The following is a 70,754-nucleotide window of genomic DNA, read 5'->3' as shown; positions in this document are numbered from 1 at the left end:
GTGAAGACGCGTCCTTTGCGTACCGTCGCGAGGAGGTCGTCGATCCTGGGCATGGGGAAGTCCGATGGCTTGGTCACAGCGTTCAAAATCCGATAGTCCACCACGAGCCTTTTTTGGGGCGTGTTTTTCTTCTTGACAAAGAATACCGGACTGCCCCCCACTGCCTTGGATTCTCGGATGAAACCGCGCTCCAGATTGTGATCTATGAACTCCTTGAGGTCCTGTAGTTCGTCCTCAGACATGGAGTACAGTTTCCCCTTTGGCAACGCCGCCCCTGGTAGGAGGTCGATCTTGCAGTCGTATGGTCTGTGGGGGGGTAGCTTGTCCGCCTCCTTCTCGCAGAAAACCTCCAAAAAGTCTGCGTACTTGTGGGGAACAGCTTGCAGCGTCCCAAGCTGCAGCTGTGACTCCTCTTCCTCTCCCTCCTGTTGGGGCAGGATGCAGTGTTCAGCACAATAGGAAGAGCCGAAAGTCAGCTGCCTCTGATTCCACGCCATCGCCGGGCTGTGCTTGTCCAGCCAACTCATGCCCAGTACAATGGGTGTGTCCGATAATTGAGTGACATTGAAGCGGATGACTTCCCTGTGGTTCCCAAGTCGCATCACCATTGGTGACGTTTGCTTCACGACTTGCCCCCCGAGCAGCTCCCTGCCATCCACCGTGACTACCTGCAGGGGCAGTGTGGCAGGCAGTAACTGTATATCGTGCTGGTCGACAAAGTCTTGCCCTATAAAGTCCGCATTGCTTCCTGAGTCAATAGTGATTGGCACGTCCATGGTGAGTCCATTGGGTAGTTGGAGCGATGCGGTGAGCCGCACTACTGGTTTGGGCGGGAGGGGGTCCGTGGGTTGCAACATATCTGGGGACTGCTTCACTGACACGTCTGGCTGGGCCCCAGTGCCTCTGTCTCCAGCCAGACTCCTTCGTTTCCCTGCTGTGGTTCTCCTTGCTGAGTAGCTGCAGTTACCATTGCTGAGGCTGCAGTGTGCTTGTGGAGCCTCTGGGGACACTCTTTCGCCATGTGCTGGGGATTGTCGCAGATGTAGCACTTCCGGTTCCCTCTAGGAGGCTTTGCTTTCACTGCTCCCGGTGCTAGGGCTCTGGTTGCTGACTGAGCCCTTGCACCGCCCACCTCCATAGGTTCCGCTCCTCCTCCTGGCGGAGGCGTGGATTGCGCACGCGCTGCTTCTCTGGGAACGAAGGAGTAGCCTCTGGCTGGTTCGTGCCCTCCGCGCCCTTCGTCCTTGCCCCAAGGACGTTCCTCCAGACGGACCCCAACTGGGAGCGCCCTCTGAACGATCTCCTGCGTGCTCCGGGGTCTCTCCCCCCTCGCAATTTCGTCCTTAACCGGGCCGCTCAAGCCTTCCCAAAACAGGTCTCTGACTGGCGCCGAATCTCTGTCCCATTCCAGGGCACTGACCAATGCAAAAAAGCGGGCAAAAAAGCTGGCCCTCCCCTGCTTAAGTCCATGCACCTCCTTCCGGGCAAGATCCACGTCTATGCTTGATAAGAAGCACCCATCCATCGCTTTAATGAAGGCATCCGCATTTTGGAGCGCCGGATCCTTATCTCTCCACAAATTGCGCAGCCATGCTTTAGCATCTCCATGCAAATGGGACATGATAAACCCCACCTTCTCTTGCTCATCTCTAAAGTCCTTTTCCAGCAGTTGCAGTGCGCACTTTACATCTGCTCTAAAGTTGGGGTACTGTTGCAAATTCCCATCGAAGTGAGAGACTAGACCGCCTGCTCGTCTCCCCAACCCAATCCCCTCCGGTCTGGGTGTCAGTTGCCCTTGCTTCGTAAGCATTTCCAATCTGACCTGGAGATCTCTGTAGGCGGCAGCTGCGTCCTCCTCTCTCTTCCTGGATGCAAGTACCTCGGCATTGAGTTGTGTCACTGCTTCTCTGAGATCCGCTATCTGTTGTTCGGCCGTCATCTTGTCTGCCGTTCGTGAGCTCTCGAGTAGGCACCAGCCTTCTCTCCTCTCCGCTAGGCTTTCGCTTCCATATGTGTAGAAAGAGGACGAATAAGCTTTGATTGCACTTATTTCAATTCGCATGGTGTTTTTTGGATGTGCACCAGAATCACCCCCAACCAAAGCAAAAAGGAGTTTTGGGTTCCATCTACATAAAAAGATGATGATAAAGCTCTGATTGTGCTTATTTCCTATTGCTGTTTTAGGGGTTAGAATGCACACTAACCCAAAACTCAAAATGAAATGTATGTTATCAGCCCAAATCAAGCATAGGTGTTTTAGTTCCATCTCAATAGAAAGAGGACGAATAAGCTTTGATACCTCTTTCGTTGTTCATTCACTCAAATATAGCAAAGCGTAGTGTAATCAGTCTAAAGAAGGCAAAACAGGTTGTTTGTCAGAGACTGCCTCCAGGTCCCAGCTCACAGAAGACCAACGCTAGCCAGCGGAACTGTACAAAAGTCTTTATTGAAGTTTAGTTCCCATTTTCAAACCCTAGCGTGCGCACATACGCACTTCTTGTAAAGGAGCCCCGCCAGCACATGATGCATAAAGGCTTGGAAACAGTGAGAGCCATTTTGTAATCCGAAGGGCATAACTCTGTATTCGTAGGTGCCCAGTGGCGTGAACATGGCCGTCTTCCACTCGTCGCCTTCGCGCATGCGAATCAGGTTGTACGCCCCACGTAGATCCAACTTGGTGAAAACGCGTCCTTTCCGCACCGTCGCGAGCAGGTCGTCTATCTTGGGCATGGGGAAGGCTGAGGGCTTGGTTTTCGAGTTTAAAATTCGATAGTCCACGACCAGCCTCCTTTGGGGCGTGTCCCGCTTCTTCACAAAGAATACTGGACTGCCTCCCACTGCTTTTGACTCCCGGATGAACCCACGCTTCAAATTGTGATCTATGAACTCCCTGAGTTCCTGCAGTTCATCCTCAGACATGGAGTACAGTTTCCCAGTTGGCAGCGTCGCCCCCGGCAGGAGGTCAATCTTGCAGTCATAGGGCCTGTGAGGAGGTAGCTTGTCCGCCTCCTTCTCGCAGAATACCTCCAAAAACTCCGCATACTTGAGGGGTACTGCTTGCAGCGTGCCCAACTGTAACTGCGGGTGTCAGGGTTGCTTCAAGATCCCAGCTCACAGAGGATCACGCTAGCCAACGGTCATTAAGTAAAAGTCTTTATTGAGTTACAGTTTCCATTCTCAAGCTGCTGCGTGCAACTCTACGTCTAGTAGCTAGACCGGCGAAGCTCCGTCTGAATCTCCGCCCCTCGTACACCAACTTAATATCCTAGCCCTGCTCCACCTTTTCCGCCTGACTGTTCTTCTCTGGGTCCCTCTGCCCCCCTGGGTCTCTTCCTTCCGGGATTCTTCTGACGCTGACCCCCCGGACCCTCCTGTCTCCTTGCGCCGGGCTTTAGGACCCGGCTCCCTTTCCGGGCTGCCTACTGCGTCGCCTTCCTGTGCATTTGAACTTGGCGCGCGCGCCCAACCTTCCACCTTCCGTCTAACCGTCTCTTCGCTCCCAGATGGAGGTGTGGCCACTCCTGACTCGTGCCCTCCCTCCTGTTGTGAGCTGCCAGCGCTTGCCCCCTGGCTCCCTTCCTCTTCTCTGTTCTCTGGCGGTGACGCTGGTCCCGATCTCCAACTGCTCTCCTCTGAGTCCCCTCTGGCTCTATCTTCCTGGGGTGCCCCCCTAAACTCCCCCCTTGCCCTGGCCACTGGTGCTCCTTTCTGTGAATCCTCCGATTCACTGGAAAGGCTCGGAGATCTCGGGTCGTCGTCATCGCTCATCTTTTCTTCTGCCTCCTCCCCTTCGCTCTCTGTTTCCTCCCTTGCCCTTGCCTCTGCTCCTGAACCCCTGACATCCATCCCCCCCTCGAAGCCCCCCACTCCCCCTTCCCCTCCTTCCGGTGCTGGAGTTGGGTGCTGCTGTGTCAAGGGGACGAATGTCGGGTACCGTTCGCTTCCCGTAGCGGGCCTCCTTCCGAAGTCTTCCGGTTCTTCCTCCCTGCTCTCGTCGACGACGGTCACCTCTGCTTCCATCTCTGTGCCGCCGTGCTCGAAACCAGGGTCGTCCCCGAAAACGTCCATGTCCGTCTCTCCCTCACTTCCTCCTGGCGGCGTTGCTCGTCCTGGACCTTCTTGCCACTTCCTGCGCCACTGCTCCTCTGGTCTGTCGTCCCACCAATACGAGGGTTCTGAGGCAGATCCCGAGGGTGACCCCTCCGGGGAACGGACGTCTCGTGTCGGGTCCTCGTCCGAGTCGAACCCCCGGAACGTGCTGGCCGAAAGCGTGGGCGTGAAAAGCCAGTCGTCGAAAAAGTCTGCTGGCATTGGTCTATGTGGGAAGAGGGCATGAAACTCGTCTTTGAGCAGAGGTTCGTCCAAGGCGTAGCCCGGCACCCAGCTGTTCGCACTGGCCGGGGTGCCCTCCTTGGCGAGAAAGTATTCTACCCCTTCTTCCCCCCATCTGGAATCCAAAATCTCTGTGACTTCGTTGATGCGCTCCTTCTGTGCCCCTCCTGCGCGCCCTGTTCTGTCTCTGACCGGACTCGGCGCCGTTCCGGGTTCCTGAAACCTGTGCGGTGCCTTGTAGGGAGTGAGCACCGATCTGTGGAACACCGGATGCATTCTGGAACCCTCCGGAAGCGCCAGCCTGAAGGCCACCGGGTTGATCTGCTCTTCGACTTGATAGGGCCCCAGTTGCTTATGCCCTAGTTTCTTCTTGGCCAACGACCTGGCCGGCACTGCGTGGGCTGCTAACCAGACCCAGTCTCCCACGTGGAGCTCTTCGCCAACCCTTCTACTTTTGTCCGCTTGTACCTTGTATGCGTGCTTGGCCAGCTCCAGGTGGCGCCTCAGCTGATCGTGGACTTCCTGCAGCTCCGACGCGAACGCATCTGCCGTCTGCGGCTCCCCCTCCCCCAGCCTTTCCAGTCCCGGAAAAGTTCTGGGGTGCCTCCCGTTGTTGGCGAAGAACGGCGTGATCCCCGTGGACACGTGCTTCGTGTTGTTGTAGGCGAACTCGGCGAGCGGCAGGTAATCCACCCACGTCGCAGGCTGTTGATTTGCATAACACCTCAAGTACTGCTGCATGATGGCATTGACCCGCTCGGCTTGCCCGTTGGTCTGCGGGTGTCTCGCCGACGCCAGGTTGATCTTGACGTTCAGGAAGCCCATCAGCTTCTGCCAGAAATTCGAGATGAACTGCCGCCCCCGGTCGGACAGAATAGACCGTGGCAGACCGTGAACCTTGAACACGTGGTCTATGAACAGTTTGGCGGTTTGCTCCGCCGTGGTCACCTTCGCACACGGAATGAAATGTGCCATCTTGGAAAACAGGTCCACCACCACCAGCACTGCCGTCTTGCCCCTCGAGCTGGGCAGATCCGTGACAAAGTCCAGGGCCACTCTCTCCCAAGGTTCGACCGGAGTTTGCAGCGGTTCCAACAGTCCGGCCGGCGGTCTATGCACTGGCTTCGCCCTCTGGCAGGTGTCACACCTCGCCACGTAGTCCGCGACCTCCCCTCTCATTCCAGGCCACCAGAAATCCCTGGCGACTAATTCCACCGTCTTCTCCTTGCCGAAGTGCCCAGCCGTGGGCGCGTCGTGCAGCTGCTGCAGCACCTTGGCGCGAAGTTCGTCTCCCGGCACGTAGATGGCCCCTTTACGGATGAGCAATCCATCTCTTAGCTGGAAACCGTCGGCCGCTGCCTTGCCCCTTTGCACCTCTGCCATCTTTGCTTGTGCGAAGGAGTCCCCCTGCAACGCTCGTCGCACCGCCTCCAGGTCCACGGTTGCCGCGGCGCACGCCCACACTGTTGGTGCGAAGATGTGCATGGCGGCCGCTGGCGTTGCGTCCTCCAGATACTGTGGCTTACGAGAGAGAGCGTCCGCCATGATGTTGGTGTCCCCCGGGACATACTCTATTCGGAAGTCGAAGTTCGCAAAGAACTCAGCCCAACGTATCTGCCTCTGGTTCAGGAACTGTGCCGTGCGCCAGTGCTCTAGGTTCTTGTGGTCCGTGCAAACCTGCACCGTGTGCTTGGCGCCGATCAGAAAGTGCCTCCACGCCTTGAACGCTGCATGAATGGCCAGCAACTCCCTGTCCCATATGGTGTAGTTCTGCTCGGACTTGATGAGCTTCCTGGAGTAAAACGCTCCCGGTCGCCACACCCCTTGCGGGTCTTTCTGCAGCAGGACCGCCCCCACGGCTCTGTCCGAGGCGTCTGTCTCCACCCTCATCGGCTTGCTGGGGTTGACGTGAAGCAGCTGCTCTTCCGACGCGAAGAGACGCTTGAGTGCCTGAAAGGACTGTTCCGCCTGCTCTGTCCAAATGAACTTCTTTTTCTTGGAGCTAAGCGTGTCAGTGATGGCCGCCGTCTGCATAGCGAAGCCCTTGATAAACTTGCGATAGAAGTTCGCAAAGCCGACAAACCGTTGGACCTCCTTCCGGTTGCGCGGGCTCTTCCAATCCAACACCGCTTGAACCTTGGCGCTGTCCATGGCGAGCCCCTTGTCAGACAGCTTGTAGCCCAGAAAATCCACCTCCGTCACGTCAAATTGGCACTTCTCCAGCTTGGCGTAGAGCCTATGTTGCTTTAGCCTGTTCAGCACTTCCTTGACGTGTTTGTCATGCTCCTGTTGCGACTCCGAAAAGATCAGGATGTCATCTAAGAAACAGACGCACGTCTTGTAGAGAAGTCCCGCCAACACGTGATGCATGAATGCTTGAAAAACGTGGGTGCCATTTTGCAATCCAAACGGCATAACTCTATATTCGTAGGTCCCCAGTGGCGTGAACATGGCTGTTTTCCACTCATCTCCCTCCCGCATGCGAATGAGGTTGTACGCCCCTCGCAGGTCCAACTTGGTGAACACTCTGCCCTTCCGCACCTTTGCGAGGAGGTCGTCAATTCGGGGCATGGGGAAGTCCGATGGCTTAGTCACACTGTTCAAGATCCTGTAATCCACTACAAGTCTCTTTTGGGGCGTATCCCGCTTCTTAACGAAGAACACCGGACTGCCTCCCGCTGCCTTGGACTCCCGGATGAAACCGCGCTCCAAATTATGATCTATGAACTCCTTGAGTTCTTGCAGTTCGTCCTCTGACATGGAATACAGTCTCCCCTTAGGCAGCGCCGCCCCTGGCAGCAGGTCAATCTTGCAGTCATATGGCCTGTGAGGTGGTAGCCGGTCTGCCTCCTTCTCGCAGAAAACTTCCAAAAATTCTGCGTACTTGTGGGGAATCGCTTGCAGCGTGCCTAGCAGCAGCTGTGACTCCTCTTCCTCTCCTTCCTGCCTGGGCACGATGCAGTGTTCAGCACAAAAGGAAGAGCCGAAGGTCAGCTGCCTCTGGTACCAAGCCAGCGTTGGGCTGTGCTTGTCCAGCCAACTCATGCCCAACACAATGGGCGTGTCCGATAATTGAGTGACGTTGAAGCTGATGACTTCTTTGTGATTCCCAAGTCGCATCACCATTGGTGGCGTTTGCTGCACCACTTGCCCCCCTAGCAGCTCCCTGCCGTCCACCGTGACAACCTGCAGGGGCAGTGTGGCCGGCAGCAACTGTATAGCATGCTTGTTGACAAAGTCCTGCCCTATAAAGTCCGCATTGCTGCCTGAGTCAATGGTGATTGGCACGTCCATGGTGATGCCATTGGGCAGCTGGAGCGATGCGGTGAGCCTCACCACTGGTTTGGGCGGGAGGGGGTTCACGGGCTGTAAAATCTCTGGGGACTGCATCATTAACACGTCTGGCTGGGCCCCAGTGCCTCTTCCTCCAGCCAGACTGCGTCGTTTCCCTGCTGTGGTCCTCCTTGCTGCGTTGCTGCAGTCACCATTGCTGAGGCTGCAGTGAGCTTGTTGAGCCTCTGGGGACACTCTTTCGCCATATGCCCTGGCTCCTCACAGACGTAACACTTCCTGTTCCCTCTAGGAGGCTTCGCTTTCACTGCTGCTGGTGCTACGGCTCTGGTTGCTGACTGAGCCCTGGCACCTCCAACCTCCATAGGTTCAGCTCCTCCTCCTGGCGGAGGCGTGGATTGCGTACGCGCTGCTTCTCTGGGAAAGAAGGAGGAGCCCCTGGCTGTTTCGCGCCCTCCACGCCCTTCGTCCCTGCTCCACGGACGTCCTTCCAGCCGCACCCCCACTGCCAGCGCCCTCTGCACGACCTCCTGGGTGGTTCGGGGTCTCTCCCCCCTCGCAATTTCATCTTTCACAGAGCTGTGTAATCCCTCCCAGAACAGGTCTCTTACAGGAGTCGAATCTCTGTCCCATTCTAGGGCACTGGCCAAGGCGAAAAAGCGGGCATGGTACTGCCGTACGCTGGCCCTTCCCTGTTTCAGTCCATGAATCTGTTGCCTAGCAAGATCCACGTCAATGCTTGATAAAAAACACGCATCCATCGCTTTAATAAAGGCATTCGCATTTTGGAGCGCCGGATCGTTATCCCTCCACAAATTGCGCAGCCATGCTCTGGCATCCCCATGCAAATAAGACATGATGAATCCCACTTTCTCTTGCTCATCTCTAAAATCTTTACTCAGCAGTTGCAGTGCACACAGTACGTCTGCTCTAAAATTGGGATACTGTTGCAGGTTCCCATCGAAGTGAGAGACCAGACCGCCTGTGCGTCTCCCCAACCCAATCCCCTCTGGTTTGGGTGTCTGTTGCCCTTGCTTCGTAAGCACTTCCAACCTGACCTGGAGATCCCTGTAGGCGGCAGCTGCGTCCTCCTCTCTCTTCCTGGATGCGAGAGCCTCGGCATTCAGCTGTGACACTGCTTCTCTGAGTTCCGCTATCTGCTGTTCAGCCGTCATGTCGGCTGCCATTCGTGAGCTCGCTAGTAGGCACCTGCTTCTCTCCTCTCCTCGAGGCTGTAGATGCCCACAATTCAGCAGACGGAGCTTACTGTCAGGGTTGCTTCAAGATCCCAGCTCACAGAGGATCACGCTAGCCAACGGTCATTAAGTAAAAGTCTTTATTGAGTTACAGTTTCCATTCTCAAGCTGCTGCGTGCAACTCTACGTCTAGTAGCTAGACCGGCGAAGCTCCGTCTGAATCTCCGCCCCTCGTACACCAACTTAATATCCTAGCCCTGCTCCACCTTTTCCGCCTGACTGTTCTTCTCTGGGTCCCTCTGCCCCCCTGGGTCTCTTCCTTCCGGGATTCTTCTGACGCTGACCCCCCGGACCCTCCTGTCTCCTTGCGCCGGGCTTTAGGACCCGGCTCCCTTTCCGGGCTGCCTACTGCGTCGCCTTCCTGTGCATTTGAACTTGGCGCGCGCGCCCAACCTTCCACCTTCCGTCTAACCGTCTCTTCGCTCCCAGATGGAGGTGTGGCCACTCCTGACTCGTGCCCTCCCTCCTGTTGTGAGCTGCCAGCGCTTGCCCCCTGGCTCCCTTCCTCTTCTCTGTTCTCTGGCGGTGACGCTGGTCCCGATCTCCAACTGCTCTCCTCTGAGTCCCCTCTGGCTCTATCTTCCTGGGGTGCCCCCCTAAACTCCCCCCTTGCCCTGGCCACTGGTGCTCCTTTCTGTGAATCCTCCGATTCACTGGAAAGGCTCGGAGATCTCGGGTCGTCGTCATCGCTCATCTTTTCTTCTGCCTCCTCCCCTTCGCTCTCTGTTTCCTCCCTTGCCCTTGCCTCTGCTCCTGAACCCCTGACAGCGGGTCTTCCTCTTCCCCTTCTGGGCTGGGTATAATGCAGTGTTCCGCACAGTAGGAGAAGCCAAAAGTCAGTTGGCGCTGGTACCAAGCCAATGCTGGGCTGTGCCTGTGCAGCCAACTCATGCCTAATACTACAGGCATGTCTGACAGTTGGGTGACATTGAAGCTGATGACCTCCCGGTGATTCCCAATTTGCATCACCATCGGCGGCGTCTGCTGTACCACTTGCCCCCCTAGCAGTTCCCTGCCATCCACCGTGACAACCTTCAGGGGCAGCGTGGCTGGCAGTAACGCTACGTTGTGTTGTTGGATGAACTCCAGTCCTATAAAGTCTGCATTACTGCCAGAGTCAATTGTAATAGGCACTTCTAAGGTGAGTCCATTGGGCAGCTGGAGCGATGCGGTGAGCTGCACCACTGGTTTGGGTGGGAGGGGGTCTGTGGGCTGCAAAATCCCTGGGGACTTCCTCACTGACTCGTCTGGCTGGGCCCCAGTGCCTCCGTTTCCAGCCAGACTCCGTCGTTTCCCTGCTGTGGTTCTCTCTGCTGAGTTTTTTCCAGTACTGTCACTGAAGCTGCAGTGTGCTTGTGGAGCCTCTGGGGACACTCTTTCGCCATGTGCTGTCCACTATCACATATATAGCACTTCCTGTTCCCTCTAGGCAGCTTCGGTTTGACTGCTCCCGGTGTTAAGGCTCTGGTAGCTGAGTGAGCCCTAGCACCGCCAATCTCCATCTGCTCTTCGCCCCCTCCCTGTGGAGGCGTGGACTGCGCACGCGCTGCATCTCTGGGCAAGAGGGGGGGCACTCTCCCTGGTGTGCGTCCCCAACGTCCTTCTTCTTTGCTCCATGGCCGTTCTTCCTGCCTCACCCCAATCGATAGCGCTCTTTCCACCACTTGCTGAGTGGTTGTGGGTCTCTCTCCCCGTGCCATCTCATCCTTGATCTGTGGGCTCAATCCCTCCAAAAAAAGGTCTCTAACTGGCGGAGAATCCTTATCCCAATTCAGCGCGTTGACCAATGCAAAAAACCGGGAATGATACTGCCTGACGCTGGCTTTCCCTTGTCTTAGCCCAAATATGTCTTTCCGGGCAATGTCAATGTCTATGTTTGATAAGAAACAGGAATCCATTGCCTTAATGAATGCATTTGCGCTTTGGAGCGCTGGATCCTTATCCCTCCACAGATTGCGCAGCCATGCTTTCGCGTCCCCATGCAAATGGGACAGGATGAACCCCACTTTCTCTTGCTCATCTCTAAAGTCTCTATCCAACAGCTGCAGCGCAAACAGCACGTCTGCTCGGAAATTGGGGTACTGCTGCAAATTCCCATCAAAATGAGATACAATGCTGCCTCCTCTCTTCCCCAACCCAATCCCCTCGGATCTGGGTCCCGGTAGCCCCTGCTTCGCAAGCCCTTCCAACCTGGCTTGAAGATCTCTGCAGGCAGCCGCCGCTTCTTCCTCTCTCTTCCTGGATGCGATTATTTCAGCGCTGAGTTGTGTCACCGCTTCTTGCAGGGAAGCTATTTTCTGTTCTGTAGTCATCTCGCCTGACTTTTGTGAGCTCGCAAGGCACCAGTCTTCTGCCCTCCCTGCCTCGCTCCCGTAGCGATGCTTGAGGCGAAGAAAACCGGTGAAATGTGAGACGAGGCTTACTGTCAGAGACTGCCTCCAGGTCCCAGCTCACAGAAGACCAACGCTAGCCAGCGGAACTGTACAAAAGTCTTTATTGAAGTTTAGTTCCCATTTTCAAACCCTAGCGTGCGCCTCTACGTCTAGACCCTAGACCAGCGAAGCCTCGTCTGAGTCTCCGCCCCCTGTACACCAGTTTAAGACTCTAGCCTTACTCCACCTTCTGCGTTTCTCCTTCCGCCTCTGGGTCCTACTACCCCCCGGGGTGCCTTCCTTCCTGGACGCCTCGGATGCGGACCCCTCGGACTCCTCCCCCTCTCTTCGGCGGGCTTTGGGACCCGGCTCCCTCTCCGGGCTGCTCATTGCGCCACCCTCTTGTACATTTGAACTTGGCATGCGCGCGCTGCCCCTGACCTTCCTTTTGACCGTTTCCTCGCTCTCTGATGCAGGCGTGGCTAACCCTGACTCATGTCCTTCCGCTGACGGAAAGCTGCCTGCTGCCGATGCCTGGGGCTCCTCCCCTCTACTGCTCTCCGGTGGGGAAGCTGGTCCCGATTTCCAGCTGCTGCTCTCTGAGTCCCCTCTGGCCCCTCCTTCCTGAGGTGTTCCCTCTGGCAACCCCCTAGCTCTGATCACGGGAGCCCCTTTCTGTGAATCCTCTGATTCGCTGGAGAGACTTAGAGACCTCGGACGGCTATCATCGCTGACCTCTCCCTCGGATTCCTCTCCCTCGGTCTCTAATTCCTCCCTTTCCTGTCCCTCTGCTCCTGAACCCCTGACAGTGTTTGTCAGGGTTGCTTCAAGATCCTAGCTCACAGAGGATCACGCTAGCCAACGGTCATTAAGTAAAAGTCTTTATTGAGTTACAGTTTCCATTCTCAAGCTGCTGCGTGCAACCCTACGTCTAGTAGCTAGATCGGCGAAGCTCCGTCTGAATCTCCGCCCCTCGTACACCAACTTAATATCCTAGCCCTGCTCCACCTTTTCCGCCTGACTGTTCTTCTCTGGGTCCCTCTGCCCCCCTGGGTCTCTTCCTTCCGGGATTCTTCGGACGCTGACCCCCCGGACTCTCCTGTCTCCTTGCGCCGGGCTTTAGGACCCGGCTCTCTTTCCGGGCTGCCTACTGTGCCTCCTTCCTGTGCATTTGAACTTGGCGCGCGCGCCCAACCTTCCACCTTCCGTCTAACCGTTTCTTCGCTCCCAGATGGAGGTGTGGCCACCCCTGACTCGTGCCCTCCCTCCTGCTGTGAGCTGCCAGCGCTTGCCCCCTGGCTCCTTTCCTCTTCCCTGCTCTCTGGCGGTGACGCTGGACCCGATCTCCAACTGCTCTCCTCTGATTCCCCTCTGGCTCTATCTCCCTGGGGTGCCCCCCTAAACTCCCCCCTTGCCTTGGCCACTGGTGCTCCTTTCTGTGAATCCTCCGACTCACTGGAGAGACTCGGAGATCTCGGGTCGTCGTCATCGCTCATCCTTTCTTCTGCCTCCTCCCCTTCGCTCTCTGTTTCCTCCCTTGCCCTTGCCTCTGCTCCTGAACCCCTGACATCCATCCCCCCCTCGAAGCCCCCCACTCCCCCTTCCCCTCCTTCCGGTGCTGGAGCTGGGTGCTGCTGCGTCAAGGAGACGAATGTCGGGTACCGTTCGGTTCCCGTAGCGGGCCTCCCTCCGAAGTCTTCCGGTTCTTCCTCCCTTCTCTCGTCGACGACGGTCACCTCTGCTTCCATCTCTGTGCCGCCGTGCTCGAAACCTGGATCGTCCCCGAAAATGTCCATGTCCGTCTCTCCCTCGCTTCCTCCAGGCGGCGTTGCTCGGCCTGGACCTTCTTGCCACTTCCTGCGCCACTGTTCCTCTGGTTTGTCGTCCCACCAATACGAGGGTTCTGAGGCAGATCCCGAGGGCGACCCCTCCGGGGAACGGACGTCTCGTATCGGGTCCTCGTCAGAGTCGAACCCCCGGAACGTGCTGCCCGAAAGCGTGGGTGTGAAAAGCCAGTCGTCGAAAAAGTCTGCTGGCATCGGTCTATGTGGGAAGAGGGCATGAAACTCGTCTTTGAGCAGAGGTTCGTCCAAGGCGTAGTCCGGCACCCAACTGTTCGCACTGGCCGGGGTGCCCTCCCTGGCGAGAAAGTATTCTACCCCTTCTTCCCCCCATCTGGAATCCAAAATCTCTGTGACTTCGTTGATGCGCTCCTTCTGTGCCACTCCTGCGTGCCCTGTTCTGTCTCTGGCCGGACTCTGCGCCGTTCCGGGTTCCTGAAACCTGTGCGGTGCCTTGTAGGGAGTGAGCACCGATCTGTGGAATACCGGATGCATTCTGGAACCCTCCGGAAGCGCCAGCCTGAAGGCCACCGGGTTGACCTGCTCTTCGACTTGATAGGGCCCCAGTTGCTTATGCCCTAGTTTCTTCTTGGCCAACGACCTGGCCGGCACTGCGTGGGCTGCTAACCAGACCCAGTCCCCCACGTGTAGCTCTTCGCCAACCCTTCTGCGTTTGTCCGCTTGTACCTTGTATGCGTGCTTGGCCAGCTCCAGGTGGCGCCTCAGCTGATCGTGGACTTCCTGCAGTTCCGACGCGAACGCATCTGCCGTCTGCGGCTCCCCTTCCCCCAGCCTTTCCAGTCCCGGGAAGGTTCTGGGGTGCCTCCCGTTGTTGGCGAAGAACGGTGTGACCCCCGTGGACACGTGCTTCGTGTTGTTGTAAGCGAACTCGGCGAGCGGCAGGTAATCCACCCACGTCGCAGGCTGTTGATTTGCATAGCACCTCAAGTACTGCTGCATGATGGCATTGACCCGTTCTGCTTGCCCGTTGGTTTGCGGGTGTCTCGCCGACGTCAGGTTGATCTTGACGTTCAGGAAGCCCATCAGCCGCTGCCAGAAATTTGAGATGAACTGCCGCCCCCGGTCGGACAGAATAGACCGTGGCAGACCGTGAACCTTGAACACGTGGTCTATGAACAGTTTGGCGGTTTGTTCCGCCGTGGCCACCTTCGCACACGGAATGAAATGTGCCATCTTGGAGAACAAGTCCACCACCACCAGCACTGCCGTCTTGCCCCTCGAGCTGGGCAGATCCGTGACAAAGTCCAGGGCCACCCTCTCCCAAGGTTCGGCCGGAGTTTGCAGCGGTTCCAACAGTCCGGCCGGCGGTCTAAGCACTGGCTTCGCCCTCTGGCAGGTGTCACACCTCGCCACGTAGTCCGCGACCTCCCTTCTCATTCCAGGCCACCAGAAATCCCTGGCTACTAGTTCCACCGTCTTCTCCTTGCCGAAGTGCCCTGCAGTGGGCGCGTCGTGCAGCTGCTGCAGCACCTTGGCGCGAAGTTCGTCTCCCGGCACGTAGATGGCCCCTTTACGGATGAGCAATCCATCTCTTAGCTGGAAACCGTCGGCCGCTGCTTTGCCCCTTTGCACCTCTGAGATCTTTGCTTGCGCGAAGGAGTCCCCTTGCAACGCTCGTCGCACCGCCTCCAGATCCACGGTTGCCGCGGCGCACGCCCACACTGTTGGTGCGAAGATGTGCATGGCGGCCGCTGGCGTTGCTTCCTCCAGATACTGTGGCATGCGGGAGAGAGCGTCCGCCATGATGTTGGTGTCCCCCGGGACATACTCTATTCGGAAGTCGAAGTTCGCAAAGAACTCAGCCCAACGTATCTGCCTCTGGTTCAGGAACTGTGCCGTGCGCCAGTGCTCTAGGTTCTTGTGGTCCGTGCAAACCTGCACCGTGTGCTTGGCGCCGATCAGAAAGTGCCTCCACGCCTTGAACGCTGCATGAATGGCCAGCAACTCCCTGTCCCATATGGTGTAGTTCTGCTCGGACTTGCTGAGCTTCCTGGAGTAAAACGCTCCCGGTCGCCACACCCCCTGCGGGTCTTTCTGCAGCAGGACCGCCCCCACGGCTCTGTCCGAGGCGTCAGTCTCCACCCTCATCGGCTTGCTGGGGTTGACATGAAGCAGCTGCTCTTCCGACGCGAAGAGACGCTTGAGTGCCTGAAAGGACTGTTCCGCCTGCTCTGTCCAAATGAACTTCTTTTTCTTGGAGCTAAGCGTGTCAGTGATGGCCGCCGTCTGCATAGCGAAGCCCTTGATAAACTTGCGATAGAAGTTCGCAAAGCCGACAAACCGTTGGACCTCCTTCCGGTTGCGCGGGCTCTTCCAATCCAACACCGCTCGAACCTTGGCGCTGTCCATGGCGAGCCCCTTGTCAGACAGCTTGTAGCCCAGAAAATCCACCTCCGTCACGTCAAATTGGCACTTCTCCAGCTTGGCGTAGAGCCTATGGTGCTTCAGCCTGTTCAGTACTTCCTTGACGTGTTTGTCATGCTCCTGTTGCGACTCCGAAAAGATCAGGATGTCATCTAAGAAACAGACGCACGTCTTGTAGAGGAGTCCCGCCAACACGTGATGCATGAATGCTTGAAAAACGTGGGAGCCATTTTGCAGTCCAAAAGGCATAACTCTATATTCGTAGGTCCCCAGTGGCGTGAACATGGCTGTTTTCCACTCGTCTCCCTCCCGCATGCGAATGAGGTTGTACGCACCTCGCAGATCCAATTTGGTGAACACTCTGCCCTTCCGCACCTTTGCGAGGAGGTCGTCAATTCGGGGCATGGGGAAGTCCGACAGCTTAGTCACACTGTTCAAGATCCTGTAATCCACTACGAGCCTCTTTTGGGGCGTATCCCGCTTCTTAACGAAGAACACCGGGCTGCCTCCCACCGCCTTGGACTCTCGGATGAAACCGCGCTCCAAATTATGATCTATGAACTCCTTGAGTTCTTGCAGCTCGTCCTCTGACATGGAATACAGTCTCCCCTTAGGCAGCGCCGCCCCTGGCAGCAGGTCAATCTTGCAGTCATATGGCCTGTGAGGGGGTAGCCTGTCTGCCTCCTTCTCGCAGAAAACTTCCAAAAATTCTGCGTACTTGTGGGGAATCGCTTGCAGCGTGCCTAGCAGCAGCTGTGACTCCTCTTCCTCTCCTTCCTGCCTGGGCACGATGCAGTGTTCAGCACAAAAGGAAGAGCCGAAGGTCAGCTGCCTCTGGTACCAAGCCAGCGTTGGGCTGTGTTTGTCCAGCCAACTCATGCCCAACACAATGGGCGTGTCCGACAATTGAGTGACGTTGAAGCTGATGACTTCTTGGTGATTCCCAAGTCGCATCACCATCGGTGGCGTCTGCTGCACCACTTGCCCTCCTAGCAGCTCCCTGCCATCCACCGTGACCACCTGCAGGGGCAGTGTGGCCGGCAGCAACTGTATAGCATGCTGGTTGACGAAGTCCTGCCCCATAAAGTCCGCATTGCTGCCTGAGTCAATGGTGATTGGCACGTCCATGGTGATGCCATTGGGCAGCTGGAGCGACGCGGTGAGCCTCACCACTGGTTTGGGCGGGAGGGGGTTCACGGGCTGTAAAATCTCTGGGGACTGCATCATTAATACGTCTGGCTGGGCCCCAGTGCCTCTTCCTCCAGCCAGACAGCGTCGTTTCCCTGCTGTGGTTCTCCTTGCTGCGTTGCTGCAGTCGCCATTGCTGAGGCTGCAGTGAGCTTGTGGAGCCTCTGGGGACACTCTTTCGCCATATGCCCTGGCTCCTCACAGACGTAACACTTCCTGTTCCCTCTAGGAGGCTTCGCTTTCACTGCTGCTGGTGCTAGGGCTCTGCTTGCTGACTGAGCCCTGGCACCTCCAACCTCCATCGGTTCAGCTCCTCCCCCTGGCGGAGGCGTGGATTGCGTGCGTGCTGCTTCTCTGGGAAAGAAGGAGGAGCCCCTGGCTGGTTCGCGCCCTCCACGCCCTTCGTCCCTGCTCCACGGACGTCCTTCCAGCCGTACCCCCACTGCCAGCGCCCTCTGCACGACCTCCTGGGTGGTCCGGGGTCTCTCCCCCCTCGCAATCTCATCTTTTACAGAGCTGTTTAGTCCTTCCCAGAAAAGGTCTCTTACAGGGGTCGCATCTCTGTCCCATTCTAGGGCACTGGCCAAGGCGAAAAAGCGGGCATGGTACTGCCGTACGCTGGCCCTTCCCTGCTTCAGTCCATGAATCTGTTGCCGAGCAAGATCCACGTCAATGCTTGATAAAAAACACGCATCCATCGCTTTAATAAAGGCATTCGCATTTTGGAGCGCCGGATCGTTATCCCTCCATAAATTGCGCAGCCATGCTCTGGCATCCCCATGCAAATAAGACATGATGAACCCCACTTTCTCTTGCTCATCTCTAAAATCTTTACTCAGCAGTTGCAGTGCACACAGTACGTCTGCTTTAAAATTGGGATACTGTTGCAGGTTCCCATCGAAGTGAGAGACCAGACCGCCTGTGCGTCTCCCCAACCCAATCCCCTCTGGTTTGGGTGTCTGTTGCCCTTGCTTCGTAAGCACTTCCAACCTGACCTGGAGATCCCTGTAGGCGGCAGCTGCGTCCTCCTCTCTCTTCCTGGATGCGAGAGCCTCGGCATTCAGCTGTGACACTGCTTCTCTGAGTTCCGCTATCTGCTGTTCAGCCGTCATGTCGGCTGCCGTTCGTGAGCTCACTAGTAGGCACCTGCTTCTCTCCTCTCCTCGAGGCTGTAGATGCCCACAATACAGGAGACGGAGCTTACTGTCAGGGTTGCTTCAAGATCCTAGCTCACAGAGGATCACGCTAGCCAACGGTCATTAAGTAAAAGTCTTTATTGAGTTACAGTTTCCATTCTCAAGCTGCTGCGTGCAACCCTACGTCTAGTAGCTAGATCGGCGAAGCTCCGTCTGAATCTCCGCCCCTCGTACACCAACTTAATATCCTAGCCCTGCTCCACCTTTTCCGCCTGACTGTTCTTCTCTGGGTCCCTCTGCCCCCCTGGGTCTCTTCCTTCCGGGATTCTTCGGACGCTGACCCCCCGGACTCTCCTGTCTCCTTGCGCCGGGCTTTAGGACCCGGCTCTCTTTCCGGGCTGCCTACTGCGCCTCCTTCCTGTGCATTTGAACTTGGCGCGCGCGCCCAACCTTCCACCTTCCGTCTAACCGTTTCTTCGCTCCCAGATGGAGGTGTGGCCACCCCTGACTCGTGCCCTCCCTCCTGCTGTGAGCTGCCAGCGCTTGCCCCCTGGCTCCTTTCCTCTTCCCTGCTCTCTGGCGGTGACGCTGGACCCGATCTCCAACTGCTCTCCTCTGATTCCCCTCTGGCTCTATCTCCCTGGGGTGCCCCCCTAAACTCCCCCCTTGCCTTGGCCACTGGTGCTCCTTTCTGTGAATCCTCCGACTCACTGGAGAGACTCGGAGATCTCGGGTCGTCGTCATCGCTCATCCTTTCTTCTGCCTCCTCCCCTTCGCTCTCTGTTTCCTCCCTTGCCCTTGCCTCTGCTCCTGAACCCCTGACAGTGTTCTTTGGTGTTAATGCAACATTAACCCAGAAATGGCAAAGTGTATGTAATGAGACCAAAATAACAAAACACCATTTTTTCGCTTCCATATGTGTAGAAAGAGGACGAATAAGCTTTGATTGCACTTATTTCAATTCGCATGGTGTTTTTTGGATGTGCACCAGAATCACCCCCAACCAAAGCAAAAAGGAGTTTTGGGTTCCATCTACATAAAAAGATGATGATAAAGCTCTGATTGTGCTTATTTCCAATTGCTGTTTTAGGGGTTAGAATGCACACTAACCCAAAACTCAAAATGAAATGTATGTTATCAGCCCAAATTAAGGATAGGTTTTTTAGTTCCATCTCAATAGAAAGAGGACGAATAAGCTTTGATACCTCTTTCGTTGTTCATTCACTCAAATATAGCAAAGCGTAGTGTAATCAGTCTAAAGAAGGCAAAACAGGTTGTTTTGCGTTCCATCTACATAGAAAGAAGAATCTTGGATTGCGCTTATTTCAATTCGTGTTCTTTGGTGTAAATGCAATTGACCCTGAAATCGCAAAGTGTATTTAATGAGACCTAAATAACAAAGCACCGTCTTTTCGCTTCTGTCAGGGGTTCAGGAGCAGAGGGACAGGAAAGGGAGGAATTAGAGACCGAGGGAGAGGAATCCGAGGGAGAGGTCAGCGATGATAGCCGCCCGAGGTCTCTAAGTCTCTCCAGCGAATCAGAGGATTCACAGAAAGGGGCTCCCGTGGTCAGAGCTATGGGGTTGCCAGAGGGAACACCCCAGGAAGGAGGGGCCAGAGGGGACTCAGAAAGCAGCAGTTGGAAATCGGGACCAGCTTCCCCACCGGAGAGCAGTAAGGGGGAGGAGTCCCAGGCATCGGCAGCAGGCAGCTTTCCGTCAGCGGAAGGAGAGGAGTCAGGGTTAGCCACGCCTGCATCAGAGAGCGAGGAAACGGTCAAAAGGAAGGTCAGAGGCAGCGCGCGCGCGCCAAGTTCAAATGTACAAGAGGGTGGCGCAATGAGCAGCCCGGATAGGGAGCCAGGTCCCAAAGCCCGCCGAAGAGAGGGGGAAGAGTCCGAGGGGTCCGCCTCCGAGGCGTCCAGGAAGGAAGGCACCCCGGGGGGTAGTAGGACCCAGAGGCGGAAGGAGAAACGCAGAAGGTGGAGTAAGGCTAGAGTCTTAAACTGGTGTACAGGGGGCGGAGACTCAGACGAGGCTTCGCTGGTCTAGGGTCTAGACGTAGAGACGCACGCTAGGGCTTGAAAATGGAAACTAAACTTCAATAAAGACTTTTGTACAGTTCTACTGGCTAGCGTTGGTCCTCTGTGAGCTGGGACCTGGAGGCAGTCTCTGACAAGGTTGTTTTGCGTTCCATCTACATAGAAAGAAGAATCTTGGATTGCGCTTATTTCAATTCGTGTTCTTTGGTGTAAATGCACATTGACCCTGAAATCGCAAAGTGTATTTAATGAGACCTAAATAACAAAGCACCGTCTTTTCGCTTCCATATGCTTAGAAAGAAGACGAATAAACTTGGATTGGGCTTAGTTCAATTCCCATGGTGTTTTTTGGGTGTGCACCAGAATCACCCCTAACCAAATAAAATTGGCGTTTTGCGTTCTATCTGCATAAAAAGAAGATGATAAAGCTCTCGGTGGGCTTATTTCCAATTGTTGTTTTTCGGGTTAGAATGCACATTCACCCAAAAATGGCAGAGTGAAATGTTTGTTATCAGCCCAAATTAAGCATAGGTGTTTTGGTTCCATCTCAAAAGAAAGAGGACGAATAAGCTTTGATTGTTCTTTCGGTATTCATTCACCCACATATAAAAGCGATGTGTAATGAACCTAAACACAGCAAAACAGGTTGTTTGGGGTTCCATCTACTTAGAAAGAAGAATCTTGGATTGCGCTTATTTCAATTCGTGTTCTTTGGTGTTAATGCAACATTAACCCAGAAATGGCAAAGTGTATGTAATGAGACCAAAATAACAAAACACCATTTTTTCGCTTCCATATGTGTAGAAAGAGGACGAATAAGCTTTGATTGCACTTATTTCAATTCGCATGGTGTTTTTTGGATGTGCACCAGAATCACCCCCAACCAAAGCAAAAAGGAGTTTTGGGTTCCATCGACATAAAAAGATGATGATAAAGCTCTGATTGTGCTTATTTCCAATTGCTGTTTTAGGGGTTAGAATGCACACTAACCCAAAACTCAAAATGAAATGTATGTTATCAGCCTAAATCAAGCATAGGTGTTTTAGTTCCATCTCAATAGAAAGAGGACGAATAAGCTTTGATACCTCTTTCGTTGTTCATTCACTCAAATATAGCAAAGCGTAGTGTAATCAGTCTAAAGAAGGCAAAACAGGTTGTTTTGCGTTCCATCTACATAGAAAGAAGAATCTTGGATTGCGCTTATTTCAATTCGTGTTCTTTGGTGTAAATGCAATTGACCCTGAAATCGCAAAGTGTATTTAATGAGGCCTAAATAACAAAGCACCGTCTTTTCGCTTCCATATGCGTAGAAAGAAGACGAATAAACTTGGATTGGGCTTATTTCAATTCCCATGGTTTTTGGGTGTGCACCAGAATCACCCCTAACCAAATAAAATTGGCGTTTTGCGTTCTATCTGCATAAAAAGAAGATGATAAAGCTCTCGGTGGCCTTATTTCCAATTGTTGTTTTTCGGGTTAGAATGCACATTCACCCAAAAATGGCAGAGTGAAATGTTTGTTATCAGCCCAAATTAAGCATAGGTGTTTTGGTTCCATCTCAAAAGAAAGAGGACGAATAAGCTTTGATTGTTCTTTCGGTATTCATTCACCCACATATAAAAGCGATGTGTAATGAACCTAAACACAGCAAAACAGGTTGTTTGGGGTTCCATCTACTTAGAAAGAAGAATCTTGGATTGCGCTTATTTCAATTCGTGTTCTTTGGTGTTAATGCAACATTAACCCAGAAATGGCAAAGTGTATGTAATGAGACCAAAATAACAAAACACCATTTTTTCGCTTCCATATGTGTAGAAAGAGGACGAAAAAGCTTTGATTGCACTTATTTCAATTCGCATGGTGTTTTTTTGGATGTGCACCAGAATCACCCCCAACCAAAGCAAAAAGGAGTTTTGGGTTCCATCTACATAAAAAGATGATGATAAAGCTCTGATTGTGCTTATTTCCAATTGCTGTTTTAGGGGTTAGAATGCACACTAACCCAAAACTCAAAATGAAATGTATATCAGCCTGTCAGAGACTGCCTCCCGGTCTCAGCTCACAGAAGACCAACGCTAGCCGTTAGAACTGTACAGAAGTCTTTATTGGCATTTAGTTTCCATTTCCAAACACTAGCGTGCGTCTCTACGTCTAAACCCTAGACCAGCGAAGCCTCGTCTGAGTCTCCGCCCCCTGTACACCAGCTTAAGACTCTAGCCTTACTCCACCTTCTACGTTTCTCCTTCCTCCTCTGGGTCCTACTACCCCCCTGGGTGCCTTCTTTCCGGGATGCCTCGGAAGCGGACCCTTCGGACTCCTCCCCTTCTCTCCGGCGGGCTTTGGGACCCGGCTCTCTCTCCGGACTGCCCATTGCGCCCCCCTCCTGTACATTTGAACTTGGCGCGCGCGCGCTGCCCCTGACCTTCCTTTTGACCGTTACCTCGCTCTCTGATGCAGGCGTGGCTAACCCTGACTCATGTCCTTCCGCTGACGGAAGGCTGCCTGCTGCCGATGTTTGGGACTCCTCCCCCTTACTGCTCTCCGGTGGGAAAGTTGGTCCCGATTTCCAGCTGCTGCTCTCTGAGTCCCCTCTGGCCCCTCCTTCCTGGGGTGTTCCCTCTGGCAACCCCCCGGCTCTGACCACTGGGGCCCCTTTCTGTGAATCCTCTGATTCACTGGAGAGACTTAGAGACCTCGGATGGCTACCCTCGCTGACTTCTCCCTCAGATTCCTCTCCCTCGGTCTCTACTTCCTCCCTCTCCTGTCCCTCTGCTCCTGAACCCCTGACATCCATCCCCCCCTCGAAGCCCCCCCTTCCCCCCTCCCCTCCTTCCGGTGCGGGTACTGGGTGCTCCGTCGTCGCGGGGGTGCTTGCCGGATACAGTTCATCCCCCATGTACTCGTCAACGTCGCTCTCCTCTGCTTCCATCTCTCTGTCTTCATGCTCGAACCCCACGTTGTCCCCCAACACGTCCATGTCCGTCTCGCCCCTCTCCCCCTCTTCGGGTGGTCCCATCCAAGGACCCCTCAGCCACTTCCTGCGCCACTGCTCCTCTGGTTGATCGTCCCACCAATACGAGTGGTCTGAGGCAGACCCCGGTGGCGAACCCACCTGAGAGCTGGGGACTGGTGCCTGTTCCTCGTCCGAGTCGAACCCCAGGAATGTGCTGGCTGAAAGAGTGGGTGTGAAAAGCCAGTCATCGAAATACTCTGCTGGCATGGGCCTGTGCGGGAAGAGGGCATGAAACTCCTCTTTGAGCAGCGGTTCCTCCAAGGCATAGTCCGGTACCCAGCTGTTGGCACTGGCCGGGGTACCCTCTCTGGCTAGGAAATATTCTACTCCCTCTTCCCCCCATCTGGAGTCCAAAATCTCTGTGACCTCATTGATGTGTCCCTTCCTAGGCGGCCCCCTCACTCTGGGCCCTTCACTGCTCTGGTCTGGTGCGGTGTCTGGCTCCTGAAACCTATGAGGTGCTTTGTAGGGCGTGAGCACCGATCTATGGAACACCGGATGCATTCTGGAACCCTCCGGAAGAGCCAACCGGAAGGCCACTGGATTGACCTGCGCCTGGACTTGGTAAGGTCCTAGCTGCTTATGTCCTAGCTTCTTCTTAGCTAATGATCTGGTCGGCACTGCTTGCGCTGCTAGCCAGACCCAGTCACCCACCTGTATGTCTTCCCCAACTCTTCTGTGTCTGTCGGCCTGCACCTTGTATGCGTGCTTTGCTAGTTCTAACTGCCTCCTGAGCTGTTCGTGGACTTCCTGCAACTCTGACGCTAAGGCTTCCGCTGCCTGTGGCTCCCCCTCCCCCACTCTCTCTAAACCCGGGAAGGTTCTGGGATGCCTCCCGTTGTTGGCGAAGAACGGCGTCACCCCCGTCGACACGTGCTTCGTATTGTTGTAAGCGAACTCGGCGAGCGGCAGGTAGTCCACCCATGTCGTGGGCTGCTGGTTGGCGTAGCATCTTAGGTACTGCTGCATGACGGCGTTGACCCTCTCCGCTTGTCCGTTGGTCTGCGGGTGTCTCGCCGACGCCAAATTGACTTTGACGTTCAGAATGCCCATCAGCTTCTGCCAGAAGTTCGAGATGAACTGTCGCCCCCGGTCGGAGAGAATAGACCGTGGCAGACCGTGGACCTTGAACACGTGGTCTATGAACAGTTTGGCGGTCTGCTCTGCCGTGGCTACCTTCGCACACGGAATGAAGTGTGCCATCTTAGTAAACATGTCCACCACCACTAGCACTGCTGTCTTTCCCCTCGAGCTGGGCAGATCCGTGACGAAGTCCAGGGCCACCCTCTCCCACGGTTCAGACGGTGTCTGCAGCGGTTCCAGCAATCCCGCCGGCGGTCTGTGAACTGACTTGGCCCTTTGGCAGGTGTCACATCTCGAGACGTAATCCGCTACTTCCCCCCGCATCTTGGGCCACCAAAAGTCTCTGGCTACGAGTTCGACAGTCTTTTCTTTGCCAAAGTGCCCTGCGGTGGGAGCGTCGTGTAGCTGCTGCAGGACCCTTGCGCGGAGGTCATCTCCCGGCACGTAGAGTGCTCCCTTGTGGAGGAGCAACCCATCGCGAATCTGGAACTCGTCGGCCCTCGCTGTGCCCCTGTGCACCTCCTCCATCTTGGCCCGTGCGAAGGGGTCTTCCCGCAGCGCGCGACGTACGGCGTCCAGGTCCACGGTTGCCGACGCGCATGCCCACGCTTCCGGTGCGAAAATGTGCTTGGCCGCCGACGGTGCCGCCTCCTCCAGGTATTGCGGCTTTCTGGACAATGCATCCGCCATCACGTTGTTGTCGCCTGGGATGTACTCTATCTTGAAGTCGAAGTCCGCGAAGAACTCTGCCCATCTAATGTGTCTCTGGTTGAGGAACCTAGCCGTGCGCCAGTACTCCAGATTCTTGTGGTCCGTGTGGACCTGCACTGTATGTCTGGCTCCGATGAGGAAGTGCCTCCATGCCTTGAATGCTGCATGTATGGCTAGCAACTCCCTGTCCCAGATAGTGTAATTCTGCTCCGACTTGCTGAGCTTCCTCGAGTAGAAGGCGCACGGCCTCCAGTCCCCCTGCTGGTCTTGTTGCAACAGTACAGCTCCCACGGCTCTGTCTGAGGCGTCCGTCTCCACCCTCATGGGTCTGCTGGGATTCACATGCAGCAGCTGCTCTTCGGACGCGAAGAGACGCTTAAGTTTCTGAAAGGACTGCTCCGCTTGCTCCGTCCAGATGAATTTCTTCTTCTTGGAGCTGAGCGTGTCGGTGATGGCCGCTGTCTGCATGGCAAATCCCTTGATGAACTTGCGGTAAAAGTTGGCAAAGCCGACAAACCGCTGGACTTCCTTCCGATTGCGTGGGCTCTTCCAGTCCAAAACTGCGCGAACCTTGGCGCTGTCCATGGCGAGCCCCTTGTCCGACAACTTGTAGCCCAGGAAATCCACCTCCGTCACGTCGAACTGGCACTTCTCCAGTTTGGCGTACAGCCTGTGCTCCTTCAGTCTCTGCAGAACTTCCCTGACATCCCTCTCGTGCGCCTCTCGCGATTCTGAAAAAATCAGGATGTCGTCCAGGAAGCATACGCACTTCTTGTAAAGGAGCCCCGCCAGCACGTGATGCATAAAGGCTTGGAAAGTGTGAGAGCCATTTTGTAATCCGAAGGGCATAACTCTGTATTCGTAGGTGCCCAGTGGCGTGAACATGGCCGTCTTCCACTCGTCTCCGTCGCGCATGCGAATCAGGTTGTACGCGCCACGTAGATCCAGCTTGGTGAAAACGCGTCCTTTCCGCACCGTCGCGAGCAGGTCGTCTATCTTGGGCATGGGGAAAGCTGAGGGCTTGGTTTTCGAATTCAAGATTCTGAAGTCCACCACCAGTCTTTTTTGGGGCGTATCCCGCTTCTTCACAAAGAATACGGGACTGCCTCCCACCGCTTTCGACTCCCGGATGAACCCACGCTTCAAATTGTGATCTATGAACTCCCTGAGTTCTTGCAGTTCATCCTCAGACATGGAGTACAGTTTCCCAGTTGGCAGCGTCGCCCCCGGCAGGAGGTCAATCTTGCAATCATAGGGTCTGTGAGGGGGTAGCTTGTCCGCCTCCTTCTCGCAGAATACCTCCAAAAACTCCGCATACTTGTGGGGTACTGCTTGCAGCGTGCCCAACTGCAACTGCGGGTCCTCCTCTTCCCCTTCCGGGCTGGGTATAATGCAGTGTTCTGCACAGTAGGAGGAGCCAAAAGTCAGGTGGCGCTGGTACCACGCCAATGCTGGGCTGTGCCTGTGCAGCCAACTCATGCCTAATACTATAGGCGTGTCGGACAGCTGGGTGACATTGAAACTGATGACTTCCCGGTGATTCCCAATTTGCATCACCATAGGCGGCGTCTGCTGCACCACCTGCCCCCCTAGCAGTTCCCTGCCATCCACCGTGACAACCTTCAGGGGTAGTGTGGCTGGCAGTAATGCTACGTTGTGTTGTTGAATGAACTCCAATCCTATAAAGTCTGCGTTACTGCCAGAGTCAATTGTAATAGGCACTTCTAAGGTGAGTCCATTGGGCAGCTGAAGCGATGCGGTTAGCTGCACCACTGGCTTGGGCGGGAGGGGGTCTGTGGGCTGCAAAATCTCTGGGGACTTCCTCACTGACTCGTCTGGCTGGGCCCCAGTGCCTCCTCTTCCAGCCAGACCTGGTCGTTTCCCTGCTGTGGTGCTCTCTGCTGAGTTGTTTCCAATACTGTCACTGAAGCTGCAGTGTGCTTGAAACTCCTCTGGGGACACTCTTTCGCCATGTGCTCTGCACTCTCACATATATAACACTTCCTGTTCCTTCTAGGCAGCTTCGATTTTACTGCTCCCGGCGTTAAGGCTCTGGTAGCTGAGTGAGCCCTAGCACCGCCAATCTCCATCTGCTCCTCGCCCCCTCCCTGTGGAGGCGTGGACTGCGCACGCGCTGCCTCTCTGGGCAAGAGGGAGGGCACTCTCGCTGGTGAACGTCCCCAACGCCCTTCTTCTTTGCTCCACGGACGTTCTTCCTGCCTCACCCCAATAGACAACGCTCTTTCAACCACTTGCTGAGTGGTGGTGGGTCTCTCTCCCCTTGCCATCTCATCCTTGATCTGTGCATTCAGACCCTCCCAAAAAAGGTCTCTAACCGGCGGAGAATCCTTATCCCAATTCAGCGCGTTGACCAATGCAAAAAACCGGGAATGATACTGCCTTACGCTGGCTTTCCCTTGTCTTAGCCCAAATATGTCCCTCCGGGCAATGTCCAGGTCTATTTTGGATAAGAAACAGGAGTCCATCGCCTTAATGAACGCATCTGCGCTTTGGAGTGCTGGATCCTTATCTCTCCACAGGTTGCGCAGCCATGATTTCGCGTCCCCATGCAAATGAGACAAAATAAACCCCACTTTTTCCCGCTCATCTCTAAAGTCTCTTTCCAGCAGCTGCAGCGCAAACAGCACATCTGCTCGGAAATTGGGGTACTGCTGCAAATTCCCATCAAAATGAGATACAATGTTGCCTCCTCTCTTCCCCAAACCGATCCCCTCGGACCTGGGTGCTGGGATCCCCTGCTTTACAAGCCCTTCCAACCTGGCTTGAAGATCTCTGCATGCAGCTGCCGCTTCTTCCTCTCTCTTCCTGGATGCGATTATTTCAGCGTTGAGTAGCGTCACCGCTTCTTGCAGGGAAGCTATTTTCTGTTCTGTAGTCATCTTGCCTGACTCTTGTGAGCTCGCAAGGCACCAGTCTTCCACCCTCCCTGCCTCGCTTCCTTAGCGATGCTTGAGGCGAAGAAAACCGATGATAACTGGAGACGAGGCTTACTGTCAGAGACTGCCTCCCGGTCTCAGCTCACAGAAGACCAACGCTAGCCGTTAGAACTGTACAGAAGTCTTTATTGGCATTTAGTTTCCATTTCCAAACACTAGCGTGCGTCTCTACGTCTAAACCCCAGACCAGCGAAGCCTCGTCTGAGTCTCCGCCCCCTGTACACCAGCTTAAGACTCTAGCCTTACTCCACCTTCTACGTTTCTCCTTCCTCCTCTGGGTCCTACTACCCCCCTGGGTGCCTTCTTTCCGGGATGCCTCGGAAGCGGACCCTTCGGACTCCTCCCCTTCTCTCCGGCGGGCTTTGGGACCCGGCTCTCTCTCCGGACTGCCCATTGCGCCCCCCTCCTGTACATTTGAACTTGGCGCGCGCGCGCTGCCCCTGACCTTCCTTTTGACCGTTACCTCGCTCTCTGATGCAGGCGTGGCTAACCCTGACTCATGTCCTTCCGCTGACGGAAGGCTGCCTGCTGCCGATGTTTGGGACTCCTCCCCCTTACTGCTCTCCGGTGGGAAAGTTGGTCCCGATTTCCAGCTGCTGCTCTCTGAGTCCCCTCTGGCCCCTCCTTCCTGGGGTGTTCCCTCTGGCAACCCCCCGGCTCTGACCACTGGGGCCCCTTTCTGTGAATCCTCTGATTCACTGGAGAGACTTAGAGACCTCGGATGGCTACCCTCGCTGACTTCTCCCTCAGATTCCTCTCCCTCGGTCTCTACTTCCTCCCTCTCCTGTCCCTCTGCTCCTGAACCCCTGACACAGCCCAAATCAAGCATAGGTGTTTTAGTTCCATCTCAATAGAAAGAGGACGAATAAGCTTTGATACCTCTTTCGTTGTTCATTCACTCAAATATAGCAAAGCGTAGTGTAATCAGTCTAAAGAAGGCAAAACAGGTTGTTTTGCGTTCCATCTACATAGAAAGAAGAATCTTGGATTGCGCTTATTTCAATTCGTGTTCTTTGGTGTAAATGCACATTGACCCTGAAATCGCAAGGTGTATTTAATGAGACCTAAATAACAAAGCACCGTCTTTTCGCTTCCATATGCGTAGAAAGAAGACGAATAAACTTGGATTGGGCTTATTTCAATTCCCATGGTGTTTTTTTGGGTGTGCACCAGAATCACCCCTAACCAAATAAAATTGGCGTTTTGCGTTCTATCTGCATAAAAAGAAGATGATAAAGCTCTCGGTGGGCTTATTTCCAATTGTTGTTTTTCGGGTTAGAATGCACATTCACCCAAAAATGGCAGAGTGAAATGTTTGTTATCAGCCCAAATTAAGCATAGGTGTTTTGGTTCCATCTCAAAAGAAAGAGTATGAAATGTATGTTATCAGCCCAAATCAAGCCTAGGTGTTTTAGTTCCATCTCAATAGAAAGAGGACGAATAAGCTTTGATACCTCTTTCGTTGTTCATTCACTCAAATATAGCAAAGCGTAGTGTAATCAGTCTAAAGAAGGCAAAACAGGTTGTTTTGCGTTCCATCTACATAGAAAGAAGAATCTTGGATTGCGCTTATTTCAATTCGTGTTCTTTGGTGTAAATGCACATTGACCCTGAAATCGCAAAGTGTATTTAATGAGACCTAAATAACAAAGCACCGTCTTTTCGCTTCCATATGCGTAGAAAGAAGACGAATAAACTTGGATTGGGCTTATTTCAATTCCCATGGTGTTTTTTTGGGTGTGCACCAGAATCACCCCTAACCAAATAAAATTGGCGTTTTGCGTTCTATCTGCATAAAAAGAAGATGATAAAGCTCTCGGTGGGCTTATTTCCAATTGTTGTTTTTCGGGTTAGAATGCACATTCACCCAAAAATGGCAGAGTGAAATGTTTGTTATCAGCCCAAATTAAGCATAGGTGTTTTGGTTCCATCTCAAAAGAAAGAGGACGAATAAGCTTTGATTGTTCTTTCGGTATTCATTCACCCACATATAAAAGCGATGTGTAATGAACCTAAACACAGCAAAACAGGTTGTTTGGGGTTCCATCTACTTAGAAAGAAGAATCTTGGATTGCGCTTATTTCAATTCGTGTTCTTTGGTGTTAATGCAACATTAACCCAGAAATGGCAAAGTGTATGTAATGAGACCAAAATAACAAAACACCATTTTTTCGCTTCCATATGTGTAGAAAGAGGACGAATAAGCTTTGATTGCACTTATTTCAATTCGCATGGTGTTTTTTGGATGTGCACCAGAATCACCCCCAACCAAAGCAAAAAGGAGTTCTGGGTTCCATCGACATAAAAAGATGATGATAAAGCTCTGATTGTGCTTATTTCCAATTGCTGTTTTAGGGGTTAGAATGCACTCTAACCCAAAACTCAAAATGAAATGTATATCAGCCCAAATCAAGCCTAGGTGTTTTAGTTCCATCTCAATAGAAAGAGGACGAATAAGCTTTGATACCTCTTTCGTTGTTCATTCACTCAAATATAGCAAAGCGTAGTGTAATCAGTCTAAAGAAGGCAAAACAGGTTGTTTTGCGTTCCATCTACATAGAAAGAAGAATCTTGGATTGCGCTTATTTCAATTCGTGTTCTTTGGTGTAAATGCACATTGACCCTGAAATCGCAAAGTGTATTTAATGAGACCTAAATAACAAAGCACCGTCTTTTCGCTTCCATATGCGTAGAAAGAAGACGAATAAACTTGGATTGGGCTTATTTCAATTCCCATGGTGTTTTTTTGGGTGTGCACCAGAATCACCCCTAACCAAATAAAATTGGCGTTTTGCGTTCTATCTGCATAAAAAGAAGATGATAAAGCTCTCGGTGGGCTTATTTCCAATTGTTGTTTTTCGGGTTAGAATGCACATTCACCCAAAAATGGCAGAGTGAAATGTTTGTTATCAGCCCAAATTAAGCATAGGTGTCAGGGGTTCAGGAGCAGAGGCAAGGGCAAGGGAGGAAACAGAGAGCGAAGGGGAGGAGGCAGAAGAAAAGATGAGCGATGACGACGACCCGAGATCTCCGAGCCTTTCCAGTGAATCAGAGGATTCACAGAAAGGAGCACCAGTGGCCAGGGCAAGGGGGGAGTTTAGGGGGGCACCCCAGGAAGATAGAGCCAGAGGGGACTCAGAGGAGAGCAGTTGGAGATCGGGACCAGCGTCACCGCCAGAGAACAGAGAAGAGGAAGGGAGCCAGGGGGCAAGCGCTGGCAGCTCACAACAGGAGGGAGGGCACGAGTCAGGAGTGGCCACACCTCCATCTGGGAGCGAAGAGACGGTTAGACGGAAGGTGGAAGGTTGGGCGCGCGCGCCAAGTTCAAATGCACAGGAAGGCGACGCAGTAGGCAGCCCGGAAAGGGAGCCGGGTCCTAAAGCCCGGCGCAAGGAGACAGGAGGGTCCGGGGGGTCAGCGTCAGAAGAATCCCGGAAGGAAGAGACCCAGGGGGGCAGAGGGACCCAGAGAAGAACAGTCAGGCGGAAAAGGTGGAGCAGGGCTAGGATATTAAGTTGGTGTACGAGGGGCGGAGATTCAGACGGAGCTTCGCCGGTCTAGCTACTAGACGTAGAGTTGCACGCAGCAGCTTGAGAATGGAAACTGTAACTCAATAAAGACTTTTACTTAATGACCGTTGGCTAGCGTGATCCTCTGTGAGCTGGGATCGGGAAGCAACCCTGACAATAGGTGTTTTGGTTCCATCTCAAAAGAAAGAGGACGAATAAGCTTTGATTGTTCTTTCGGTATTCATTCACCCACATATAAAAGCGATGTGTAATGAACCTAAACACAGCAAAACAGGTTGTTTGGGGTTCCATCTACTTAGAAAGAAGAATCTTGGATTGCGCTTATTTCAATTCGTGTTCTTTGGTGTTAATGCAACATTAACCCAGAAATGGCAAAGTGTATGTAATGAGACCAAAATAACAAAACACCATTTTTTCGCTTCCATATGTGTAGAAAGAGGACGAATAAGCTTTGATTGCACTTATTTCAATTCGCATGGTGTTTTTTGGATGTGCACCAGAATCACCCCCAACCAAAGCAAAAAGGAGTTTTGGGTTCCATCGACATAAAAAGATGATGATAAAGCTCTGATTGTGCTTATTTCCAATTGCTGTTTTAGGGGTTAGAATGCACACTAACCCAAAACTCAAAATGAAATGTATGTTATCAGCCCAAATCAAGCCTAGGTGTTTTAGTTCCATCTCAATAGAAAGAGGACGAATAAGCTTTGATACCTCTTTCGTTGTTCATTCACTCAAATATAGCAAAGCGTAGTGTAATCAGTCTAAAGAAGGCAAAACAGGTTGTTTTGCGTTCCATCTACATAGAAAGAAGAATCTTGGATTGCGCTTATTTCAATTCGTGTTCTTTGGTGTAAATGCACATTGACCCTGAAATCGCAAAGTGTATTTAATGAGACCTAAATAACAAAGCACCGTCTTTTCGCTTCCATATGCGTAGAAAGAAGACGAATAAACTTGGATTGGGCTTATTTCAATTCCCATGGTGTTTTTTTGGGTGTGCACCAGAATCACCCCTAACCAAATAAAATTGGCGTTTTGCGTTCTATCTGCATAAAAAGAAGATGATAAAGCTCTCGGTGGGCTTATTTCCAATTGTTGTTTTTCGGGTTAGAATGCACATTCACCCAAAAATGGCAGAGTGAAATGTTTGTTATCAGCCCAAATTAAGCATAGGTGTTTTGGTTCCATCTCAAAAGAAAGAGGACGAATAAGCTTTGATTGTTCTTTCGGTATTCATTCACCCACATATAAAAGCGATGTGTAATGAACCTAAACACAGCAAAACAGATTGTTTTGGGTTCCATCTATTCGTCCTATGCTCGATTTGGGCTGATAACATACATTTCATTTTGAGTTTGGGGTTCGTCCTCTTTCTTTTGAGATGGAACCAAAACACCTATGCTTAATTTGGGCTGATAACAAACATTTCACTCTGCGATTTTTGGGTGAATGTGCATTCTAACCCGAAAAACAACAATTGGAAATAAGCCCACTGAGAGCTTTATCATCTTCTTTTTATGCAGCTGGAACCCAAAATGCTATTTCTATTTGGTTAGGGGTGATTCGGGTGCACACCCAAAAAACACCATGCGAATTGAAATAAGCTCAATCCAGGTTTATTCGTCTTCTTTCTACGCATATGGAAGCGAAAGGACGGTGCTTTGTTATTTAGGTCTCATTAAATACACTTTGCGATTTCAGGGTCAATGTGCATTTACACCAAAGAACACGAATTGAAATAAGCGCAATCCAAGATTCTCCTTTCTATGTAGATGGAACCCAAAACAACCTGTTTTGCCTTCTTTAGACTGATTACACTTTGCTTTGCTATAGTTGAGTGAATGACAACGAAGGAAGTATCAAAGCTTATTCGTCCTCTTTCTATTGAGATGGAACTAAAACACCTATGCTTGATTTGGGCTGATATACATTTCATTTTGAGTTTTGGGTTAGTGTGCATTCTAACCACTAAAACAGCAATTGGAAATAAGCACAATCAGAGCTTTATCATCATCTTTTTATGTAGATGGAACCCAAAACTCCTTTTTGCTTTGGTTGGGGGTGATTCTGGTGCACATCCAAAAAACACCATGCGAATTGAAATAAGTGCAATCAAAGCTTATTCGTCCTCTTTCTACACATATGGAAGCGAAAAAATGGTGTTTTGTTATTTTGGTCTCATTACATACACTTTGCCATTTCTGGGTTAATGTTGCATTAACACCAAAGAACACGAATTGAAATAAGCGCAATCCAAGATTCTTCTTTCTAAGTAGATGGAATCCAAAACAACCTGTTTTGCTGTGTTTAGGTTCATTACACTTCGCTTATATATGTGGGTGAATGAATACCGAAAGAACAATCAAAGCTTATTCGTCCTCTTTCTTTTGAGATGGAACCAAAACACCTATTGTCAGGGCTGCCTCAGGTCCCAGCTCACAAGAGACCAACGCCAAGTCCAGTTTATATACGAAAACGTTTATTGAAGTCCATTGTACGCTCCACAGCCGAGGCGTGCAGCCCCACGTCTGTTACGCTTAGACCGCTGAAGTCCCCTCTGAGTCAGTCCCTCCTCTGCACCAGTTTAAGAGGGCTGTGCTGCTCCACCTCTTCCTTTCTTTCCTTTTCCGCAGGGTCTTCCTGCCCCCTGGGGTTTCGCCCCTCCTGGATTCCCCTGACGCGGAATCCCCAGACAGCTCTTCCCCCCTCCTGCATGCTTTGGGACCTGGCTCCTCCTCCGAGCTCCCTGTGCTTCCGCGCGCCTCCACATTTGAACTTGGCAACCTCTAACCTTCCTCTTGACAGTTACACTGCTCCCTGCACTACTCCCCTCCCTTTCCGGGAGGATGTCTTGCTCCGATCTTCCCTCCCTCTCTGCTTTCGGATCTGCTTCTCTTGTCACACTGGAATCTCCACCCCCTTCACTGCGCTCTGGCGGAGAAACCGGTCCCGACTCCCAGCTCCCACTTTGGGTTCCCCTGCTGGTCCCCTGCTCCTGACGAGTCCTCCCTGTGACTCCCCTCGGCCTTACCACAGGCGCCCCCTTCTGGGAATCCTCCGATTCACTTGAAAGACTCATGGAATCCCTCAAATCATTGTCATCCTCTTCCTCGCTGTCCTGGGATTCTTCCCCCTCGCTCTCCGTCTCCCCCCTCACCTGTGCCTCTGTCCCTGAACCCCTGACATCCATCCGCCCCTCGAAGCCCCCCCTTCCCCCCTCCTGCCGCTCGGGCGCAGGTTCTGGGAGCTCCATCGTTGCGGGGGTAGATGCTGGGCACTGGTCATCGACGTCGATCTCCTCTGCTTCCAATTCAGTGTATGTGTGCTCGAACTCGGGTTCGTCCCCCAACTTGTCCGCGTCCTCCTCTCCCCCTGGTGCTGTTTGCCAAGGCCCCCTCAGCCACCTCCTGCGCCAGTCTTCTTCTGGTTGATCATCCCACCAGTAAGAGGGGTCCGTGTCCACCCCCAAGCACGATCCCCTTGGAGGGCTCGATTCTGGCGTCGTCTCCTCTGCGGAGGAGAACCCCCGGAAAGTGCTGGCTGAAAGTGTGGGCGTAAAAAGCCAGTCGTCGAAATACTCGGCTGGCATGGGCCTGTGTGGGAAAAGGGCATGGAACTCGTCTTTGAGAAGAGGTTCCTCCAGAGCGTAGTCCGGCACCCAACTGTTGGCGCTGGCCGGGGTACCTTCTCTGGCGAGAAGATATTCTACTCCCTCTTCCCCCCATCTCGAGCCCAGAATTTCTGTGACCTCGTTGAGTGGCGTGGCCCTCGGTGACTCCCCCCCCCTTGGTGACTCTCTGCGTGGTTCTGGTGCCGTCCCCGACTCCTGAAATCTGTGTGGGGCCTTGTAGGGCGTGAGCACCGACCTATGAAAGACCGGGTGCATTCTGGAACCTTCCGGGAGGGTCAACCGAGATTCAGACGGAGCTTCAGCGGTCTAGAGTTTGAGATGTAGAGCTGCGCGCCGCGGCTGTGAAAGCGAAACTGAGCTTCAATAAAGACTGTTTTATATAACAACGAACTGGCGTTGGTCCTTTGTGAGCTGGGACCTAGGGCAGCTCTGACAGTAATGATACATTTGGCACAAGATATTGGGCATAATATCCAATTTTCATCTTGGGGAAAATTATGGAGGGTTAGAACTGCTTCAAATGTTTGTTGGAAATGCAAAGAGAAAGAAATGTGGTGGACAAAAGCATTCTGAGAAATGATTTATAATGAATTGAAAAAAATGTTTAAAGTAATGTTTGCGAAAAATCCAGAGTCTTTTATTAGGTGTTAAATAGTGGGTAGACATAGCAGACAACACAGCAATTTCTCCAAAGCAGCTCTTTATTTGTAAGCTGGAACAGAACAGAATAGCAAACAGCTCAGCCGGCCTGCTTTTATAGGCAGCCGGCTGTCAACATTGTAGCAACAACAACCCAGGGTTTCCCGCCTAAAGTAACTGATGTGGACCTGTGTGAAAACTATATACTATACACGATACTCCGGGTGGCCAGGGTGAGAACTTCAACACATAACACCAGGTTTTTTAGGTGCAGAAATTCCAAAGGAGCAGAAATGACTATTTATGTACGCAATGACAGCAGTGTGGATACTATTGCAAAGAAGATAAAGTCCTGAGCAGAGGACTTTGAATGGTTGATATGGCGAAATTGGAAATTGACTGGGAAAATCAGAAACCAGGAAGAGAATAAATTTAAGAAAGAATAGGAAAAAATTATATTGTATAAGCTACTAAAAACTTTAGCAGGATTTGAGAAATGCTTGTAATGTACAAAAAAAATGGTAGAAAGATTATTTTTATATTAAAAAAAGAAATAAAATAAGGGAAGCAGCTGGGGAGGGAGATTGATAATGGGAACCATGGAAGGGTGGAGGGGAGTCGAAGGATTCAGGGAATCCTAAATGATGATTAATGTCTGGATTTAAATTTGTTATGTAAAACTTAATAAAAATATGTTTTCATTTAAAAAAGGATAATGTTCCAAGTATAATAATACTTTATTATAATAATAAAGTGCAAATATATAGATATAGCTAGCAGTATGCAGTAGAGCTGCATACCAAATTTGGTCAAATCCCAAACTCAATCAAACCAGTTCAAGGCACAGATCTACCTTCCCTGATAAGGGTTCCATGACAAATCTAAGCTCCAATTCCCTCCACACAAAGCAGCCCATCATATGCCCATCAAAGCACTTTGCCCATTCAGTGACCGGAATGGAATGCTCTATCCCATACCAATAGTCAACTGAGGGCCAGATAACAGTTGACCTTAACTGCATAGTTCTGTGCAGGTTTCTTTTCTTCATCCCTTCACAAACTGCAGATGCAGAGTTCCTGATTTAGTTTGCAAATTGAGCATATAGGAGGACCTTGCTGTGGCCCTGGCCCCTGACTCTGGGGTTGCGGCACTCATCTCGCTTTACTGGCTGAGGGAGCCAGCGTTTGTCTGCAGACAGCTTCCGAGTCATGTGGACAGCATGACAAAGCCGCTTCTGGCGAACCAGAGCAGCACATGGAAACGCCATTTACCTTCCTGCCGGAGTGGTACCTATTTATCTACTTGCACTTGACGTGCTTTCAAACTGCTAGGTTGGCAGGAGCAGGGACCGAGCAACGGGAGCTCACCCTGTTGTGGGGATATGAACCACGGACCTTCTGATTGGCAAGCCCTAGACCCTGTGGTTTAGACCACAGCACCATCCATGTCCCAGTCCACCCTAACCTTATACCGTAACCCTAAACCCTACCCACAACCTGACCCTAACTCCTAAACCGTAGGACACCCCTTACCCCCTAACCCACAGATACTTCTTGCACCTTTAGGGTTAGGGTTGGGTTTGAGTTAGGGTTAGGGCCAGGGTCAGGGTTAGGGTTAAGTTAAGAGTTAAGTTAAGAGGAGGGACAAAGAGTTAAGTTAAGAGGTTTAAATTAGAATTAGGGTTAAGGTTAGGTATAGGGTTAAATTTGGCTTAGGTTTAGGTTTAGGTTTAGGCTTAAGTTTGGGTTAGGGTTAAGGTTCGGGATAGGGTTGGGTTTAAGTTAATATTAGTGAGTGCTAGGGTGAGGGTTAGGTTTGAGTTAGGGTGAGCATTAAGGTTAAGGTTTGGGATAGGGTTGGGTTTGAGTAAGAGAAGAACAGCAGCAGGAGCAATATAATTATATTATTTATACTCCACCCATCTGGCTGCGTTTCCCAAGTCACTTGTGGCCGCTTTCAATAAAAGGTAAAAACATGAGCGGATGCAGCTCTGACACTCATGAATTTAGAAACTCTCAATTCCCATAGAATTCCCAAAGAAGACCTGGGAATTGTAGCTCTGAGCTTCTTTACAGAGGGTTGGACTAGATGACCCTTGGGTTCCCTTCCATCTCTACCATTCCATCGCTACCATTCTAGGATGCTCCCTCTCTCTCTCTCTCTCGCTCACTCACACACTCACTCCTCCTTTTCATGGCAGTTTCACCTTTTTCTGCACTCCTAGCTCGGAAGGGCTGAAGAGGCTGCGCTGTCACCATGTTGGGCGAGGGCAGGGGTATCGGAAGGAAGTGCCGCCGGAGGAGAGGCAAGAGGACAGGAAGGGGAGGGAAACGGGCGAGGGCAGGGATACCGGGAAGGAGGTTCCAACCGGAGGAGAGACGAGCGGAAAGGGAGGGGAAAGGGCGGAAGAGGCGCTGCGACGCTGGGCCAGCAGAGACGTGCCGAGCCAGGCTGGCCCTCTCTCTTTCTCCCAGCCGCTCTCTCTCGACCCCGCTCTCCCCAGGGTGCAGCCCTGCCCCCCGCCCCGCCCTCACCTGCCTTTCTCCCCCAGTGGCTTTCTTCTAGTGCCGCCATTTTGGGCTGTGCTGCCGCCATGTTGGGCGAGGGCAGGGGTACCGGAAGGAGGTGCCACAGGAGAGGCAAGAGGACAGGAAGAAGAGGGAACTGGGCGGAAGAGGCTGTGCTGCCGCCATGTTGGGCGAGGGCAGGAGTACCGGAAGGAGGTGCCAGCGGAGGAGAGGCAAGAGGACAGGAAGGGGAGGGAAACGGGCGAGGGCAGGGATACCGGAAGGAGGTTCCAACCAGAGGAGAGACGAGTGGAAAGGAAGGGGAGGGGAAAGGGGGGGAGAGGCGCTGCGACGTTGGGCCAGCAGAGACGTGCCGAGCCAGGCTGGCCCTCTCTCTTTCTCCCAGCCGCTCTCTCTCGACCCCGCTCTCCCCAGGGGGCAGCCCTGCCCCCCGCCCCGCCCTCACCTGCCTTTCTCCCCCAGTGGCCTTCCTCTCGTGCCCCTTTGTGGAGGGATGGTGCGGGTGGGCTGCGGAAGCCAAACGGAGCCTCTCGTGGGCGAGGAACTGCAGCTTGCCGCCCCTGCCTCACGCGCGACCACAACAGCAACACGCGCGAAGGTGGGGGCCGGCCTTCTCCCTCGCAGGAGAGAGCGACTCTGCGTGCACATAGAGTTCTGCGCATCTCATACTGTATATGCTTACACAGGAAGGGAGGCATTCAAAAAATATGATGTCATGCCTACCCATGGAAGTGACACAGTCCAGAATCAAGCTACCTGCACCTGCCACCTCGCTCTGGCTGGCTGGGGTGGGGAACCTGGGGTCCTCCAAAAGTCGCAGGACTAGGACTCCCATCAGCTTCAGCCAGCATGCTCAGTGGCCAGGGACAAATGGGAGATGCAGCGCCCAGAATTGCAGCTCTGCTAACTCTTTTCAGTTAAGTATTGACATTTTTCTGTGTTTAGCAGTCACTATGCATCTTTGGCTCGCCTGTCCATTGCCCCATCCCCATCCTCTTGCATGTCATCTTACCACATGTTACATGAGCTGGGCTCTAGGTGTTGCATACCACAGAGACATGCAGAATGCCATAGCAGAAACTGCAGGTGACTAGTCTCCTGATTCATCAGCAGATTTAAAAAAAATATTGTCAGAGACTGCCTCCCGGTCTCAGCTCACAGAAGACCAACGCTAGCCATTAGAGCTGTACAGAAGTCTTTATTGGCATTTAGTTTCCATTTCCAAACACTAGCGTGCGTCTCTACGTCTAAACCCTAGACCAGCGAAGCCTCGTCTGAGTCTCCGCCCCCTGTACACCAGCTTAAGACTCTAGCCTTACTCCACCTTCTACGTTTCTCCTTCCTCCTCTGGGTCCTACTACCCCCCTGGGTGCCTTCTTTCCGGGATGTCTCGGAAGCGGACCCTTCGGACTCCTCCCCTTCTCTCCGGCGGGCTTTGGGACCCGGCTCTCTCTCCGGACTGCCCATTGCGCCCCCCTCCTGTACATTTGAACTTGGCGCGCGCGCGCTGCCCCTGACCTTCCTTTTGACCGTTACCTCGCTCTCTGATGCAGGCGTGGCTAACCCTGACTCATGTCCTTCCGCTGACGGAAGGCTGCCTGCTGCCGATGTTTGGGACTCCTCCCCCTTACTGCTCTCCGGTGGGAAAGTTGGTCCCGATTTCCAGCTGCTGCTCTCTGAGTCCCCTCTGGCCCCTCCTTCCTGGGGTGTTCCCTCTGGCAACCCCCTGGCTCTGACCACTGGGGCCCCTTTCTGTGAATCCTCTGATTCACTGGAGAGACTTAGAGACCTCGGATGGCTACCCTCGCTGACTTCTCCCTCAGATTCCTCTCCCTCGGTCTCTACTTCCTCCCTCTCCTGTCCCTCTGCTCCTGAACCCCTGACATCCATCCCCCCCTCGAAGCCCCCCCTTCCCCCCTCCCCTCCTTCCGGTGCGGGTACTGGGTGCTCCGTCGTCGCGGGGGTGCTTGCCGGATACAGTTCATCCCCCATGTACTCGTCAACGTCGCTCTCCTCTGCTTCCATCTCTCTGTCTTCATGCTCGAACCCCACGTTGTCCCCCAACACGTCCATGTCCGTCTCGCCCCTCTCCCCCTCTTCGGGTGGTCCCATCCAAGGACCCCTCAGCCACTTCCTGCGCCACTGCTCCTCTGGTTGATCGTCCCACCAATACGAGTGGTCTGAGGCAGACCCCGGTGGCGAACCCACCTGAGAGCTGGGGACTGGTGCCTGTTCCTCGTCCGAGTCGAACCCCAGGAATGTGCTGGCTGAAAGAGTGGGTGTGAAAAGCCAGTCATCGAAATACTCTGCTGGCATGGGCCTGTGCGGGAAGAGGGCATGAAACTCCTCTTTGAGCAGCGGTTCCTCCAAGGCATAGTCCGGTACCCAGCTGTTGGCACTGGCCGGGGTACCCTCTCTGGCTAGGAAATATTCTACTCCCTCTTCCCCCCATCTGGAGTCCAAAATCTCTGTGACCTCATTGATGTGTCCCTTCCTAGGCGGCCCCCTCACTCTGGGCCCTTCACTGCTCTGGTCTGGTGCGGTGTCTGGCTCCTGAAACCTATGAGGTGCTTTGTAGGGCGTGAGCACCGATCTATGGAACACCGGATGCATTCTGGAACCCTCCGGAAGAGCCAACCGGAAGGCCACTGGATTGACCTGCGCCTGGACTTGGTAAGGTCCTAGCTGCTTATGTCCTAGCTTCTTCTTAGCTAATGATCTGGTCGGCACTGCTTGCGCTGCTAGCCAGACCCAGTCACCCACCTGTATGTCTTCCCCAACTCTTCTGTGTCTGTCGGCCTGCACCTTGTATGCGTGCTTTGCTAGTTCTAACTGCCTCCTGAGCTGTTCGTGGACTTCCTGCAACTCTGACGCTAAGGCTTCCGCTGCCTGTGGCTCCCCCTCCCCCACTCTCTCTAAACCCGGGAAGGTTCTGGGATGCCTCCCGTTGTTGGCGAAGAACGGCGTCACCCCCGTCGACACGTGCTTCGTATTGTTGTAAGCGAACTCGGCGAGCGGCAGGTAGTCCACCCATGTCGTGGGCTGCTGGTTGGCGTAGCATCTTAGGTACTGCTGCATGACGGCGTTGACCCTCTCCGCTTGTCCGTTGGTCTGCGGGTGTCTCGCCGACGCCAAATTGACTTTGACGTTCAGAATGCCCATCAGCTTCTGCCAGAAGTTCGAGATGAACTGTCGCCCCCGGTCGGAAAGAATAGACCGTGGCAGACCGTGGACCTTGAACACGTGGTCTATGAACAGTTTGGCGGTCTGCTCTGCCGTGGCTACCTTCGCACACGGAATGAAGTGTGCCATCTTAGTAAACATGTCCACCACCACTAGCACTGCTGTCTTTCCCCTCGAGCTGGGCAGATCCGTGACGAAGTCCAGGGCCACCCTCTCCCACGGTTCAGACGGTGTCTGCAGCGGTTCCAGCAATCCCGCCGGCGGTCTGTGAACTGACTTGGCCCTTTGGCAGGTGTCACATCTCGAGACGTAATCCGCTACTTCCCCCCGCATCTTGGGCCACCAAAAGTCTCTGGCTACGAGTTCGACAGTCTTTTCTTTGCCAAAGTGCCCTGCGGTGGGAGCGTCGTGTAGCTGCTGCAGGACCCTTGCGCGGAGGTCATCTCCCGGCACGTAGAGTGCTCCCTTGTGGAGGAGCAACCCATCGCGAATCTGGAACTCGTCAGCCCTCGCTGTGCCCCTGTGCACCTCCTCCATCTTGGCCCGTGCGAAGGGGTCTTCCCGCAGCGCGCGACGTACGGCGTCCAGGTCCACGGTTGCCGACGCGCATGCCCACGCTTCCGGTGCGAAAATGTGCTTGGCCGCCGACGGTGCCGCCTCCTCCAGGTATTGCGGCTTTCTGGACAATGCATCCGCCATCACGTTGTTGTCGCCTGGGATGTACTCTATCTTGAAGTCGAAGTCCGCAAAGAACTCTGCCCATCTAATGTGTCTCTGGTTGAGGAACCTAGCCGTGCGCCAGTACTCCAGATTCTTGTGGTCCGTGTGGACCTGCACTGTATGTCTGGCTCCGATGAGGAAGTGCCTCCATGCCTTGAATGCTGCATGTATGGCTAGCAACTCCCTGTCCCAGATAGTGTAATTCTGCTTCGACTTGCTGAGCTTCCTCGAGTAGAAGGCGCACGGCCTCCAGTCCCCCTGCTGGTCTTGTTGCAACAGGACAGCTCCCACGGCTCTGTCTGAGGCGTCCGTCTCCACCCTCATGGGTCTGCTGGGATTCACATGCAGCAGCTGCTCTTCGGACGCGAAGAGACGCTTGAGTTTCTGAAAGGACTGCTCCGCTTGCTCCGTCCAGATGAATTTCTTCTTCTTGGAGCTGAGCGTGTCGGTGATGGCCGCTGTCTGCATGGCAAATCCCTTGATGAACTTGCGGTAAAAGTTGGCAAAGCCGACAAACCGCTGGACTTCCTTCCGATTGCGTGGGCTCTTCCAGTCCAAAACTGCGCGAACCTTGGCGCTGTCCATGGCGAGCCCCTTGTCCGACAACTTGTAGCCCAGGAAATCCACCTCCGTCACGTCGAACTGGCACTTCTCCAGTTTGGCGTACAGCCTGTGCTCCTTCAGTCTCTGCAGAACTTCCCTGACATCCCTCTCGTGCGCCTCTCGCGATTCTGAAAAAATCAGGATGTCGTCCAGGAAGCATACGCACTTCTTGTAAAGGAGCCCCGCCAGCACGTGATGCATAAAGGCTTGGAAAGTGTGAGAGCCATTTTGTAATCCGAAGGGCATAACTCTGTATTCGTAGGTGCCCAGTGGCGTGAACATGGCCGTCTTCCACTCGTCTCCTTCGCGCATGCGAATCAGGTTGTACGCGCCACGTAGATCCAGCTTGGTGAAAACGCGTCCTTTCCGCACCGTCGCGAGCAGGTCGTCTATCTTGGGCATGGGGAAAGCTGAGGGCTTGGTTTTCGAATTCAAGATTCTGAAGTCCACCACCAGTCTTTTTTGGGGCGTATCCCGCTTCTTCACAAAGAATACGGGACTGCCTCCCACCGCTTTCGACTCCCGGATGAACCCACGCTTCAAATTGTGATCTATGAACTCCCTGAGTTCTTGCAGTTCATCCTCAGACATGGAGTACAGTTTCCCAGTTGGCAGCGTCGCCCCCGGCAGGAGGTCAATCTTGCAATCATAGGGTCTGTGAGGGGGTAGCTTGTCCGCCTCCTTCTCGCAGAATACCTCCAAAAACTCCGCATACTTGTGGGGTACTGCTTGCAGCGTGCCCAACTGCAACTGCGGGTCCTCCTCTTCCCCTTCCGGGCTGGGTATAATGCAGTGTTCTGCAGAGTAGGAGGAGCCAAAAGTCAGGTGGCGCTGGTACCACGCCAATGCTGGGCTGTGCCTGTGCAGCCAACTCATGCCTAATACTATAGGCGTGTCGGACAGCTGGGTGACATTGAAACTGATGACTTCCCGGTGATTCCCAATTTGCATCACCATAGGCGGCGTCTGCTGCACCACCTGCCCCCCTAGCAGTTCCCTGCCATCCACCGTGACAACCTTCAGGGGCAGTGTGGCTGGCAGTAATGCTACGTTGTGTTGTTGAATGAACTCCAATCCTATAAAGTCTGCGTTACTGCCAGAGTCAATTGTAATAGGCACTTCTAAGGTGAGTCCATTGGGCAGCTGAAGCGATGCGGTTAGCTGCACCACTGGCTTGGGCGGGAGGGGGTCTGTGGGCTGCAAAATCTCTGGGGACTTCCTCACTGACTCGTCTGGCTGGGCCCCAGTGCCTCCTCTTCCAGCCAGACCTGGTCGTTTCCCTGCTGTGGTGCTCTCTGCTGAGTTGATTCCAATACTGTCACTGAAGCTGCAGTGTGCTTGAAACTCCTCTGGGGACACTCTTTCGCCATGTGCTCTGCACTCTCACATATATAACACTTCCTGTTCCTTCTAGGCAGCTTCGATTTTACTGCTACCGGCGTTAAGGCTCTGGTAGCTGAGTGAGCCCTAGCACCGCCAATCTCCATCTGCTCCTCGCCCCCTCCCTGTGGAGGCGTGGACTGCGCACGCGCTGCCTCTCTGGGCAAGAGGGAGGGCACTCTCGCTGGTGAACGTCCCCAACGCCCTTCTTCTTTGCTCCACGGACGTTCTTCCTGCCTCACCCCAATAGACAACGCTCTTTCAACCACTTGCTGAGTGGTGGTGGGTCTCTCTCCCCTTGCCATCTCATCCTTGATCTGTGCATTCAGACCCTCCCAAAAAAGGTCTCTAACCGGCGGAGAATCCTTATCCCAATTCAGCGCGTTGACCAATGCAAAAAACCGGGAATGATACTGCCTTACGCTGGCTTTCCCTTGTCTTAGCCCAAATATGTCCCTCCGGGCAATGTCCAGGTCTATTTTGGATAAGAAACAGGAGTCCATCGCCTTAATGAACGCATCTGCGCTTTGGAGCGCTGGATCCTTATCTCTCCACAGGTTGCGCAGCCATGATTTCGCGTCCCCATGCAAATGAGACAAAATAAACCCCACTTTTTCCCGCTCATCTCTAAAGTCTCTTTCCAGCAGCTGCAGCGCAAACAGCACATCTGCTCGGAAATTGGGGTACTGCTGCAAATTCCCATCAAAATGAGATACAATGCTGCCTCCTCTCTTCCCCAAACCGATCCCCTCGGACCTGGGTGCTGGGATCCCCTGCTTTACAAGCCCTTCCAACCTGGCTTGAAGATCTCTGCATGCAGCTGCCGCTTCTTCCTCTCTCTTCCTGGATGCGATTATTTCAGCGTTGAGTAGCGTCACCGCTTCTTGCAGGGAAGCTATTTTCTGTTCTGTAGTCATCTTGCCTGACTCTTGTGAGCTCGCAAGGCACCAGTCTTCCACCCTCCCTGCCTCGCTTCCTTAGCGATGCTTGAGGCGAAGAAAACCGATGATAAGAGGAGACGAGGCTTACTGTCAGAGACTGCCTCCCGGTCTCAGCTCACAGAAGACCAACGCTAGCCATTAGAGCTGTACAGAAGTCTTTATTGGCATTTAGTTTCCATTTCCAAACACTAGCGTGCGTCTCTACGTCTAAACCCTAGACCAGCGAAGCCTCGTCTGAGTCTCCGCCCCCTGTACACCAGCTTAAGACTCTAGCCTTACTCCACCTTCTACGTTTCTCCTTCCTCCTCTGGGTCCTACTACCCCCCTGGGTGCCTTCTTTCCGGGATGCCTCGGAAGCGGACCCTTCGGACTCCTCCCCTTCTCTCCGGCGGGCTTTGGGACCCGGCTCTCTCTCCGGACTGCCCATTGCGCCCCCCTCCTGTACATTTGAACTTGGCGCGCGCGCGCTGCCCCTGACCTTCCTTTTGACCGTTACCTCGCTCTCTGATGCAGGCGTGGCTAACCCTGACTCATGTCCTTCCGCTGACGGAAGGCTGCCTGCTGCCGATGTTTGGGACTCCTCCCCCTTACTGCTCTCCGGTGGGAAAGTTGGTCCCGATTTCCAGCTGCTGCTCTCTGAGTCCCCTCTGGCCCCTCCTTCCTGGGGTGTTCCCTCTGGCAACCCCCTGGCTCTGACCACTGGGGCCCCTTTCTGTGAATCCTCTGATTCACTGGAGAGACTTAGAGACCTCGGATGGCTACCCTCGCTGACTTCTCCCTCAGATTCCTCTCCCTCGGTCTCTACTTCCTCCCTCTCCTGTCCCTCTGCTCCTGAACCCCTGACAAATATATATGTTTTTTATTACATTTTCATTTCAAATACACAAACAAAATACACAATTTCATATCTTTCCTTACTCCCCGTAGAGCATTGACTTCCCTCCTTCCCTTCTGCAGGTTTTCTTATTCCAATCTCTAATCCACAGTTCCTGAGTAGTATCTGAACCATGACATAAGATTTATTTCAGTCCTGCTAACGTCCTCAAACTTCAACAGTTCTCACTTATATAATCCATAAATTTACTCCATTCTTTTTGGTACTTTGTTTCCTCCTGATTGCGGATCCTATGGATCAGTTTTGCTAATTCCGCATATTCGAACATCTTCGTCTGCCACTCCAGTTGGTAATTCCTGTGTTTTCCATTTTTGGGCTATCAAGATACTGGCAGCAGCCGTTGCATAATCTTTGGTCTGCCTTCTTGATATCCTCCTCCATCAAACCTAGCAAAAAAGCTTCGGGTATCTTTTTTAATTTGTTATAGATCAGTTCCCAATTTTTTTTCATTTTGTCACATGTCCACCACATGTGGTAGAAATCACCATCCTTTTCTTTGCATTTCCAACAAATTTTACTACTCGTCCTATACATTTTTGCTAGTTTGACAGGTGTTAAATACCAGCGATATATCATTTTCATTACATTCTCTTTTAGAGTAATGCATGCAGTAAATTTTAAATTCTCATTCCAAAGTTTCATCCATGCATCATATTCAATGTTGTGCCTAAAATCTATTGCCCATTTTATCATTGCCTCTTTTATCAGTTCATCTTTTGTGTTCCATTCTAGTAAGAAATTGTACATTTGTAAAGGTTATTTGGTCCTACTTTCTAGTATATCAATTTGAAATTTAGAATTTTTTTTATCATCGAATCCTGATTTTTTATCATCCTTAAACACGCTCACTTGATGGTATTGCAGCCATCCTGTAAATTTCTCCTCAATGCAATTATAGGGCTTCAGTTTCCATCCTTTCTCTGTTTTCATCAGAATCTCCTCATATGTGGCTCACCTCCCCTCCATGTTCAATTTCTTTACTGTTAACATTTCAACTGTGAGACCCACCACGGTGATTTCCTTTCTTTTTCTTTTTTTAATTTTTTTTTACTGAACTTGATTTATTTATTCACTTGTGACAGAAAAAAATAATTCTCTCCCAGTATTTGTTACACAAGTAGAAATGTAAGTTGTGTTCAACTTCAGTGTTTTCCCCTGGAGGGTATCTCTTTTGCTAACTTGCTAATTTTGTGTGTTTTCTTCGTTCCCAGCACAGCTCCAGTTTCAAGAGCAGATGACTCTTATTTTGCCTTTTCCTCTGCTCTTGTTGCAGCCTCTTCACGCCACTTGGCTTTCTTTGCTAAGTTCCAGCTTGTGAAGGATTCATGGCGTTCAACAGCCCTTTTATCAGAGGCAATCACAGCAAAGCAAGCCATGATTGTCAGGGCAATCATAATGTAACAGGCCTTAACTCGGGCTTTGTTCCTTGCAGCATCCAGCATCTCTGGCCTGCAAAAGAAATTGGGTTGGAACCAATTAGAGCAGCGTTTTTCAACAACCTTCGGTGTTTTCCTTTCTAACAGATTCTTGTTTCTATCCCATACCTCATACAAGGCACTCCGTATCACATGGTTTGTAAATCCTCTGTGCACTTTCACTTTAGCATACCAGAGATAGGAGTGCCACCCATATCTGTTATTGTATGCCTCCAAATCTAACAGGTCTGTGTTTTCTAAAATTATCCAATATTTTATCCAACATAAGCAAGCCACTTCATGGTAAAGTTTTAAATCAGGTATCGAAAAACCACCTCTTTCCTTTCTATCCGTCAGTATTTTAAATGTAATCCTTGGTTTTCTCCCTTGCCATATACGGTAAAACGTGAGAGAACCTTCTGCCATTCTCTGAATTGTCCTGTGCCTCTAATTATAGGAATCGTTTGAAATAAAAATAGCATCTTTGATAATATGTTCATTTTAATCGCTGACATTCTTCCACTTATTGACAACTTTAGTCTATCCCATATTTCCAAGTCTCTTTTAATCTCTTTCTACACTGGTTGATAATTGTCATTGAACAAATTTATATTCTTTGCCGTCATCCAGACTCCAAAGTATTTGACTTTCTTAACCACCTTGATTCCACTTTCTTGTTCCAATATTTCTATCTCGTTCTTTTCCATATTTTTAATCACCATTTTCGTCTTTGTCTTATTCAATTTGAATCCTGCCAGTTGCTAAAACTTCTCAATTTCTTCCATTGCTTTTTTGACACTCATTTGGGGTTCTTCTAGAGTTAATACTCTTAAATTAAGCTTAATTTTTTTGGCACCTATTTTAACTCCTTTTACCTCTGATGTTTCTCTCATATAATTTTCTAATACCTCTAATACCATTATAAATAATAGTGGAGACAGTGGGCACCCCTGTCTGGTTTCCTTTGTGATGTCAAATGATTCTGTCAATACATTATTCACTATTGTCAGGGGCTCAGGAGCAGAGGCACAGGGGAGAGAGGAAATGGAGAGCGAAGGGGAAGAATCTGAGGGCAGCGGAGGGGAGAATGACAGTGACCCGAGAGATTCCATGAGCCTCTCCAGCGAATCAGAAGATTCCCAGAAGGGGGCGCCGATGGTCAGGGCAAGGGGGGTCCCAGGGGGGACGCACCAGAAGCAAGGGGCCAGCGGGGACTCCCAAAGCAGCAGCGGGAGATCAGGACCAGCTTTCCCACCAGAGCGTAGCGGGGGGGAAGAGTCCCATGTGTCAGGGCCAGCGTCTCCTCCAGCAGGGAGAGAAGATGAGTCAGGGCTGACCACGCCTCTATCGGAGAGTGGAGGAACGGAGGGGAGGTCAGGTCCAGCTAGCCTCCCCGAAGGGGGAAGCAGTGACAGGAGCAGTGTAACGGTCAGGAGGAAGGTGACCGGCTGGGCGCGCGCGCCAAGTTCGAATGTACAGGCGCGCGGGACAGCAGAAAACCCGGATGGGGAACCAGGTCCTAAAGCCCGCCGGAGGCAGGGGGAAGACTCAGGGGACTCAGCGTCAGAAGAGTCTAGGAAGGGGAAGACCCCAGCGGACAGGCGGACCCAGAGGAGGAAAGAGCAAAGGAAGAGGTGGAGCAAGGCTAGAGTCTTAAACTGGTGTCTGGGGGGAGGAGACTCAGACGGAGCTTCGGCGGTCTAGAGTTTGAGACGTAGAGCTGCGCGCCGCGGCTGTGAAAGCGAAACTGAGCTTCAATAAAGACTGTTTTATATAACAACGAACTGGCGTTGGTCCTTTGTGAGCTGGGACCTAGGGCAGCTCTGACAACTATTAACTTTGCTCTCTGTTCTGAATAGATTGCCTCAATTCCTCTCAGAAAAGAGCCACTTACCCATCATCCCCATACTTTTCTTCATAAATAACCAAGACAGGTTGTCAAATGCTTTTTCAGCGTCAATAAACATTAATATAGCTGATTTATTATTTCTAACCTCTAAGTATTCCAGAATATTAACAATGTGTCTTACATTATCTTTTAGTTGTCTGCCTGGTAAAAAATCTACTTGGTCTTTATGGATCAGTTCATTTAGTATTATTTTTAATCTGTTCTCCATAATGTCCGCAAATAATTTATAATCATTGTTTAACAGTGATATTGGTCTGAAATTACTGACGTTCAAATAATCTGTATCCTGTTTAGGGATCAGCGTTATATAAGCCTCTTTCCAGGAATTTGGTATCTTACCTCCTTGTAGAATTGAGTTCATCACCTCACAGAGTACCAGTATCAGCTGTTCATTAAGAGTTTTGTAATACTTTGATTCCCCTTCATGGATCACAACCTTGCCATGGCGAAGGGGCTTGAATAACTCAGATAAGCTATGAACTGTGCCGAGCAGGAAACCCAAGATGGACAGGTCATAGTGGAGAGTTTTGACCAAATGTGATCCACCTGGAGCAGGAACTGGCAAGCCACTCCAGTATCCCTGCCAAGAAAACTCCATGGACAAAGACAACAGGCATATAAAAGTTATGACGCTGGAAGATGAGCCCCTCAGGTCGGTTTCTTCACCTGTTTCTTCACCTGTGGATGTGAGAGTTTTCCAAGTATTAGAGGCTTGGAAACTCTGTGTGCAGAAGGGATGATCACCAGAAATGCTACCGTACTTTTCACACCATAACACTCAGTTTCCCCCCCTAAAAGGTAAAGGGAAATGTGTGTGCGTGTTATGGAGCGAATGCAGGCAGGAGGAGCCGCTCTTGCTGGCTGTTCGGCAGCCTCTCTTCCTCCGCTTGGCTCGCTGAGAAGCCGGCAACAGCTGAGCAACAGCTGAGTGTCGGGAGACAGCCTCTCTCCCTCCTGTCTGCCTGCTCTATGGCTTTTTGGGGAGGTGGGAGAAGGGAGGCAGCTTGGAAGCCGGCAAGAGCTGCCTGCAGTGTGTAAAAACCAAGGTGGGAGAAGGGAGACAGCCTCTCTCCCTCCTGTCTGCCTGCTCTATGGCTCTCCCTTACACACATGTAAGTGGCTCTTACTCTGCTTTCTTTACAATGAGCTGGAAGAAGAGGGCATCCCCTTCCGTCCCTCCCCCAGCACCTCACCGGTAAATTCAAACAAAGCGGCTTACAAGGCTCGTGTCCCTGCGTCTCCTCCTCTTTTTGCTTCGGTTAGAGGCAAGGCAGCTGCACAAATGTGAGCTCCCCCTCTCTCTTCCTTCCCTCCCTCCCTCCCTCTTCCAACTACAGAAAATATTGGGGGGACAGGCAGGTAAGCCCCACTCACATACCACAATGGGGGGTGGGGGATGACTCCCTCAAATATTTAATGGGGGGGTGAAGGCACCTAGGCCCATAGGAGTTGGCTGCTTTGCCTAGGACAAATGTGAGCTCTCCAACTCTCTTCCCTCCCTCCCTCCCTCTTCCAATTTCAATAAAATATTGGGGGGGGGCAGGTACAGGTAAGCCCCATCTCACAGACTGCAATGATCTCAAGACAAAGTGCATGCACACTGGTACCTTATATGAATGGCAATGCCCATCAGCATGGGGGGAGGATGACTCCCTCAAATATTTAATGGAGGGGGTGAAGGCACCTAGGCCTATAGGAGTTGGCTGCTTTGCCTAGGATAAGTGTGAGCTCCCCCCCCCCCTCTTCCTTCATCACTGTATTGGAGATACCATACATTACTGACAGTTCCTTCATTCACGTGGTTACAAAGCACGGATCCACATGGATCCTCAGGATTTTTGCACTGGGTCACCCCAAATTCACCATCAGATCACATAGCATGTCCATGGCTACAGCTTGCACAAAAAAAAATCACGCACCCACTGTTGCCTGGGGCCGCAGTGGTGCAAAAACGTGGTTACAAAGTGGAACAGTGCAAATCCGATGTATGGTTGATTTTCTATGAATTTATAACAGAAGTGTAGCGTATGTAGTGTGTGAGTGTGAGTGAAGTTTGTAAAAACTGAATGATTGGGGGGGGGGGTTTCCTGCGACACTGGTAACCCCCTCCCTTCTGGTGGCGCCAATGTTCCCCTGGCCTCAAATGCCCCCTTGACCGCTCACCGCAACCCCATTCATCTCCACCGTCGCCACAGTCCTTGGTGTAGGCAGGGGCCACGCAGCTGCTTGGCAGGCACGGCTCACCTGGGGCGCCGGTCCGGGGACCTGGAAATGTTGGGACGATTAATGGGTTGCCTCCAAGCAATCTATCTGGTTGGTCAGGTTTTGGGGAGGCGGAAAATAAAGCTTTACTTTGGGGGCGACAGTTCCTGAACTACATGTTGTCCAGTGCCACACTCATCACCGAGAAGGTCACCTGCGCTCTTGACATGCTCCAGATAAGGAGCGGCCGGGGAGGGTGAGGAGCCCAAGACCCACCTGGAAAGCACTGCGGATTCTTCCGGTGTAGGCCAGCAGGGGGCGCCGGGCGCCTAAGGGTGACGCAGGGCTTTGCCACAGGGGACAATCTGGCTTCCATGGCTCAGCTCCACTGGGAAGCTCCCGTTGAGTCCTGCAGGGGAAGGGCGGAGGGGTGATGAACCAGGGGCCATCTAGCCTGACCCTTGCAGATGGGAACCATAGATATATAAACAGAGGAGATGGGACCCTGCAAGAATTGCAGAATGACATCTAGTCTCAACCGCTCTCATTTTTATCGGTCAGCTGCCAGGAATCCCAAAGGGGGACGGGAAGCAGGGCATCAGTAAATTTCATGATAAGAATGGTATTTCATTATGCCGGCCCTACCAGGCGGTCAGTAGTCTGGAAATCAATAAATAATAATTATATGATATCACCACGATATGTCCTGCAGCTTAGAAATGTAATATGTGATATCAATATGGAATTATGACAACTGTGCCTGGTGGCATTTCCCCCACACAGGGAAAAAGGCCAAGTACATGGCTCTGCCTGTTGGATTTCTGACCACCAGTGTCCCAAGCTTACCTTTCTCGGCCATACTGTACCAGATGCGGAGTTCACAGGCTGTGGCTGTGTCACTCACGGTCAGGGAGCGGAGTCAGGTGGCTTGGTTTGCTGCTCCGAGGTGCTCATGTACCAGCCTGGTTGGGGGGCACCAGGTCAAAGGGGTGCTCTAACTGCTTAGCAATGCTTCTCTGCCTTTCAAATGAAGCAAGGGTAACCTGGTCGGTGCCCAGCGTGTGGTTGAAGGGGGAGTCGGGGCACCCAGCCTCCACCCCACCCTGGGCGCCACCAGTACCCAGACATGCTGACGTCCTCTCAGCTGCAGGTGGTGCCTTCAAAGTCGCAGGCCAAGGCGACACTCAGCGGTGCCAGCCCATTGGTTCCCAGAGTTCAGGGCACCAAGTGCTGTTCCTCCCATAAGCTACAGTTCCCAGAGTTCCCTAGGAAGAGAAATGGGCTTGGGACGGCAAGGAGTTGTATACTGTGGAATGCAAGGACAGATTGTTTACTGTTCAGATGCCACAACCCTCAACACCCAGAGCAAGCAATAGTTCCCAGGGTGCTTTGGGGGGACATCGTGGGAACTGTAGTTTGTTCCGTTTCCCAAAGAGACCCTCTCAGAGCTATAACTCCCAGAGTTCCCTTGGGAAAGGTTGCACAGAATATTCTCTCCCCCCATAGGAAACTACAGTTCCTATGCTTTGAGAGATGCCGTGGTGGGTTAAATACTATGTGCGAGGGGAATTGAAGCACATCTCGCTGATTCCTTTGGTGACGCCAAAACTGGTGTCAATGGATCTCGTCAGAGCAATGCCAGCAGGCGAAGTTGCAGGTGCCAGCACTTGGGTTCCCGGGGGGCGGCCCAGCTAAGAAATGGGAGGCCCAGCTAGGAAAAAAACGGGGGAAGTGTCATTAAAAGGAGAGGAAGAGAGACAGGGAGAATGGGAGACATGAAGGGGGCATCAAGGGGCATCTAGTCCAACCCACTGCAAGGAAGCTCATATGTATTTTAGGGCACTGTTTTGTGAAGTATTTTCTGCTTTTCCCCCATGCTTTTTGAAACTCTTTGTCTAGTGTGATCTCTAATTGCCTCTGTTAATCTAGCTAGTTCAATATACTCTTAACAGTTTGTCTTGCCATTCCGTTTTTGTTGGCACAGTTTCTTTTTTCCAGTTTTTAGCAATTAGGATTCTTGCCACTCCTGTGGCATAGAGGAATATTTTCTGATCTTCTCTTGCTATACCTGTGTCCGTTATCCCTAGTAGAAAAGCTTCTGTATTTTTCATAAAGTTATACTGAAACATTTTTTTAAGCTTGTCATAGAGTTTCCACTTTTTTGGAGCAGGAATTCAGCAGAGTCCATACAGACCTGAGAAATATCAGTAGGACAGGTTTCTTTCATAAAAACTGAAAGAGGGGGTCCATGTTTCAAGCTCAAATTGCAGTGCAAGGAGTAATAAAGTACCATATTTTTCGCCGTCTAGGACGCACCTTTTCCCCTCCAAAAATGAAGGGGAAATGTGTGTGCGTCCTATGGGGCAAATGCAGGCTTTCGCTGAAACCTGGAGAGCGAGAGGGGTCGGTGCGAACCGACCCCTCTTGCTCTCCAGGCTTCAGGAAGCTCCGTGGGAGTTTCCGCTGGGCTCCCTAGGCTTGCGGACAGCAGCCTGCAGCTCGAAACCTGGGGAGCGCAGCGGAGTGCACCCCGGGCTTCAGGCAGCTCTCTGCAAGCCTTGGGAGACCAGCGCGACTTCCCACCGTAGGCTTGCGGATAGCAGCCTGCATCCCGAAGCCGGAGGCACGCTGAGCAGTGCGGATATCCGCAAGCCTGGGGAGAATGGCGCGACTTCTTGCCGGGCTCCCAAGTTTCCGCTGCGCTCCCAAGGCTTGCGGACAGCAGCCTGCAGCCCGAAACCTGGGGAGCGCAGCCTGGGGGAGAAAATAATTTTCCCCCCCTTTATTTCCCCCCCCCCAAAAAAACTAGGTGCGCCCTATGGGGTGAAAAATACGGTAGTTTACAGGGAAGTGAGACTACAGTGCCATCATACGACTAACTTAAATGAATGCTATTTCTGTTTATTATTTCTGAAGCACTTTCCAAAGAATCCTGTCCAGCTTGCTGCAACCCAGGAATATGCAGGTGTCACAACCTTCTGTTCAAAGGTGATTGAATTTAATTGCTAGATGTTGCACTTTTAAATGACACTTTCAGGGATATTTAGGTATAGGATCCACACCTTCTCCTGCAGCTGCAAGTTATGCCATGAAGGACACCTTGCAACCAGTTTACTGACCGGAAGCAGAGTTTACTGACTGACTTACAGCCTCCCCAGGAGCATTTCAACAGTCAGGAGCAGGCCTGAAGCCTTCAGGGTGATTGCACATTGCTAACAACATTTATACCTGCAGCAAAAGGGGGGAAAATGAGGCTCATGAATGTAGAAAGTGCTTTTCTTTAGAGCACCTCTTAACATTGCAACGTGCTGCAAGTGTCCAAAACTGGTCTGAAGTTGCTGTTTTGTAAATCTTATTTCTGCTTTTGAAAATCTTAACAACACAAATGGCTTTTGGGGCTGGCCACTATAGCAGGGGCTGATCCCCATTTATTCTTGTGGCATTCAATTAAAGGTATGTGTTTTGACTTTACTTGGCTAGTGTAGATAAATCTTGAGGAATTACCTGGTTCCAAAACCACTGATGGAAGCAATGGTTCATCTGAGCAAATTAAATTTTCAGCACAAAAGCTGTTGTTGTTGTTGTTTAGTCATTTAGTCGTGTCCGACTCTTCGTGACCCCATGGACCAGAGCACGCCAGGCACGCAATAGAGATCTCAAGGCAATTACTTGGGAGTTGCTGAGAAATGGGGAAAGGAGACAGGGCCAGGGGGTGTTTCTCCCCAAAATAGAATAAATTAAAAAACCTCTACTGTTAAGGGTTAGGGGGGACGAGACCAAGCCCCAAATGTTCTTTTTAGGCATTTTTAAAGGGCTAATTAATATTCTACAGCCTTTAAACGCTTCTGGGAGGGAAGGTTATTGGTGTTTTAAAAAACTATTTGCAGATATTTCTACCCCGTCTTTTTATCCTGTGAACCGCCAGATAAATCCACTATATTAAATAACACATCGCCGTTAATTCGGTTCTGCCCCCCCCCCAGCCCTTAAAATGAATTTTGACCAAGGGTTCCCCAGCCGCGCATGCAGGCCACACATTTCCCCCTCTCAACGAAGCAGGAAAAGGGGCAAAGAGGACTCGCCCTCCGGGGCCAGCGGCTACCCGTGGACCGCGAGCTCCGGCTGGTGGCAAACACGCGGCTCCGTCTTCCTCGGAGAAGAAAGGGTTAGCTAATCCTCCCAGCGATTTGCCCAGATCTGTGAGAAGTTCCGCCTATTGCCGCCGATGTCCCTCCCCCCCATCTTTCAAAATGGAGGCGCTTCCGGCATCTATTTCCCTCACACAAAATGGCGCCGCTGGCAACAACCGCCATAAATGGAGGCGCTTCCGGATATTAATTCTCTCATCCAAAATAGCTACGGTAACATTTATCCGCCCTTTTCCACTTCCGGGCAGCCATTTCCCTCTTCAAAAATGACACCCGCAGCCTCTCCACATGCAGTCCCCCCCATCCTGGCTATTCTGTTTCCGCCCTTTTTTGCCATTCTTTTTCCATCCTCCATGCCTCTCCTAGAATGGCTGCAGAGGGCGCCTCTTGAGGTCCGGCTGCTGACTTTTTCTCCACCTCCTCTTCTCCCTCCCTCCTTCTCCTTCACCTTTTCGGAGCAGGAATTCAGCAGTGCCCATACAAACCTAAGAAATATCAGTGGGACCGATTTCCCCCCCACCCACAAGAACAGAGAGAGGAGCCCCGTGTAAAAACAGGCACAGCATATGTCAAGCTCAAATTGCCATGCAAGAAATAATAAAGTTTCAGAGGGACCACCTCGCCATGTGAGCTAACTTAAAAAATCCCCCCCCCACCGTTTTTTCTTTCTGAAGCACTTTCCAAAGAATCGTATAATATAGCTGAAAGGGACCCCAAGGGTCATCCAGTCCAGCCCGCTGAAAGGCAGAAATATGCAGGTGTCCCTTACACAGAACAACGTCACAACCTTGTGCTCAAAGCTGATTGAATTTAATTGCTAGATGTTGCACTCTTAAATGGCACGTTAAGGGATATTTAGGTATCCAATTATGCCACGAAGGAAACCTTGCAATCCCCCTTAACTGACTGGGAGCAGAGGAAGTGTTGCTTGCTTCCCAGCCACTCACTCTTAAGCACAGCTACTTGCTCTAACCACTGGATAATGCTTCCCATTAAGTCACTCTAACAATTAGGCAAAGCTTCCCAGTCCCTCGCTGTAACCACTAGGTAATGCTTCCCAGCCACACGCTCTTGTAAACCCTAAACCCTAACCCAACCCCAACTCTATTCCTAGCCCTAAACCGAGCCCTAACTCCTAACCCTAAACCTGTACCCTAGACCCTGAGCCTAACCCTAACCTAACCCTAACCCGCAACCCCTACACCTTAACCCTAGCCCTAACCGAAACCCAAACATTAAATCCTAAATCCTAACCCTACACCCCTATCCTAGACTCTGACCCCTAACTCTAAACTCTAAATCCTAACCCTAACCGCAAACATTAAACCCTTAAACCCTAGGGGTTGGAAACGTGCAGCTCATGGGCCAGATGCGGTTTTACCGACCCACAAGCTGCCTGCAAACCAAGCTGCCCGCTCGGCAAGTCACCTGTGCACTGCGCTAAGTGTATTTAATGAAATCGCAAAGTGTATTTAATGAGACCTAAATAACAAAGCACCGTCCTTTCGCTTCCATATGCATAGAAAGAAGACGAATAAACTTCGATTGGGCTTATTTCAATTTGCATGGTGTTTTTTGGGTGTGCACCAGAATCACCCCTAACCAAATAAAAATAGCGTTTTGGGTTCCACCTGCATAAAAAGAAGATGATAAAGCTCTCAGTGGGCTTATTTCCAATTGTTGTTTTTCGGGTTAGAATGTACATTCACCCAAAAATCGCAGAGAGAAATGTTTCTTCTCAGCCCAAATTAAGCTGCCCCATGATATTCTTGTAAAGAATTAAGGTGCCCCATGATATTCTTGTAAAGAAGCTGGTAAAATGCGGCCTTGACTATGCTACCACTCAGTGGATTTGTAACTGGCTGACTGACCGAACCCAAAGGGTGCTCATCAATGGTTCCTCTTCATCCTGGAGAAGAGTGACTAGTGGGGTGCCACAGGGTTCTGTCTTGGGCCCGGTCTTATTCAACATCTTTATCAACGACTTGGATGATGGACTCAAGGGCATCCTGATCAAATTTGCAGATGACACCAAACTGGGAGGGGTGGCTAACACCCCAGAGGACAGGATCACACTTCAAAACGACCTTGACAGATTAGAGAACTGGGCCAAAACAAACAAGATGAATTTTAACAGGGAGAAATGTAAAGTATTGCACTTGGGCAAAAAAAATGAGAGGCACAAATACAAGATGGGTGACACCTGGCTTGAGAGCAGTACATGTGAAAAGGATCTAGGAGTCTTGGTTGACCACAAACTTGACATGAGCCAACAGTGTGACGCGGCAGCTAAAAAAGCCAATGCAATTCTGGGCCTCATCAATAGGAGTATAGCATCTAGATCAAGGGAAGTAATAGTGCCACTGTATTCTGCTCTGGTCAGACCTCACCTGGAGTACTGTGTCCAGTTCTGGGCACCACAGTTCAAGAAGGACACTGACAAACTGGAACGTGTCCAGAGGAGGACAACCAAAATGGTCAAAGGCCTGGAAATGATGCCTTATGAGGAACGGCTAAGGGAGCTGGGCATGTTTAGCCTGGAGAAGAGCAGGTTAAGGGGTGATATGATAGCCATGTTCAAATATATAAAAGGATGTCACATAGAGGAGGGAGAAAGGTTGTTTTCTGCTGCTCCAGAGAAGCGGACACGGAGCAATGGATCCAAACTACAAGAAAGAAGATTCCACCTAAACATTAGGAAGAACTTCCTGACAGTAAGAGCTGTTCGACAGTGGAATTTGCTGCCAAGGAGTGTGGTGGAGTCTCCTTCTTTGGAGGTCTTTAAGCAGAGGCTTGACAACCATATGTCAGGAGTGCTCTGATGGTGTTTCCTGCTTGGCAGGGGGTTGGACTCGATGGCCCTTGTGGTCTCTTCCAACTCTATGATTCTATGATTCTATGATTCTATAAGCATAGGTGTTTTGGTTCCATCTCAAAAGAAAGAGGACGAATAAGCTTTGATTGTTCTTTCGGTATTCATTCACCCACATATATAAGCGAAGTGTAATGAACCTAAACACAGCAAAACAGGTTGTTTTGGATTCCATCTACTTAGAAAGAAGAATCTTGGATTGCGCTTATTTCAATTCGTGTTCTTTGGTGTTAATGCAACATTAACCCAGAAATGGCAAAGTGTATGTAATGAGACCAAAATAACAAAACACCATTTTTTCGCTTCCATATGTGTAGAAAGAGGACGAATAAGCTTTGATTGCGCTTATTTCAATTCGCATGGTGTTTTTTGGATGGGCACCAGAATCACCCCCAACCAAAGCAAAAAGGAGTTTTGGGTTCTGTCAGAGCTGCCCCAGGTCCTAGCTCACAGAGGACCAACGCCAGTCCGTTGCTATATTAAATAGTCTTTATTGAAGTTCAGTTCTCATTTGCAGCCACGGCGCGCAGCTCTACGTCTTAAACCCTAGACCGCCGAAGCTCCGTCTGAGTCTCCTCCCCCCAGACACCAGTTTAAGACCCTAGCCTTGCTCCACCTCTTTCTCTGCTCCCTCTTCCTCTGGGTCCGCCTGTCCGCCGGGGTTTTCCCCTTTCTAGACTCTTCTGACGCTGACTCCCCCGAGTCTTCCCCCTCCCTCCGGCGGGCTTTAGGACCTGGTTCCCAATCCGGGCTTTCTGCTGTCCCGCGCGCCTGTACATTTGAACTTGGCGCGCGCGCCCAGCCTGCCACCTTCCTTCTGACCGTTATACTGCTCCTGTCGCTGCTTGCCGGAGGAGACGCTGACTGACCTATGGGGCTCTTCCCCCCCACTACGCTCTGGTGGGGAAGCTGGCCCTGATTTCCAGCTACTGCTTTGGGAGTCTCCGCTGGCCCCCTGCTTCTGGTGTGTCCCCCCTGGGACCCCCCTTGCCCTGGCCATCGGCGCCCCCTTCTGGGAATCTTCTGATTCACTGGAGAGGCTCATGGAATCTCTCGGGTCACTGTCATTCTGCCCTCCGCTGCCCTCAGATTCTTCCCCTTCGCTCTCCATTTCCTCTCTCCCCTGCGCCTCTGCTCCTGAGCCCCTGACATCCATCCCCCCCTCGAAGCCCCCCCTTCCCCCCTCCCCTTCTTCTGGTGCGGGTTCCGGGTGCTCCCGTGCTGTGGGGGTGAGTGCGGGGTACAGTTCTTCCCTCCTGGTGTGCAGCTCGCCAGCTAGATCCGGCCAGTCCGTGATAGGCTCGTCGACGTCGATCTCCTCTGCTTCCATCTCTCTGTAGCTGTGCTCGAATGCAGGATCCTCCCCCAACCCGTCCATGTCCGTCTCTCCCCCTGGCACCTCGGGCGAGGTTGCGTGTAAAAGTCCCCTGCTCCACCCAACTTCCGGTTGATTGAAAGAAGAAAGAAAGAAGATTCCACCTAAACATTAGGAGGAACTTCCTGACAGTAAGAGCTGTTCGACAGTGGAATTTGCTGCCAAGGAGTGTGGTGGAGTCTCCTTCTTTGGAGGTCTTTAAGCAGAGGCTTGACAACCATATGTCAGGAGTGCTCTGATGGTGTTTCCTGCTTGGCAGGGGGTTGGACTCGATGGCCCTTGTGGTCTCTTCCAACTCTATGATTCTATGATTCTATGCTTCTATGATTGTCCCACCAATAAGAGCGGTCCGTGCCAAACCCCGAGAGCGATCCCTCTGGGGAGCTTGTGTCCGGCGCCGGTTCCTCCGCTGATGAGAACCCCTGGAACGTGCTGGCAGAGTGTGGGTGTGAAAAGCTAGTCGTCGAAAAAATCTGCCGGCATAGGTCTGTGAGGGAAGAGTGCATGGAACTCGTCTTTGAGGTATCGCTCCTCCAAGGCATAGTCCGGTACCCACCTGTTGGCGCTGGCCGGGGTACCTTCCTCGGCGAAGAGATATTCAACTCCCTCTTCCCCCCATCTCGAGTCCAAAATCTCCATGACCTCGCTGAGTGGTGCCGCCCTTGGTGACCCCTCCCCTGTCGGTGATTTGCTGAGTGGGTCTGGTGTGGCCCTTGGGGTCTGAAACCTGTGGGGCTCCTCTTTCTCTGCTCCCTCTTCCTCTGGGTCCGCCTGTCCGCCGGGGTTTTCCCCTTTCTAGACTCTTCTGACGCTGACTCCCCCGAGTCTTCCCCCTCCCTCCGGCGGGCTTTAGGACCTGGTTCCCAATCCGGGCTTTCTGCTGTCCCGCGCGCCTGTACATTTGAACTTGGCGCGCGCGCCCAGCCTGCCACCTTCCTTCTGACCGTTATACTGCTCCTGTCGCTGCTTGCCGGAGGAGACGCTGACTCTGACCTATGGGGCTCTTCCCCCCCACTACGCTCTGGTGGGGAAGCTGGCCCTGATTTCCAGCTACTGCTTTGGGAGTCTCCGCTGGCCCCCTGCTTCTGGTGTGTCCCCCCTGGGACCCCCCTTGCCCTGGCCATCGGCGCCCCCTTCTGGGAATCTTCTGATTCACTGGAGAGGCTCATGGAATCTCTCGGGTCACTGTCATTCTGCCCTCCGCTGCCCTCAGATTCTTCCCCTTCGCTCTCCATTTCCTCTCTCCCCTGCGCCTCTGCTCCTGAGCCCCTGACAGGTTCCATCTACATAAAAAGATGATGATAAAGCTCTGATTGTGCTTATTTCCAATTGCTGTTTTAGGGGTTAGAATGCACACTAACCCAAAACTCAAAATGAAATGTATGTTATCAGCCCAAATCAAGCATAGGTGTTTTAGTTCCATCTCAATAGAAAGAGGATGAATAAGCTTTGATACCTCTTTCGTTGTTCATTCACTCAAATATAGCAAAGCGTGGATGTCAGGGGCTCAGGAGCAGAGGCACAGGAAAGGGAAGAAATAGAGAGCGAGGGGGAGGAATCCGAAGGAATGTTAGCGATGACAGAGGTCCGAGGTCTCTAAGTCTTTCCAGCGAATCGGAGGATTCACAGAAAGGGGCTCCCATGGTCAGAGCAAGGGGGGTGCCGAGGGGGACACCCCAGGAAAAGGGGGCCAGAGGGGACTCAGAGAGCAGCAGTTGGAAATCAGGACCAGCTTCCCCACCAGAGCGCAGTAGGGGAGAGGAGTCCCAGGTATCGGGAGCAGGCGGCTCACCACCAGCGGGAGGACATGAGTCAGGATTGGCCACGCCTCCATCGGGGAGCGAGGAAACGGTCAAGAGGAAGGTCGAAAGCTGGGCGCGCGCGCCAAGTTCAAATGTACAGGAGGGCGGCGCAGTTGGCAGCCCGATAGGGAGCCAGGTCCCAAAGCCCGCCGAAAAGAGGGGGAGGAGTCAGGGGGGTCAGCGTCAGCGTCAGAAGAGTCCAGAAAGGAGGAGACCCCGGGGGGCAGAAGGACCCAGAGGAGAAAGGAGAGACGGAAAAGGTGGAGTAAGATTAGAGCCTTAAGTTGGTGTACAGGGGGTGGAGACTCAGATGGAGCTTCGCCGGTCTAGCCTCTAAGACGTAGAGCTGGGGCGCTGCGGCTTGAAAATGGAAACTGTACTTCAATAAAGACTTTTGTACATTACTGCCGGCCAGCGTTGGTCCTCTGTGAGCTGGGACCTGGAGCCAGCTCTGACAGTAAGCTCCATCTCAGTTTTGCACCAAAAACCTCGCAGCGTGAGTGGACGCAGCGAGGGGCGAAGATTGGTGCTTCGCGAGCTCACAAAAGTCAGGCAAGATGACTACAGAACAGCAAATAGCAGCCCTGCATAATGCAGTGACACAACTCAACGCGGAGATACTCGCATCCAGGAAGAGGGAAGATGAAGCGGCTGCAGCCTGCAAGGATCTCCAAGCCAGGTTGGAAGTGCTTACTAAGCAAGGGCAACCGGGACCCAAATCAGAGGGGATTGGGCTGGGGAAGAGTGGAGGCAGCCTTGTATCTTATTTTGATGGGAATTTACAGCAGTACCCTAACTTCCGAGCAGACGTGCTGTTTGCGCTGCAACTGCTGGATAAAGACTTTAGAGATGAGCAAGAGAAGGTGGGGTTTATCCTATCCCATTTGCATGGAGAAGCTAAAGCGTGGCTGCGCAATCTGTGGAGAGATAAGGATCCGGCGCTCCGAAGTGCGGATGCATTCATTAAAGCGATGGATTCGTGTTTTTTATCAAATATAGACGTTGATATCGCCAGAAAAGACATACATGGGCTTAAACAAGGGAGAGCCAGTGTAAGGCAGTATCATTCCCGCTTTTTTGCATTAGTCCATGCACTGGGATGGGAGAAAGATTCCATTCCAGTCAGAGACCTTTTTTGGGAAGGCTTGAATGCAAATGTGAAAGACGAAATGGCAAGGGGGGAGAGACCACAGACCACTCAGGAGGTGGTACAGAGGGCGCTGTCGATTGGGGTGCGCCTGGAAGAACGTCCATGGAGCAGAGAAGAAGGGCGTTGGGGACGCACGCCAGCGAGAGCACCTCCCCTCTTTCCCAAGGATGCAGCGCGTGCGCAATCCACGCCTCCGCAGGGAGGGGGAGAGGAACCAATGGAGATTGGAGGCGTTAGGGCTCAGTCAGCTACCAGAGCCCTAACACCGGGAGCAGTCAAAGCGAAGCCTCCTAGAGGGAACAGGAAGTGTTACATCTGCGACAATCCGCAGCACATGGCGAAAGAGTGTCCCCAGAGGCTCCACAGGCACACTGCAGCCTCCGCAACAGTAACAGAAGCAACTCAGCAGAGAGAACCACAGCAGGGAAACGACGGAGTCTGGCTGGAGGAAGAGGCACTGGGGCCCAGCCAGACGAGTCAATGAAGGAGTCCCCAGAAATTTTGCAGCCCACAGACCCCCTCCCGCCCAAACCAGTGGTGCAGCTCACCGCATCGCTCCAGCTACCCAATGGACTCACTATGGAAGTACCCATTACCATTGACTCTGGCAGTAACGCAGACTTTATAGGACTGGATTTCATTCAACAACACAGCATAGCGCTACTGCCAGCCACGCTGCCCCTGAAGGTTGTCACGGTGGATGGCAGGGAATTGCTGGGGGGGGCAGGTGGTGAAGCAAATGCCTCCGATGGTGATGCAAATTGGGAATCACCGAGAAGTCATCAGCTTCAATGTCACCCAACTGTCGGACACGCCTGTAGTATTGGGCATGAGTTGGCTGCACAGGCACAGCCCTGCATTGGCTTGGTACCAGCGCCAACTGACTTTCGGCTCCTCCTACTGTGCGGAACATTGCATTCTGCCTAGCACGGAAGGGGAAGAGGATGACCCGCAGCTACAATTAGGCACGCTGCAAGCAGTGCCCATCAAGTACGCAGCGTTTTTGGAGGTTTTCTGCGAGAAGGAAGCGGACAAGCTACCTCCCCACAGATCTTATGACTGCAAGATTGACCTCCTGCCGGGGGTGACGCTGCCGACAGGGAAACTGTATTCCATGTCTGAGGACGAACTGCAGGAACTCAGGGAGTTCATAGATCACAACTTGAAATGCGGCTTCATCCGGGAGTCCAAGGCAGTGGGGGGCAGTCCCGTATTCTTTGTGAAGAAAAAGGACACGCCCCAAAAAAGGCTTGTAGTGGACTATAGAATTTTGAACTCGAAAACAAAGCCCACAGCCTTCCCCATGCCCAAGATCGACGACCTGCTCGTGACGGTGAGAAAAGGACGCTGTCAGGGGTTCAGGAGCAGAGGCAAGGGCAAGGGAGGAAACAGAGAGCGAAGGGGAGGAGGCAGAAGAAAAGATGAGTGATGACGACGACCCGAGATCTCCGAGTCTTTCCAGTGAATCGGAGGATTCACAGAAAGGAGCACCAGTGGCCAAGGCAAGGGGAGAGTTTAGGGGGGCACCCCAGGAAGATAGAGCCAGAGGGGACTCAGAGGAGAGCAGTTGGAGATCGGGACCAGCGTCACCGCCAGAGAACAGGGAAGAGGAAGGGAGCCAGGGGGCAAGCGCTGGCAGCTCACAACAGGAGGGAGGGCACGAGTCAGGGGTGGCCACACCTCCATCTGGGAGCGAAGAGACGGTTAGACGGAAGGTGGAAGGTTGGGCGCGCGCGCCAAGTTCAAATGCACAGGAAGGCGGCGCAGTAGGCAGCCCGGAAAGGGAGCCAGGTCCTAAAGCCCGGCGCAAGGAGACAGGAGGGTCCGGGGGGTCAGCGTCAGAAGAATCCCGGAAGGAAGAGACCCAGGGGGGCAGAGGGACCCAGAGAAGAACAGTCAGGCGGAAAAAGTGGAGCAGGGCTAGGATATTAAGTTGGTGTACAAGGGGCGGAGATTCAGACGGAGCTTCGCCGATCTAGCTACTAGACGTAGAGTTGCACGCAGCAGCTTGAGAATGGAAACTGTAACTCAATAAAGACTTTTACTTAATGACCGTTGGCTAGCGTGATCCTCTGTGAGCTAGGATCTTGAAGCAACTCTGACAGTAAGCTCCGTCTCTAAGAATTGTGGGCATCTACAGCCTCGAGGAGAGGAGAGAAGCAGGTGCCTACTAGCGAGCTCACGAACGGCAGCCGACATGACGGCTGAACAGCAGATAGCGGAACTCAGAGAAGCAGTGTCACAGCTGAATGCCGAGGCTCTCGCATCCAGGAAGAGAGAGGAGGACGCAGCTGCCGCCTACAGGGATCTCCAGGTCAGGTTGGAAGTGCTTACGAAGCAAGGGCAACAGACACCCAAACCAGAGGGGATTGGTTTGGGGAGACGCACAGGCGGTCTGGTCTCTCACTTCGATGGGAACCTGCAACAGTATCCCAATTTTAGAGCAGACGTGCTGTGTGCACTGCAACTGCTGAATAAAGATTTTAGAGATGAGCAGGAGAAAGTGGGATTCATCATGTCCTATTTGCATGGGGATGCCAGGGCATGGCTGCGCAATTTGTGGAGGGATAACGATCCGGCGCTCCAAAATGCGAAGGCCTTTATTAAAGCGATGGATGGGTGTTTTTTATCAAGCATTGACGTGGATCTTGCTCGGCAACAGATTCATGGACTGAAGCAGGGAAGGGCCAGCGTACGGCAGTACCATGCCCGCTTTTTCGCCTTGGCCAGTGCCCTAGAATGGGACAGAGATGCGGCTCCTGTAAGAGACCTGTTCTGGGAGGGATTAAACAGCTCTGTGAAAGATGAAATTGCGAGGGGGGAGAGACCCCGGACCACCCAGGAGGTCGTGCAGAGGGCGCTGGCAGTGGGGGTACGGCTGGAAGGACGTCCGTGGAGCAGGGACGAAGGGCGTGGAGGGCGCGAACCAGCCAGGGGCTCCTCCTTCTTTCCCAGAGAAGCAGCACGTACGCAATCCACGCCTCCGCCAGGAGGAGGAGCTGAACCGATGGAGGTTGGAGGTGCCAGGGCTCAGTCAGCAACCAGAGCCCTAGCACCAGCAGCAGTGAAAGCGAAGCCTCCTAGAGGGAACAGGAAGTGTTACGTCTGTGAGGAGCCAGGGCATATGGCGAAAGAGTGTCCCCAGAGGCTCCGCAAGCTCACTGCAGCCTCAGCAATGGCGACTGCAGCAACGCAGCAAGGAGAACCACAGCAGGGAAACGACGCAGTCTGGCTGGAGGAAGAGGCACTGGGGCCCAGCCAGACGTATTAATGATGCAGTCCCCAGAGATTTTACAGCCCGTGAACCCCCTCCCGCCCAAACCAGTGGTGAGGCTCACCGCATCGCTCCAGCTGCCCAATGGCATCACCATGGACGTGCCAATCACCATTGACTCAGGCAGCAATGCGGACTTTATAGGGCAGGACTTTGTCAACAAGCATGCTATACAGTTGCTGCCGGCCACACTGCCCCTGCAGGTTGTCACGGTGGATGGCAGGGAGCTGCTAGGGGGGCAAGTGGTGCAGCAGACGCCACCAATGGTGATGCGACTTGGGAATCACAAAGAAGTCATCAGCTTCAACGTCACTCAATTGTCGGACACGCCCATTATGTTGGGCATGAGTTGGCTGGACAAGCACAGCCCAACGCTGGCTTGGTACCAGAGGCAGCTGACCTTCGGCTCTTCCTTTTGTGCTGAACACTGCATCGTGCCCAGGCAGGAAGGAGAGGAAGAAGAGTCACAGCTGCTGCTAGGCACGCTGCAAGCGATTCCCCACAAGTACGCAGAATTTTTGGAAGTTTTCTGCGAGAAGGAGGCAGACAGGCTACCCCCTCACAGGCCATATGACTGCAAGATTGACCTGCTGCCAGGGGCGGCGCTGCCTAAGGGGAGACTGTATTCCATGTCAGAGGACGAACTGCAAGAACTCAAAGAGTTCATAGATCATAATTTGGAGCGCGGTTTCATCCGAGAGTCCGAGGCGGCGGGAGGCAGCCCGGTGTTCTTCGTTAAGAAGCGGGATACGCCCCAAAAGAGACTCGTAGTGGATTACAGGATCTTGAACAGTGTGACTAAGCCGTCGGACTTCCCCATGCCCCGAATTGACGATCTCCTCGCAAAGGTGCGGAAGGGCAAAGTGTTCACCAAGTTGGACCTGCGAGGGGCGTACAACCTCATTCGCATGCGGGAGGGAGATGAGTGGAAAACAGCCATGTTCACGCCACTGGGGACCTACGAATATAGAGTTATGCCTTTTGGATTGCAAAATGGCTCCCACGTTTTTCAAGCATTCATGCATCACGTGTTGGCGGGACTTCTCTACAAGACGTGCGTCTGTTTCTTAGATGACATCCTGATCTTTTCGGAGTCGCAACAGGAGCATGACAAACACGTCAAGGAAGTGCTGAACAGGCTAAAGCAACATAGGCTCTACGCCAAGCTGGAGAAGTGCCAATTTGACGTGACGGAGGTGGATTTTCTGGGCTACAAGCTGTCTGACAAGGGGCTCGCCATGGACAGCGCCAAGGTTCGAGCGGTGTTGGATTGGAAGAGCCCGCGCAACCGGAAGGAGGTCCAACGGTTTGTCGGCTTTGCGAACTTCTATCGCAAGTTTATCAAGGGCTTCGCTATGCAGACGGCGGCCATCACTGACACGCTTAGCTCCAAGAAAAAGAAGTTCATTTGGACAGAGCAGGCGGAACAGTCCTTTCAGGCACTCAAGCGTCTCTTCGCGTCGGAAGAGCAGCTGCTTCATGTCAACCCCAGCAAGCCGATGAGGGTGGAGACAGACGCCTCGGACAGAGCCGTGGGGGCGGTCCTGCTGCAGAAAGACCCGCAGGGGGTGTGGCGACCGGGAGCGTTTTACTCCAGGAAGCTCAGCAAGTCCGAGCAGAACTACACCATATGGGACAGGGAGTTGCTGGCCATTCATGCAGCGTTCAAGGCGTGGAGGCACTTTCTGATCGGCGCCAAGCACACGGTGCAGGTTTGCACGGACCACAAGAACCTAGAGCACTGGCGCACGGCACAGTTCCTGAACCAAAGGCAGATACGTTGGGCTGAGTTCTTTGCGAACTTCGACTTCCGAATAGAGTATGTCCCGGGGGACACCAACATCATGGCGGACGCTCTCTCTCGCAAGCCACAGTATCTGGAGGACGCAACGCCAGCGGCCGCCATGCACATCTTCGCACCAACAGTGTGGGCGTGCGCCGCGGCAACCGTGGATCTGGAGGCGGTGCGACGAGCGTTGCAGGGGGACTCCTTCGCGCAAGCAAAGATGGCAGAGGTGCAAAGGGGCAAGGCAGCGGCCGACGGTTTCCAGCTAAGAGATGGATTGCTCATCCGTAAAGGGGCCATCTACGTGCCGGGAGACGAACTTCGCGCCAAGGTGCTGCAGCAGCTGCACGACGCGCCCACTGCAGGGCACTTCGGCAAGGAGAAGACGGTGGAATTAGTCGCCAGGGATTTCTGGTGGCCTGGAATGAGAGGGGAGGTCGCGGACTACGTGGCGAGGTGTGACACCTGCCAGAGGGCGAAGCCAGTGCTTAGACCGCCGGCCGGACTGTTGGAACCGCTGCAAACTCCGGTCGAACCTTGGGAGAGAGTGGCCCTGGACTTTGTCACGGATCTGCCCAGCTCGAGGGGCAAGACGGCAGTGCTGGTGGTGGTGGACTTGTTCTCCACATTTCATTCCGTGTGCGAAGGTGGCCACGGCGGAGCAAACCGCCAAACTGTTCATAGACCACGTGTTCAAGGTTCACGGTCTGCCACGGTCTATTCTGTCCGACCGGGGGCGGCAGTTCATCTCGAATTTCTGGCAGAGGCTGATGGGCTTCCTGAACGTCAAGATCAACCTGGCGTCGGCGAGACACCCGCAGACCAACGGGCAAGCGGAGCGGGTCAATGCCATCATGCAGCAGTACTTGAGGTGTTACGCAAATCAACAGCCTGCGACGTGGGTGGATTACCTGCCGCTCGCCGAGTTCGCCTACAACAACACGAAGCACGTGTCCACGGGGGTCACGCCGTTCTTCGCCAACAACGGGAGGCACCCCAGAACCTTCCCGGGACTGGAAAGGCTGGGGGAGGGGGAGCCGCAGACGGCAGATGCGTTCGCGTCGGAGCTGCAGGAAGTCCACGATCAGCTGAGGCGCCACCTGGAGCTGGCCAAGCACGCATACAAGGTACAAGCGGACAAACACAGAAGGGTTGGCGAAGAGCTCCACGTGGGAGACTGGGTCTGGTTAGCAGCCCACGCAGTGCCGGCCAGGTCGTTGGCCAAGAAGAAACTAGGGCATAAGCAACTGGGGCCCTATCAAGTCGAAGAGCAGGTCAACCCGGTGGCCTTCAGGCTGGCGCTTCCGGAGGGTTCCAGAATGCATCCGGTGTTCCACAGATCGGTGCTCACTCCCTACAAGGCACCGCACAGGTTTCAGGAACCCGGAACGGCGCCGAGTCCGGTCAGAGACAGAACAGGGCACGCAGGAGTGGCACAGAAGGAGCGCATCAACGAAGTCACAGAAATTTTGGATTCCAGATGGGGGGAAGAAGGGGTAGAATACTTTCTCGCCAAGGAGGGCACCCCGGCCAGTGCGAACAGCTGGGTGCCGGGCTACGCCTTGGACGAACCTCTGCTCAAAGACGAGTTTCATGCCCTCTTCCCACATAGACCGATGCCAGCAGACTTTTTCGACGACTGGCTTTTCACGCCCACGCTTTCGGCCAGCACGTTCCGGGGGTTCGACTCGGACGAGGACCCGACACGAGACGTCCGTTCCCCGGAGGGGTCACCCTCGGGATCTGCCTCAGAACCCTCGTATTGGTGGGACGACAGACCAGAGGAGCAGTGGCGCAGGAAGTGGCAAGAAGGTCCAGGATGAGCAACGCCGCCAGGAGGAAGTGAGGGAGAGACGGACATGGACGTTTTCGGGGACGACCCAGGCTTCGAGCACGGCGGCACAGAGATGGAAGCAGAGGTGACCGTCGTCGACGAGAGCAGGGAGGAAGAACCGGAAGACTTCGGATGGAGGCCCGCTACGGGAAGCGAACGGTACCCGACATTCGTCCCCTTGACACAGCAGCACCCAGCTCCAGCACCGGAAGGAGGGGAAGGGGGAGTGGGGGGCTTCGAGGGGGGGATGGATGTCAGGGGTTCAGGAGCAGAGGCAAGGGCAAGGGAGGAAACAGAGAGCGAAGGGGAGGAGGCAGAAGAAAAGATGAGTGATGACGACGACCCAAGATCTCCGAGTCTTTCCAGTGAATCGGAGGATTCACAGAAAGGAGCACCAGTGGCCAAGGCAAGGGGGGAGTTTAGGGGGGCACCCCAGGAAGATAGAGCCAGAGGGGACTCAGAGGAGAGCAGTTGGAGATCGGGACCAGCGTCACCGCCAGAGAACAGGGAAGAGGAAGGGAGCCAGGGGGCAAGCGCTGGCAGCTCACAACAGGAGGGAGGGCACGAGTCAGGGGTGGCCACACCTCCATCTGGGAGCGAAGAGACGGTTAGACGGAAGGTGGAAGGTTGGGCGCGCGCGCCAAGTTCAAATGCACAGGAAGGCGGCGCAGTAGGCAGCCCGGAAAGGGAGCCGGGTCCTAAAGCCCGGCGCAAGGAGACAGGAGGGTCCGGGGGGTCAGCGTCAGAAGAATCCCGGAAGGAAGAGACCCAGGGGGGCAGAGGGACCCAGAGAAGAACAGTCAGGCGGAAAAGGTGGAGCAGGGCTAGGATATTAAGTTGGTGTACAAGGGGCGGAGATTCAGACGGAGCTTCGCCGATCTAGCTACTAGACGTAGAGTTGCACGCAGCAGCTTGAGAATGGAAACTGTAACTCAATAAAGACTTTTACTTAATGACCGTTGGCTAGCGTGATCCTCTGTGAGCTAGGATCTTGAAGCAACTCTGACAGACGCGTTTTCACCAAGTTGGATCTGCGAGGGGCGTACAACCTGATTCGCATACGGGAAGGCGACGAGTGGAAGACGGCCATGTTCACGCCCCTGGGCACCTATGAATACAGGGTTATGCCCTTTGGATTACAAAATGGCTCCCACTGTTTTCAAGCTTTCATGCATCACGTGTTAGCGGGACTCCTCTACAAGAAGTGCGTCTGCTTCCTGGACGACATCCTGATATTTTCAGAATCGCAGGAGGCTCACGAGAGAGACGTCAAGGAAGTTCTGCAGAGACTGCAGGAGCACAGACTGTACGCCAAGCTGGAGAAGTGCC

At 52.8% G+C, this 70,754-nt stretch overlaps 1 long non-coding RNA gene across 1 annotated transcript; it reads right to left on the bottom strand.

The window, feature by feature from the left end:
• Positions 1-46,630: 46,630 nt before the first annotated feature.
• LOC144327352 (uncharacterized) lies at positions 46,631-53,962 on the bottom strand. Its single transcript, XR_013392440.1, has 2 exons — positions 51,461-53,962; positions 46,631-49,660 (listed from the first exon to the last, which is right to left on the bottom strand). It is a non-coding gene; the product is annotated as an uncharacterized LOC144327352 (long non-coding RNA).
• Between the last annotated feature and the right edge of the window lie 16,792 nt (positions 53,963-70,754).

This window comes from Podarcis muralis, chromosome 3 (genome assembly GCF_964188315.1).
Source record: "Podarcis muralis chromosome 3, rPodMur119.hap1.1, whole genome shotgun sequence".
Taxonomy (NCBI): domain Eukaryota; kingdom Metazoa; phylum Chordata; class Lepidosauria; order Squamata; family Lacertidae; genus Podarcis; species Podarcis muralis.
The sequence above is the reverse complement of the archived record's forward strand: the minus strand, read 5'-3'. Positions and strand labels throughout refer to the sequence as shown.